The sequence below is a fragment of the Puma concolor genome, chromosome A1, assembly GCF_028749965.1.
Source record: "Puma concolor isolate L17-30 chromosome A1, mPumCon1.1.hap2, whole genome shotgun sequence".
NCBI classification, from domain to species: Eukaryota; Metazoa; Chordata; class Mammalia; order Carnivora; family Felidae; genus Puma; species Puma concolor.
The window spans coordinates 204,092,573-204,164,661 of record NC_141667.1 but is presented as its reverse complement, the minus strand read 5'-3'; positions in this window follow the sequence as shown (position 1 = coordinate 204,164,661).

Below are 72,089 nucleotides of genomic sequence, written 5' to 3'. Positions count from 1 at the left end.
CATAATTTCTACTTGTATTTATGCCAATTTCATGAAAATTCTCCATTTTGTTAATTGGCAACACGATGTTTATATAACTTCATACTACATAATATCTACGTGTTAGTATGCACAGAGTTTCTGATTCTTCATCTTCCTGCTCACTGGGGCTGACTATTTTTGTGAGTTATGAAAAAGTGAGAACTTAATGGATGTAATGAGTTGCCATAGAGATGTAACTAGGCAGAAATTCTGCCCCTCACCCCCAATTTATTGTTTCTCAGAAAAATTTATTTCCTTGTGATTGTAGAACACATCTTTTGTGTTAAGAAATCAAATAAAATACAGAGTACACACATAATTAAAAAAATACTTTGGAAGCTAACGGTATAGACAATAGCTTTGAAGGATACGTCTTTTTGAGTTATAAGTGCAATCCAACATCTGATCCAAATGATTTATTGATATGTGTGATCAGTTAGAGTAAGTTTTCCAACTTGTCCAGACTATATGAAGATCACACAGCTGATGGATTTTGAAAAAGATGAAGTGGATGAGGGGGCAAGGATTGTATGTGGGAATAATTTTAGAGGTGAGTCTTTAGCAGTGGTAGTTCCAAAGTTGGAGAGCAATAGAATATCCCACAAAGCTTAGAGGCCTGAAGAAACAGTATGGACAAATACTGATCAACATGAACAGATCCATAATATATGAGGACCTTCGCTTGTTTCTATGAGATGGGAACATTCTAAAGTGACTTGTTTCAGTAGTGAAACTGACTATATATATCCTGAGTTTACGAACATTGTGTCTTTCTTCCTCAGATGGAATGGGCTCTGAGTAAAGATTAATTTAGATTTGGAAAAATAGCAGAACCTTTTTTTTTTTTTACACATAATGCATGGCTTAAAAATGTATTCAGTTGACTTGTTTTGCACCATTTACTTCTAAAAACAGTTACACTTTCTGTCTCAGTATTCCTCATTCAACAGGTAGATTATATCCATAATAAATAAAAGGAAATTGAAGTTTTGAGGCTATGGGAGTAGTATATCACAGCCAGTAAGTGGAAGGGAGGGAAGTCAATTTCAGGTCTCCTGACAAACTCTCTGGATTCCACAAACATCTGCTGGGGCTCCATGCCCTTACTGGTACAAGTTGAGGTGAATAAAATCAGACCACCTTTTCTATGCAGAAAACACATTAATGTACACTATGTAGTTTTGAAAGTTCTGCTCTGGATAGTTCTCTGCTAGTCATCTTAGACCAGGAGGTAATAGTGATGACAGAAACCATTACCAAAGATGACAAAACAGGAATAGATTGTTTCCTGATGTCCCCAAAGAACCTGGGCCTGCCTTGGACTACTGTAATTTCCATGGGCTATCTCCAGAAAATGATATGATGTTTATATCTCTGTTATTTTGAGTTTTCCCATTAGATTATGTAAAACTGAAACTAGTCCTACTTTATGCACCCTGTAAAAGTTAAACTGTGCAATGGATAACAATGAACATAAGTAATAATTAATAGATAATGAACCTAAGTAATAATTACTAGATAATAATAAATTATGAAAAATAAGATCATACCCTACAACCTAGCAATATCCAAGGGATACAGGTGTGATGTTTCGAAGGGACATATGCACCCCCATGTTTATAGCAGCACTATCAACAATAGCCAAACTATGGAAAGAGCCCAAATGTACATGGATGGATGAATGGATAAAGAAGATGTGGCATATATATATATATATATATATATATATATATATATATATATACACAATGGAGTATTACTCAGCAATCAAGAAGAATGAAATCTTGCCATTTGCAACTACGTGAATGGAACTGGAGGGTCTTATGCAAAGTGAGTGAAGTCATATGAGGACTTTTAAGATACAAAACAGATGAATGAACATAAGGGAAGGGAGCAAAAATAATATAAAAAACAGGGAGGGAGACAAAACATACGAGACTTAAATATGGAGAATAAACAGCATTATTGGAGGGATTGTGGGAGGGGGGATGGGTTAAATGGGTAAGGGGCATTAAGGAATCTACTCCTGAAATCATTGTTGCACTATATGCTAACTAATTTGGATGTAAATAAAAAAAAAATTAATAAAGAGTAAAAAAAAAAGATTATAGGTAAGATTTCTCTATGAATAACAGAAATAGAGACTGGTTCCCAGGGCAGCAGGAGACTTCACAACAATTAGATAAATTTAGCATACCTAAAAAAATAAAAGAATAGATCAAATAGAAGGAAGAGGTCAGTTAAAAAGGAGAAAGAGGAAGAAAAGGACTCAGAAATGGAGCAAGAAAATTGAGTAATGGGGGAGAAAGTTTGTCAGTTTGTCTTCTGCACTGTGCAGGGAAAATAAAGTTATTTTATTTTATTTTATTTTATTTTATTTTATTTTATTTTATTTTATTTTATTTATTTATTTTTTTGAGAGAGGCAGAGTGTGAGTGGGGGAGGGGCAGAGAGAGAGGGAGACACAGAATCTGAAGCAAGTTCCAGGCTCTGAGCTGACAGCACAGAGCCCAACATGGGGCTCGAACTCACGAACCATGAGATCATGACCTGAGCCGAAGTTGGACGCTTAACCAACTGAGCCACCCAGGCGCCCCTGGAAGACATCTTTCAACGGGAATCTGTAAATAAAGTAATCAGAGCCTGATACTGTCCAATTTTTGAATAATGCAAAATCACTTTCTTTATTGTGATTTGCATGCTTACAACAAAAACTTCTGTGATATGGTTTGCCAAATTGGCATTTTGGCCACACAAGCAGTATCAGTTTGCGTGGAAGGTATATTGCTCACTAAATTCGTAAGTATATTAATTTATCTGACGGCATATATTTTCATTTCTTGTGAGTTTAGTTAGTGTGAGTCAGCCTGATTAAATACAGTGAACTCTGGAACGCAGATTAAGTATGTTTTTTTTTTCTGACCTGTTTCTACATTTTTCAAATTTCTCACAGGACAGGAAAAGTTAAAGGGGTAAAAGAACCAGACACAAGAACTGGCCTGTAAAAGGCACCCCCAAATGTTCTCCCAACTTCTTCCACCGCTCAATACCTGAGAGATCGTAGATGAAGTGCTCAGCTTCTGATCTCATATTTCCTCATAAGTATCAAAGAAATTATCATAACACTATTCAGTCTTGTGAAGAGGAAACCTACATGATGGCTGTATGTTGTAAAATGTCTCACAGATCTTAACTTGTTCCCACATGAATATATAGTGTGTTCATTTCATCCACTTTACTTTTCTATAACAGCAACAAAAAGCAATGCAGTGGGAGAATTCCTGAACTGAATGTTTATCAAGTTGTTTCATCTATTCCAATATCAGGGAGAGTTTCAAAACCATATTGTACATATTCTCTGATGGTACCAAATATTATATTGTGTGTCAGGATATAACAAGGCCAGCTATAAAAAGTCAACCCCGAATCAGTTTGGTCAAAATTAGACCATTTTCTATGGAACCATCAGGAAGGACAAATTCTAGTTACAACCACCTTGCTTATATGTTTGAGGACAATTTTAGCCTTTGGCTTCCTTTTGTCTAGTTTTCATGCTCTGCACTTAGGCAGTTCAATTTTAATATAACTGCCCTCCTTAACTATCACTCTGTTCTTTCATAGGCTTTGATGAGCATCACTATTCTTAGAATCTTAAGTTCCTCTATCGTGTGAGTCTTGATAAAGCATGTGTATTTTCACTACTTTGGGCTTGATATCTACAATGCACATAATCAGGAAGAATGCTGTTCTCATAATTATCGCTTCTAGCCTCTGATTCAGTGAGCCGACATAATCATCTTCATTGGAGATGACCTACACGCACACCAGGAATGTACTATAATTTGCTTCGTCCTTAGGTAGAAAGGCCCATCTCAGGAGTAAAATTAAGAAGGTCTGTCAATACATTGTAGCCACCGTGTAAGCCACACGGTACGTATTTCCACTTAATATATTTATGGATAGCATGTCAAATGTCACTGGGTGTGACATTTGGATAGTACATAGATACTCTTTTATTTCCAAAGCCAATGTACAGTTATCCAATGTTCGGTATTTCAGGGTAGACTTCACTGCTGTTTCTGTTATAATCTGTTTAAAAATCCAGATATATTATCTAGTCTCAATTGTTTCAGAGTCGTTCCATCAGTCCTTGACCCAGTACATTTTTAAAAAAATTTTTTTTTCTAATGTCTCTGCAATGTCAGTATGATTGTAAAAGATCCTTCTCATCTCTGAAAAAGTCTATTTTCTAAACTATTTTGAGTATTATAGACATTTCATAAATAATTTAAATATATTTCTGCTTTTTAGGGGAAAAACCCTCTTTTTATAATAAGCAACATATAATAAGAAAAAAAAAACTTTAACTGATTTGCGGTAGAGATACACACAGGTATAAACTCCACGAGAGCATGGAGTGTGTGAATCTCATTCACGGATCAGTGAATGAGAGGGTGATTGGATGGATACATGTGTCACCACAAAGCCCTGTGCAGTCCAATCAGAGGAGTTTTGGAAAAAAAGGAATGAGAAAATTTCATTTTGTATTTTCTCAACTCTTCATAAAACACATATCTATGTTTGTTTTTCAAATGATTGACTTACAGTGACAGTCGTAAAACCTGTTGCTTTTAGAGCAATTATTGTGAGCCCGTCATTCTTTGAGGACTCTCATATATGAGTTCATTTTGTATCCACACTATCAATATCCCAATTTTTCAATTGAGGAGAATCAGGTGTAGGAAGGTAAATTATTGTACCTAAGTTCAAAGAAGTAACTGGTTATCAAACCATTAGATGGAATTCATGATCTTAACCCTAACACTATGCTGCCTGTCAGAAATCAAGTGGGGGAGTAGTTATAAATCCAATTCCTGGACACTAATCTAAGACACATGATGCGTATTTTACACCTTTTCTTAATATCTGAGAATTTTGGTAAACACTGACTTAGAATGACTCTTTAGTATAAGGAAACTATAATGCCTTTTCCCATATAGTATGAGGCATATTTAAAAGATTATTTCTTTAATGCTATAGATCCTTTCATGTGTGCCTTAGCAAACAAGCAAGCCTTCTAGATATTTGGATTTGAATTTATACTGCAGTATCACTTTGACAGTAAGTGAGACTAAAATGTATATGGTCGGAGGGTCTATATTTCATTATTTTATAAAAATTACTGTTTTTGTTTAATATTAAATGCAAATACACCAAATATAAAAGTATAATTTTACATGTATATTTTATATTTAAGTCCTCCAGAAAAGTATATAAAATACATAGCACACCCACACTCCACCGTACTACAATTATTACCATTTCATGTTTACTCCTTCAGGTCAAGGCAATGTTTTGAAAAATGTGATCCTGAAGACACCATCAATTAGTCTGCAGGTCATCTGTTGGTCCCAGGGAAAGAAGGAATGAAACAATTATTCTCACGTACATTTCACAAATTTGAAACATAAGATTAAGGTAATTGCTGAGAAGCTTCTAAGCCTCCCACAAAGTTAATAACACGTAATATATTCAGGGGAAAAATGAGGTTCTGGAAAATAGCCTTACCAATTTACTGCTTGACTATTCAAAACAGTGACATGTAATGTACAAGAGCAATTACTATCAAGAGTTTGGGCTGTCTGGTATTTTAGCTTCCAATGGGAAAAAAACACAATAGTATGGAGGGAATATGCCATCTTTTGCAAATGTGTTTTAACATGGGAAGGAAAAGTACGGAATGACTTTTTGTCCAGTTCATCAATGAGGATGTATGCTACAGGGACAGGGATGTTTTCTTTAATTCCTAATAATTCTTGGTCCGTGTTGACACCTACCACTATGTGTGGTAAATCTTAATCTAAATGTAAAAGATTTTGCATCTGAATATCAACCCCCAAACTGCACTTTTCAAAAAAATAATTGTCAGTCAAAAATATTCCTTTGATTTCGTATTCAGTGTTAAAGAGAATAGTGAAAATCACTAGTTAAAATATCATGACCACTTCTACCTTCTTTGATATCTGTTTGAAGAAATAGATGCATCACAATTTTTTTTGTTTTGTTTTCAAATTTGGAATGCTCTCATGGTTAATGGAACATGTGTTTTCAAGAATGTCTGAATTAGGGGATAAAACTACAAACATTTTCTCATGATATAAAAAAAAAATAACAATACATTAGTATTATTCTAGCTTCTTCCAGCCAGTGTTTACCCCTACATGTTCTTTTTTTTTTTTTACATTTACTCATTTTTGAGAGACAGAGCACAAGCGGGGGAGAGGCAGAGAGAGAGGGAGACAGAATCTGAGGCAGGCTCCAGGCTCCGAGCTGTCAGCACAGAGCCCGATGTGGGGCTCGAACCTACGAAGGGTGAGATCATGACCTGAGCCAAAGTCGGAGGCTTAACTGACTGAGCCACCCAGGTGCCCCACCCCTACATGTTCTGTAGCTTGAGTAGGGTAGGAATCACAGCCAAATGTAATGATTAGGATTTTTTAATACGACCAAAAGGCCAATATGTCAGTCTCTGAATTGAACTTCTCCCCAGCAACTGATGATTTTCTTCATGTATCTGTGAAGGAAATGACGATGAGGAGATATTGAAAGTGTACATCCAAACATTGAATTAAAACATAGGAAAAACTTTCAAAGTGTGAAGCTAATGAAAATACACACTTTAAACAAGTTTCTAGTATCTCTAGCTATCTCCTTACAGCTAATGGGCATGCTATTTAAATTAGTATATGAAATTAGAGCTGAAAGTAGTTTTTAGTGCGAATTCTCTTCATAACTCCTGGATACAAACTGACCCCCAAAAGTAAGGATGCCTTGCAGAACCACAAGTGACATGCTGTTTACCATGCTTGACAACATATAATTTTGAGGTAAGATTTCTAATATGGTAACATATGAATAAAGATGTGATTATGGATCCTATGCTTTAAGCAGTCTCTTACTGAATGTATATATCTTGAAAAATACCTGACACAGTATCATTTTTTGCATTGCTCAAAGACATTGTTAATGCTTTTAACATATAGTCTTTTATATTGTTAATATTGCAAATGACTTAAAAATACCTCAAATGCATTCTCTGAATGCACACTAACTTTTGACTATTATTGAAATGTTAAAATTGTAAGAAATAGTGGGGGTATCTAATCAAGAAAATTATTTCAAATGCAAACATTATAGGGTACTTTAGTAACTCACTGAGAAGGTGCTTTACAATACATAAGATTGATATTTTTTCTTTATTTAAATGTAAATTATTTTATATATTTTTTCTCTGATTCAGCTTTAAAACATGCATCCTCTTATCCTGAAGACATATGGGCTATACACTTGATCTTAGCCAAAAGGCCGAGAAGCGATTAGACATATGGGCTGTAAAGGTAAGTCCGTGTGCTGGCATAGAAACTATAAATAGGGCATATTAAAAATGTGGTAAGTATCACTTACCACATTTAGATCTAGGATTAAGGGCGCCTGGGTGGCTCAGTCGGTTGGGTGTCTGACTTCAGCTCAGGTCATGATCTCACAGTCCGTGAGTTTGAGCCCCACATCAGGCCCTGTGCTGACAGCTCAGAGCCTGGAGCCTGCTTCAGATTCTGTGTCTCCCTCTCTCTCTGCCCCTCCCCTGCTCATGCTCTGTCTCTCTCTCTCTCTCAAAAATAAATACAAACATTAAAAAAAATTAAAGGGCGCCTGGGTGGCGCAGTCGGTTAAGCGTCCGACTTCAGCCAGGTCACGATCTCGCGGTCCGTGAGTTCGAGCCCCGCGTCAGGCCCTGGGCTGGTGGCTCGGAGCCTGGAGCCTGTTTCCGATTCTGTGTCTCCCTCTCTCTCTGCCCCTCTCCCGTTCATGCTCTGTCTCTCTCTGTCCCAAAAATAAATTAAAAAAAAAAAAAAAAAAAAAAAAAAAAAAGTTGAGAAAAAAAATTTAAAAAAATAGATCTAGGATTAGTCTTATATTCTGTTATACAGAAGAAATTTCATTCATAATCACTAAAATAATGGTTTCTATCCCGGTATGATATGAGACACAATTCATAAGGTTTGAAAGCAGTACTCAGTACTAACTGTAGACCCAGTATGAGAATCTTGCTGTGTGGCCTACAGTTTATGAAGTCATGCTCTTGTCTTCTTCCAGTCTTACACTACCCCATATGATGAGGCACTTCTGGCCAAAGCAAACCTCAGTTCAGATCCTGCCCCTCTTCCTGCAGCCCCAAGCAAGCAGAGCTAACTGGAGCTTTGAATTTCCCAGTTAAATCATCCTGAGCCTAATTCAAGGCCTGCATAGGACTTACCCTTGCTTCTGCCCTCCTGAGGGCCTGCTATGTTGAGAGTCTTTGGCTCAAAGGCAACTCTTGTAGGGATAGGGCTGGGCCGTGGATATATGTGTAAGGCCCTTTGTAGTGCAGAACAGACTGGAAAAGAAGACAAGAGATGACCAAGTGCATGGGGCCAGAGGAATAGGGGACCAGCAGCCTAGGCCTTACTGTCCCCAATCATTCCATCCCAGCACAGAAACCCAAGGATTCTGAGTATTTGAATATTCAAAACTGGCCTACCAGGTCATGAATAAGCTGTATGTCTACATGAGGAAGGGCAGACATTTTTTAATGATTTTTTTTAGCTTGATTAATAATTTTTAAATGTTTAGTAGCATGGAGTGTGAGCCTTCATTTAAACTTCTTGCCCATAAAATGAAGACTTCAGAGTATTCAGACTTCATACCTGGTAGCTGATTTCCCTCAGAGTGCAAAATTGGAAGATGTCAAACCTTCCTAAATCTTAACCTGGGAACTAACAGGGCATGACTTCTGCCATAACCTGTTGATTCAAGCAGGTCACAGGCCAACACTAATTAGAAGAGATTACACTAATCCATGAGTCATAGGTCATTGGACATCACTAAAACCTCTCAGAATATACTTAGAAAGATTAAGTGGTATATTAAGTAGTAGAATAGAAATTAATATAGTCAAAACTTAAGACAAAACGATAGTGAGAAGCCTGTTACAACTTTTTATTTGTATGGTAAAAAATATGAATGAGGAGGGAGATTTCCCTGCGCTTCAGTTAGAGACCATCAGGTACCTGAACAAAGTTAGGTTTATTGACTTTCTTGCCGCAGGGGGAATGTATTTAGTTAGCGTGGAGTCATGCAGCATTTCGCTAAGAGAAAATTAAGAAAGGCTATAGGATTTGGCCTTACGTAATGTGATTGGGGGAAGTGTTCAAGTATGGATTCAGTGTTGTTAGGGGCCAGGGTAATTCTAGGATCTCTCTCTGTATTAGTTTCCTAGAGCTACTGGAACAAAGTAAAACAAACTGGGGGCTTCAAAACAACATAAGTATACTCTTTCATGGTTCTGGAGGCCAGAAGTTGAAAACCAAGCTGTCAACAAGGCCTTTAGCTTCTGGTGGTGACTTTCAATCCTTGGCACTCCCTGTCACTCCAGTCTCCGCCTCTGCCACCACATAGTCCTAACACAGCACTTCTCTCTTTCAACAAAGATATCAGTCATGTTGGATTAAGAGCCCAGCCTTTTCCAGGATGACTTCATCTTTTATGAACTAGTTATGCCTGTGATGACGGTATTTGCAGCTAAGATCACTTTCTAAGGAACCAGAGGAGAGGACTTCAACATATCTTTCGGGCCATAATTCAACCTATAACAGTATTCTAATAATTCCTATCTAGAAGGTGGAGGAATGAAGCAATTAGGAAAGAAGTCTCTCCTATGAGCTAGGAAATGGGGGGAGAGGGAATGAGAGTGCGTAGTCATTTTTGTGGTTTGCACAATGTTTATGTTTTTGTTTCTCAGAGTATAGACATGATGATGGAGTGGACTCGTTTCTGTTTTGTTCCGTGACAGTCACAATTACTCCTGCTCTATAAAATTACTAGGCTCAGCAGGAGCAAACCATGGCCTATCTGGGAGGGCGGGGCTGGCTCCTAGCAACGCAAAGACCAGTTGACAGTGCTGGGTCAGCTCCCAGCTGGTGGGGACCACTTCACTCTTTCTTGCCCTTATGTGACTAAAAAAGAAATTAGTAGATTAGAGAATCATCAACACTTCTAAGCTGATTGAAAATAAAATGTAAGAGAAAAGGAAAACAAATGACTACTCATATACCAAAAAGAAATTTAAAGGGTTAGGATTGGAATTTGAGGTGAAGAGGGTTAATGATGAGTTCTGTTTTTCACTCTTATGAGTTGGTGGGCTGGTGGAATATTCATATGGGAATGTGATTAAGAAGTTAGCAATGCAATATGAAGCTCTGGAGAAATATCAGACTATCTTAAGAATGGGTGGGTGGATTCACTACAGGAGATTATATGGGAAGACAAGAAATAGAAACATAGAACTTTATCTGTCGTTAGGTTTCAGAAGAAAGAATGTGAGGCAACTCAGAACACAGTTGAGTTATTCCCTACTGCTATAGCACTTCAACAAATGGGAATATATCATAAGATAATGTATGTAAATCCTTATAGTAAAAGGAGAACAGTCCTTAGGGATATACTGAAAGAAACCCGGTGCTTTATTAGAAAGTCCATTCTCTAGCAGAAATTTTTAAAAAAAACACCAAACTTGTTGCCTTTTGGTAAAGTTTCCAGACTGGACTCTAGGAAGCCTGGCCATTTCTGATCCTGGGTCCATGATTCTATCAGAGGTGGTAAAATCCGGTGGTGAGGTAGAAGAGGTCAAATGGCCACTGACAGAGAGGTGGTTTACTGAAGCAAAACCCTGAATCTTTGAATAGATGTTCTCAGTTACTACATGCAAGAACATTTTCTCAGGGGCACCTTGTTGGCTCATTTGGAAGAGCATGCAACTCTTGATCTTGGGGTCATGAGTTTGAACACCACAGTGGGGATAGAGATGCCTGAAAAATAAATATGCTTAAAAAAAGAATGTTTTTTAAAGCAAAGAAGGGCAATTAATAAAGCAATAATGCAAGAAATGAGGAAGATCATTGAACCACATCTCTGGGTCAGGGTAAAAGAATCAAAATTGCAGTTATACACGTTATATTTGGCACACTGAACAGCATCCCTTTAAGAAAAGGGTTTAGGAACAGAATACAGAACTTTTTCTTTTCATAGATTTCTGTTTTGTTCATAACAAAGTCAAAGTGAGTAGGAATGTTGTAAGTTCAGTTGTTTTCACATGGTAGGCAAATTGTCCTCAGAATAGCATTAGATGAAGACCTCTGTTGACAGTAAAGGATCTGGAGCATTGAGGTGTTTGAGGCTTGGGGAAGAAAATCAAAGAAACACTGAACATACGGTAGGATGACAAGGAACACCAAAATGATATCAGTTTCTAATGACTTTCTTTAAGTTTTAATGTACAGAAGCTGACAAGGTGAATTTCAAAGTGAGATAGAGTTTTAACTGGCATGGATAAAGTACAAAAATCAGTAGCATGAGGAGAAAATTACTGGAAAGTGTGGCCCCTATGATCCTCACAAAGGAGGAGCCAAGTGGGCACATTAAACGCACTGTGAAGGTAGTGGTTCAGTAGTATGAGGTTATGGCAATATTTCAGGAAATTTTAATCTCCTTGGTAGCAGTAGTCCACTGAAAATAACCATTTAATTTTTAATTAAGAGGGCTAAGTTAATATTTATTGAAAATAGTGTTTATATTGAATAACATACTGAAAAACCTCAGTAATTAATGGCTTTACATAGAAAAGAATAATTTACACTCGAGACAATACTTCAAATGCTTAGTATAACTTATTAAAATGGTTTTAATCAGGAATAATGCCAATTGAATTAGAAGAATAAAATAGCCTTTGTTGTAACAAGCCAAAACTGAAGTTTAGTAATGATTAGAGAATACCAGCAACAATGCCTCTATTTGCTAAAACGAAACAGAACCAAATCATTCATCTTCATTTTTATTCTAATTTAATAAAATGGCAGCTGTTTACATGGTAAATAATTGAATAAAATAATTTATAAAAAATGTTTCGTTTTATGCTCTGGAGGATTATGCATGGAAGTGGAACAAACACGTAGAGATTGTGCAAAATCCCAAAGCATATGTCAGAAGAAAATTACCTAATTTTTTTGGAAGAAGATTCATGGTCATGGTCAGGGTCAATTAAATTTGACAGAAAGGTATTGGTCAGCTTCATTTGGTAGGAACCATAGGGTGTTTGAGATTAATCATATAAAGATTTTGTTTCTTTTACTAATTAGCTGTGCTACCTTGGGTATTACTTAGCCTTTCTGAGATTCAGTGCCTCATTCTCTTTGTAGAATGATAACAGTATTTATCTCTTAAAGCTATTGAAAAGATTAAACTGTTTCATGCAATCAATATGTGAACATTTCAAGTATGTTATCATTTATATTGTGGATAATAAAGAATGCTATCCAATTCCTTCCTTTCTCCCATTTTTCCATTGTATTTAATTTCGCCCCTGTCCAAAGAGCACATATTAAATAGGAGACCAAGCCTGTGGAGCTCCATAGCTCTGTGGTGGCATGATTCACATTGCTTTCTTTGTAAATACAACTCCTTGGGGACAGTGCAACGAGAATTTTGTCACATTAAGTCAAGAAGGAAGAAGAGAAGATAAATGAAATTAAAATGAATCTTTGCAGGTGATATTCATGTACAAAAATTATTTTTTTAAATTTTGTTAATGTTTGTTTTAAATTTAATTTTGAGAGAGAGAGAGAGAGAGGGAAAGAGAGAAAATGAGTGGGGAAGAGCAGAGAGAGAGAGGGAGACACAGGATCCAAAGAAGGCTTCAGGCTCTGAGCTGTCAGCAAAGAGTGCATCACGGGGCTCGGGCTCAAACTCATGAACTGCGAGATCATGACCTGAGCCAAAGTCGGATGCTAAACCGACTGAGCCACCCAGGTGCCTCCCAAATGTTATTTTTAAATGGAAACTAATGAAATTCACTGTAATGTTAAATAATCCTTTGGGTTTTTTTGTCTGTTGGGTTTTTGTTTGTTTTTGGTTGACCTACAAAGAACACTCAACATATGTCAAAGTCAGCACCAGATGTATTTACATGATGGCTCTAATGTCAAAGCTACTGCCAGAAGAAAATTGGCTGGTTCTGGTTCTGTGTTTTTAGATCTATGGTCTCTTTTGGGGGTGCTTTACAACTGTGAGATGACTTCCTGAGTGAGTTTATTCTAAAGCCAGCGTTCTTAACTCCTGTTGAAGGTGACTAATTATCAAACTCTTCAAAACTTGGAGGCTCACAGATGCAGGCTACACTCACTCATGTCAGAAAGCCTCTAAACTAGTTCTTACGTGTGTTTTAGGGATAAGATCATTTGATGATCCTGATAGCAGACTGGGGAAAGTACAAGGGCAAGGGAAACACTCTGTTAGCACAGACATTCCTCTCATTTCTCAGTCCGTAATGCGGTACACTTCCGGAATCAGGATACCAGGAACTGAAGAATAGGTTTAACATATGTTAAAAAAAAAAAAAAAAAAAAAAAAAAAAAAAAAAAACCGAAATGTTATTAATGCAATTGAGGTCTCCACTGATATTCACTTAGATGTTGTATAACAAAATGTAACATAGTTTCTTAGAATGCTGATATTTATCTTATACAAATGTACTTTCAAAATGCAAAGGCTTTCCATGTTTTTTAATTAGCTAATGTTATGATTAATATAATATTAATTTTTTAGTAATTTTGATTAACTAGGAAAAGTTTTCTCTAGCTGTCTAGTTAACCGCCGAAAAACTAAAATGAACAGAGATATTGTTTGATCTCAAGTAGTTGTAACTATTCCTATGTTTGAAAGTATCAGCTTGAAATTATTTCATAAATACTTTCTGGTTGAGAATGTGTGAAGAGGTAAGGTCTTACACAACTTTCCATAACAAAAAATGCAGGCTTTGTCCATAATACTTGCTTATCTTATTAAACTTTACTCTTCTGAATTTTCTTAAACTGTCAATTTCTCTTGATAAGTTCAAATGTCCAGGGGGAACTTTCCCAGGCCTTATTACCATTGGCTCATCTGTTTCTGTGAACTGGGAACAATGAGCTGATCTCTGGCGTGGCCTTGACCCCATCCCACATTCCTGTTCCTTATCACCATTTTCCTCATGACCAAACTAAGTGCCTATTTCATACAAAACCTAATTACCAAAAAAAGAGAGAGTGGTATCTCACACTTACCCTCCCACAAGTAGATGGAGCTTTCTATTTTTTCCTCTATTTTCCACAGCTCTTATTCTGGAACCCTCAACAAAATAAGAAAGTAAAGCCCCATGAGAATTTGTGAAGTTCGGAAGAATCTGACAGATGAGAAAACCTTAGGGGTTTTGTTTTTTGTTTTTGTTTTGTTTTGTTTTTTATAGCAATGAGATGTTATAAGAGTAGCCTGCATCTAATCTCAGCCGTGCAAATTGAGAATTGTGGAATTTGTTCAATAAGTACAAATGGTGTGATTGGAATATTGCGTAAGTTTAAAGGCTTTTTAATCATAAATGTTATATTGATTAAGCTTTTTTGCATATTGTATCAAAACCAGGTATTTAGTATAGAGCTAAATTATAGTTTTGTTCTCACATATTGTAATATCTTAATAGTATTATTTATGAAGTAAGGGTAATATTGGTGTTGTAAAGTTAGAAAACTTTACTATAAATTCAGTTATCTCTATCTGAGATCCACTTTCTTCCTTCTCCCAAATGTCAGATTAAAGAGTAATTAAATGTTCAGCTCTGTAGTTACACTAGTCCTGTTTTACTTTGTTGGTCGTCCCCACTTGGTGGTAAGATTCTTTTCTCTTTTTTTAAGTTTACTTATTTATTTCTGAGAGAGAGACACAAAGAGAGAGAGAGAGAAGGGAGGGGTAGAGAGAGCGGGAAGGGGAGAATGCCAAGCAGGCTCCATGCTGTCACCGTGGAGTCCATTGTGGGGCTCAGTCCTGCAAACTGTGAGATCATGACCTGAGCCAAAGTCAAGAGTCTGATGCTCAACCAACTAGCCACCCAGATGTCCTAGATGTAAGATACTTAAGTAAGGGTGATGTCCTTTTTTATCTTTATATCTGTGGTATCTAGAACAGTCACACAGTTTTGACTGGTATGTAATTTTGATTATTGTGTTTACTGAGTAGATAAGTTAGTGAGAGGATGGAATTATTCAGGAAGTTTTTCTATTCAATCAAATAAAAAAAATAAACTAACTCTTCCAGTCATTTAGTTAATATTTTAAGGCACCCAAAACACCTTATTTTTTGAGTGCTCTTGATCTGAAAATATTCTGCTAGTAAAGATACCTGATTTTTCATTATATTCAGATTTTATATTTGCCTTTTACCGGTTTTTGTAGTTCAAACTACTTGGTATTAAGAAAAAAAGTTAGCCATCTGCTGTTCAAGCTCATTTAACATTGCAAAGTGTAAGAATTCAGAGATCTGCAATTTAAGCAATGGTAACCAATTACTTGAATTAAGTGAGAATGCATCATTTACTCTGAGACCTCCATTAGGTCTTGGCCTTCTGTTTCTAATAGAGTGGGAAGGTTGTATAAAAATGCTGAAGATGGAGGAGGAAGAGTCAAATACTGCAGTTATTCATAGGAACAGCTTACTAATTGAGAATAAAAAACACAGACCCTCTGTCTCTGTCTCTTTCTGTCTGTGCATCTCTGTCTCATATCTCTCTCTCTCCCCAACTCTACACTGCCTTTCACATTTCTCCAGAAGAAGATTTTAAGCTCCTGGTGGATACGGTAGTAATGTCTGTAGTTGCAGGGGTAAGAAAATTAGCATCAAGAAAAGTTCAGTCATCTTCAATTCATAATGCACATCACTGCATTTCACCATTTATTCTGTATACATTTGGTCTATAAATGGTATTAATCCTGTGCATCATCCAAGATTTTGGCAAAGGAAGTTGTCTCCCACCTGGACTTGTACATTAGGTTACTGTTGTTGATGTAAAAACTTACCATGAATTTAGTGGCATGAAGGACACAAAACGTTTTGTGTTATAGTTCTGGAGGTCAGAAGTCTGAAACCAATGAGACAACAGAGCTGCATGCCTTCTGGAGGCCTCCGGGGATAAACTGTTTCCTTCCCCTTTGGAGCATTTGGATAGACTGTCTGAATTGGCCTGCCACCCTTCCTTCCTATTATGCAAAACTTCTGCCTCTGATACTCCTGTTTCTCTTTTGTAGGGAAGCTTGTAATTATGTTGCATTTACCCAGACAATCCAGGATAATCTCTCCATCTCAAGATCCTTAACTTGATCTCACATGCAATATGTCACCATTAAGGTAACATTCACAGGTTCTGCGGTTTGGGACGGGGATATCTTTAGGAGGCCATTATTCAGTCTACATTATGGTCTTTAAATTACATGAAAGACATAGTAGAAAATGAACTCTGATTCTGTTAGGATATGCATACATATGTTCATATCATAGGATTGCTCAGGAATAGAAGTGACCATATATTATATGGTTAAATGGAACACTTGATGATATGTTCTCCACTTTAATACCCCTGACAACTGGTTGCACATCTTATGCTTGAATAATTCCACTAATAATTTTATGATGAGCTAAAACATTCTGCTTGGAGGTTATGTCCATCATAAGACAGAGTGGTTGAGAATACATGCTTTACTATAGAAATACTTAGAATTTAATCCTAATTTACTAAATCTATGGTGTTAGAAAGTTTTATAAACTTTTATAAGCCCCCTAACATTGCTCTCTCACTTTAAAAATGGAGATAATTATACATAACTTGTAATTTAAAAGAAGAAAATTGTAAAAATTTTAAAAATTAAGTTCTGCTTTTATACTAACAAATTTCCTCTGAATGGAATTTAGGGATCATTTGTTACTGATAATGATATTAAAGTAATTCTCATGCTCAACTTTATTTCCATTTCCTTTATAAGAGCAAGATATTCCCTCCACCCCGCAACAGGCATTAGCAAGAAAAGTTGTCCATTCTAGGGACAACTTTTATTCCTTCAGTTTCACCAAAAATGTTATATTAATTTTTGCAGATAAGTTAAGAATTTCCTAAGGAAATATTAATATTTTAAAGAATTAAAATTGATGTGAGAAGTTAATGTTCTAATAAACAAATATTTTACCTAAAGGGACAATAGAAACACCATAAAGATAAACCTAAAGCTGGTAGAAGGGAGGAACTAATAAAAATTAAGGAAAAAGCAGGGGCGCCTGGGTGGCGCAGTCGGTTAAGCGTCCGACTTCAGCCAGGTCACGATCTCGCGGTCCGTGAGTTCGAGCCCCGCGTCAGGCTCTGGGCTGATGGCTCAGAGCCTGGAGCCTGTTTCCGATTCTGTGTCTCCCTCTCTCTCTGCCCCTCCCCCGTTCATGCTCTGTCTCTCTCTGTCCCAAAAATAAATAAACGTTGAAAAAAAAAAATTTTTAAAAAAAATTAAGGAAAAAGCAATGATATTGAAAATTAAAAAAAAAGAAAAAAGAAACAAAACCAACATATGGTTCTTTGAAATGATTAATAAATTTAATAAGCTTCCAGCCAAGCTAACCAAGAAAACACGGGAAAAGAAACAAATTACCACTATCATAAATGAAATAGAGGATCACCATGTTGTAACAGAACATTAAAAGGATAATAAAGGAGTATTACAAACAATATTATGCCCGCAAATTTGATAATTTAGATGAAATGGACCAATTATTGAAAGAGACAAACTAGCAATACTCCTAGAAGAAATAGATGCTATTAATGTACCTATATCTATTAAAAATTAAATAAATAATTAATAACCATGCGAAGCAGAACTTCTAGGGACCACCGTGGTTTTACTCTTGAATTCTGCCAAGTATTTAAGGAAGAAATGATACCAAATTCTAACAGTCACTTCTAGAAAATAGAAACAGAGGAAAACTTCGTACGTCTTTCAAAGAGGGCAGGATTATCCTGATACCAAAATTAGATAAACATATTACAAGAAAGGAAAATAACACATCAGTATCTTTCATGAACAAGCTATAAAATCCTCAACTAAGTATTAGTAAATAAAATCCACCAATATATATCAATCGTATACACCATGACCAGTGGGATTTATTCCAGGTATATAAAGATGGTTCAATACTTGAGAATCAGTGTAATCTGCCATATCAGCAAACGAAAGGAAAGTCATGTGATAACATCAATAGATGAAAAAAAAGTATTTCATAATATTCAACAACAATCCAAGATAAAAACTCTCAGCAAGCTAAGAATAGAGCGAAATATTCTTTGATTTTAAAAAAGATAAAATACACAGCTAACGTATTTAATTGTGAAACTGGATGGTTTACTAAGAGGGGGAAAATGGCAAGGATTTCCTCTCTTACCACTGCTATTCAACATCATACTATATTTGCAATAGTGCAATAAGAAAAAAAGGAAATAAAAGGTATTCAGGTTAGGAAGGAAGAGATAAAATTCTTCATGCAGAAACCCCCCAAAAACCAACAAGAAATTCCTCAAACTAAAAAGTTACTACAATAAGATTATAAACTGCAAAACAAGATAGACAAGTCCATTGCTGTCATGTACAGTAGCAATGAAGAATTAGAATTTGAAATTAAACATTATTTACAGTTGCTCTCAGAAAAATTAAATACTTAGCTATTAGATCTAACAAAATATTTATGGAATTTTTATCCAGAAAATTATAAAAAATAGGGGTTTTCTTCATATGACACTGACGAAAAAAATCAAAGCAGATCCGAATTAATGGAAAGCTATTCCATCCTAATGGATTGGAAGGATCAAGATTGTTAAAATGTCAACTCTTCCCAACTTAATCCCAACCTGAAAGTCAGACCTTTTCACAAGAGTCTTTCACATTGGTAACATCAAAGAAGTCTTTACTTCCCTCAGATTAATAATTTTCTTGCCTAAATCAGCTTTTGTTTCCTTGCGTAAACTTCCACTTATTCATCAAGATTTACCATTTCTCAATTCCACATATAAGTGAAATCATGTACTTTTTGTCTATCTCTGTCTGCTTTATTTCACTTAGCATAACACCCTTTAGGTCTATCCATGTTGTCACAAATGGTAAGATTTCTTTCTTTTGTTGTATAATGTATAGAATTGTTGAATCACTGTGTCGTACAATTGAAACTAATGTAACATTGTATATCAACCGCACTTCCATTTAAAAAGAAAAGAAAAGGAGGGGCACCTGGGTGGCTCAGTCAGTTAAGCATCCAACGTCGGCTCAGGTCATGATCTGGGGGTTTGTGAGTCTGAGCCCTGCGTCGGGCTCTGTGCTAACAGCTGAAAGCCTGGAGTCTGCTTCAGGTTCTCTGTCTCCCTCTCTCTCTGTCCCTTCCCCACTCATGCTCTCTCTGTCTCTCTTTGTCTCTCAAAAATAAATAAATATTAAAAAAAATTAGAAAAGAAAACAAAAGGAATTACCATTTTTACATACAATTCTTGAGCCCTTATCTGACCTTCTACTCTCAAACATGCACAAAATTCTGAGTAATTACAGCTGATTAGGAAATCCTTCAGAACAGTGGCTGATGGTGGTAGGGAAGGGAAGCAGCGAATTCTCTATAGCCCAAGATGGACATAAAGGCTGTCAGTCAAGTGTCTGGTGAGGTTACTTCACTAGCATATACTGTCAGCCTTTTCACTAGCTATTTCATCTCTTGGATTGAAAACAAAAACAAAAACAAATAAGCCCACGTCACAAAGAAAATTATTCTTGGGGTGGTTAAGACTTAATAAATCTTTAAGATACAAATAATGCTTCAACAGTCTTCTAATTAGCAATTTGAATTTCTTCCTTACTCTGGAATCAATAGGAACCATTACTGTGCACGGTACTGTTTGGATCTCATCCTGATCATCTTCAGAGCTGACAGGAATAAAATTAAGGTCACCTTATTGCCCAGTAACTGCTTCATGATTAACAAGAAAGTCTCTGAAACTTCTATTTTGATAAGAAAATTAATTTTTCTGAGTCTTCCTTCTCCATTGTCTTCTGCCGTAAAACAAAAATGATAGTGTGTACTACTAGCTTTATTATTATTGTTATATTATCATTATTATTATCAGGGAAAGTTTAATCAATTATTTATAGCATAATGCCATAGTAATGCTTAAAAACAGCTACAATGACCTCTGAGTTTGAATTTTTTGAATGTTTTATTGTTGCATTTTGTTTAGACTTCTTTTTTAACACCCAGATAAATTATGGCAACATTCAAAGCAGAATGAAAAATTCCATATTTCCTTTTTAGATGCAATATTTCTACTAATAAAGTATTTCTTGCATTAGATTTACCGGAAGCATATTGCATTATTCATTTGTATTGACTGATTGTGAACTACCACTTGTAAATTATCTTCATATGTGCACTTGTTTAGATAAGTTCCTCTCAGTTTAAAATTAATAGTTAATATTTTGGACCAAAGTGCAAGGACAGATATTTACTCACATTATATTTGTTTAGATGTGATTTTTTTTTTCTTTTTTTTTTTCATGTTTATTTATTTTGAGACAGAAAGATAGAGCACAAGCAGGGGAGGGACAGAGAGAGAGGCAGATAGAGATTCCCAAGCATTGATTCAGTGCACAGAGCCTAACTTGGGGCTTGACCCACAAACCATGAGATCATGACCTAAGCCAAAATCAAGAGTCAGATGCTTAACTGACTGAGCCACCCAGGCACCCCCACATTACATTTATTTAAAATCAACTCATCATTCTAGCTTTTAGTCTTTTGGTTTTGATCATGTAGGGTGATCGGTATTCTTTTCTGTGTTTAACATTCCAAATGTCTTCATGTCTTAGGTTAAAATATTAAGCAAAACAAGATTGAAAACAAGATACTGTCCTATATTTTCAAAATTTTTCTAAGTTAACCAGTTACATATGTACCTACTTACATTATATTGTTAGGTTCAGCACCTTAGTATCCACAAATATTATCATAAACTTTTTGACAAAATTTTGCTGAAATCTGGATACTTTATCAAATTTCTATCAACTACTAGACTAGTATTTAGAAATAAAATATGTCAATAGCAGATTTTAAATATTGTTTAAATTGTTTAAAATTAAAAAAAATACTTTATTTTGTTCAAATCAATTTAAAAATTTTCCAATGCAAATATCACAAATTGTAATTAATAATTGTAATATGAATGTTGAAAAAATTTTACTCAAATATATATGTATATATGTATATATATACCCATATACACATAATGTGTATATATATATATGTTCATATATAATGTGTATACATATATTTATGTATGTGTATATGGGTATATATATATACATATATATATATATACACACACACACACACACACATATTCTGAATAATCCTTATATTATTTAACTCTAAAGGATCTTACCTATAGCCAGCAAAATTTTGCCTGCATGGTCTTCAATACCTGGTATCATGTCTATAAATATGTTATGTTATAGACAAAAGGAACTCTGCAGATACAGTTAAGTTCACTGATCACTTGACTTTAAGATAAGGATATTATTAAGGTGCCTAGGTAGCTCAGTTGGTTAAACGTCTGACTCTTGGTTTCAGCTTGGGTCATGATTTCATGGTTCATGGGTTCAAGCCCTCAGCCAACTCTGCACTGACAGTGTGGAACCTGCTTGAGATTCTCTTTCTCTCTCTCTTTCTCTCTCTGTCTCTTCCCTTTCTTCTCTCTATCTCTCTCTCTCAAAAAAAAAAAAAAAAAAAACAAACATTAAAAAAAAAAAAGGTATTATTTTGGATTATATAAAGGTAGGCCTAATATAATCGTGTATGCTGTTAAAGTGTAGAACTTGCTCAGGATGGATACAGGAAAATTTGTTAGAACGGGAAGTCAGACATTGAAAGCATGAAGATTTGATACACTTTTGCTGGTTTAAAGATGGAGGGGCCTAGGAGCCTCAGTCCCACAACCACAAGGAACTGAATCCTGCCAACCTTCTTCTTTGAGCTTCTAGATAAGAGTCCTGCAGGGCCACTACTTTTCTTTCAGTTTTGTGAAAACCATTCTGTGTTGGGATTCTGACTTATAGGAACTGAGATAATGCAGCTGATGATTTAATCATTATGTGATTTTGCTAATTTATTTCAGCAGTAGAAAATTAATGCATCTTATAACTGATTATTAGATGTTGTGTTTCTAAATTATATACTTTATTTTACAACTTTCTAAATCTTCCAAAATGACAAATGAATCTATAAATATTTCTGAAAGTAGAATGTTTCACCATAAAATAGTTGAAGCAAAAAATTTAAATATATATTTTTTAATATTAGCCAGAGAACTCTATTTTGACATTGTTTTAATATTATTTTTTATTTTTCCAAATAACCAATTTTAAACCTTTGATCTGATCTATCAGCCTCCTCTCTAATGGTATTTTGGACACTTTTTGGTACTTGAGTTTACTGTGATATTCGAATTATATTTACTTAACTAAATATATAGCCCATTTATTTTTGAAAGCATTAAAATTGGTGGAAGAAGTAGGAAATAGGCCAATAAAAAGGTTATTTGTTAGTCATAATAAGCAATCCTTAGTTGTATTGTATACTCTGTTCCTTTTATTATTTATGTCATTTTGAAAATCATCTCCAATTTTAAAATAAGACTGTGACATGTTAAATTTTTATAAAGTAAGGCAGATTTACCTATATCTTTTCTTGAACATTACTTGAGGACTTGATGCTAGTTGTTAAAAATTTTCTCACCTATTATGAAAAGCAAAGTTAATAATTACTGAATATTGATAGACAAGTATTAGTAATTTATTCATATAATCAATGATTTTTATCATTTTTAAATGTGAGGTTTGTCAGTTATTTTACAAGTCTAATAAACCTATGTCTTGTTATTTAGAAATAAACCTCTGATTTAATATATTACATAATAGAGTATTGATTCATTTAACTGGTAATGAATCTGTAAATAATTTCAATTACAAAGGAATTCTTTATAAGTAAAACTATATACATCAAATTCTTTGTGTTATAGAAAATATTTATCTTAAATCCACATCAATGTGATTTTTAAATATTTTTTTCCCTACTATTCATACACTGTTTAGAACAGAATAGACATCTGGAGAGTCTGGCTAGTTTGGTTAGTTAAGCATCCAATCTTAATATCAGCTCAGGTGTGATCTCAAGGTTGTGGGATTAAGTCCTGCATTGGGCTCCGTGTTGACAGCATGGAGCCTGCTTGGGATCCTCTCACTCCCTCTCTCTCTGTGCCTCCCCCTCTTTCTCTAAATAAATGAATGAATGAATTAATAAGAAAATAAATTAAAATATTTTATTTTTCAATAATCTGTACACTCAATGTGGGGCTCAAACCCCCCTGAGATCAAGAGTTGTGCTCTATCTACTGACTGAGGCAGCCAGGCACCCCAGGGAACAAACATATTTTTTAGTTACATAAATTCTCTCATTTAACCTAAAGGTAATCCTCTCCAATGTGTGTCATTCATTATTCTCACTTAAAAAAATCAGGAGCGCCAGGGTGGCTCAGTCAGTTAAGCATCCAACTTAGGCTCAGGTCGTGATCTTGCAGGTTGTGAGTTCAAGCCTCGAGTTGGGTTCTGTGCTGACAGCTCGGAGCCTGGAGCCTGCTTCAGATTCTGTGTCTCCCTCTCTCTCTGCCCCTCCCCCACTCACACTCTGTCTCTCTCTCTCTCTCTCTCTCTCTCTGTCTCTCTCTAAAAAATAAACATTAAAATAATTATTAAATGAATACTCTGAAGTTCAGAAGATTTAGTCAGTGCATTTGCATCAATGTCATTGGGAGGATTGGGAGCAGGCCAGTCTTTATAAACTATAGTGTGTCTGATTTCAAAGTTTGTGTTATTTGTACCACAGCAAAATGCCACCAAATTTTCTAATTTGTTTCTTTCCAGATCAACATCTGTGTATCATTATTGGATGTGGAATTTTACGGTTTTAGAGCATAAATTCTTACTTAGTTTTCAAGCCTTTGCATAATAGTTATGATATAATCAGGGATAAATTACTGTTTAAGACATTTAAGTATGTGTATAGAATAAGATTTCTTCTCTTTTCTCAAACCCTGTAATTTGAGGGTAGAGGGAAATTTCAGCATTGGGGATCATACATAACTGGGAACTGTCAAAGATCTTTCCACTCTGGAACAATCTATGTACTTTCTGTCTTGGAGATGGTAAGAGAAAATGACTCCCCACCCACTGCCATTACTTAAGGAGACATCAACAGGTAGGAGAGCTGATTTGTATCAGACAGTAAAGAGGAAAAGTATCCTTGAGATGAGAGCAATAATCTCATATAGATCCTAGGGACAACACATTTGCGTTTAGTCTGGAAGAAGGGTAAATATTAGAAAAGTCTTTAAATGGTATTTACTTCATTAATCATTTAAAGAAGAAAAGCTAGAAGATAGACTCAGTCAGTGAGAAATTATTTCATAAAATTACACAGCAATTCAAGGTTAAAAAAAATACTGCTATTGAGAGTAGACTATAGCAGTTCAGTGGCAGGCAAACATCCCACTAACAGACTAAAGATAGTAAATCAATAAATTTTAAATAAGTAAAATTTAAATAAGTAAATAAGAAATAGATTAAATAAATAAAATAATAAGTAATTTTAAATAAGTAAATTTTAAATAAGTATATAAGAAATAGATTAAATAAATAAAATAATAAGTAATAAAAAGTGAGATTAAATAAATAAAATAATAAGTAATAAAAAGTAAACCAGTATCCTTACAGCTGCGGAAACAACCAGGACCATCGTGTATACGATTCTGGAAAGAGAGAAACCTTCACCGGTGATCTGAGAATTTGAGGCCCTCACTGGTGATGTCTACCAGCCCTTGTTCAGGTTGGAGTCTGAGAATTTAGTCCAGGCACAGGCTAAGTAAGGGTTATGTCTAGGGGATGGAGAACTCTTGTCTACAACATGGAGTAGAATGACAAAACTGAATTATCAGAGGGGTCTCCATCTGGTTGGCTGTTCTCTCAATACAGATGATAAATTTCATAGCTATGCTGGACAAGGGGGCTTTGAGAACTAAAACAAAATCCTTAGCAAATCAGGATTATTCTCTTGTGCTTAGAAAGCAAGTGTCTATTCAAGAGAAGGTCTCAGATTACATGTGAGGAAAAACAAAAAAGAACAAAAAAGCCTTTGAGAGAAGAACACTGAAAATCCTTATTTTTCTCTCTTTTGAGGACTTTGTTTATTTTGGCAGATTTGGAGCCTGGCTGGGAACTAGTCCTGGAGGGGAGAAGACCAGGTAAGGCTTTAGGTACTGTAGGGGTTTGAAATATCAAGCTGGAGACTTGAAGATTCTTAAAAGCACATATTGAAAACATGTGTTGTATTTTTTTTTTTTTAATTTTTTTTTTTTCAACGTTTTTTATTTATTTTTGGGACAGAGAGAGACAGAGCATGAAGGGGGGAGGGGCAGAGAGAGAGGGAGACACAGAATCGGAAACAGGCTCCAGGCTCCGAGCCATCAGCCCAGAGCCTGACGCGGGGCTCGAACTCACGGACCGCGAGATCGTGACCTGGCTGAAGTCGGACGCTTAACCGACTGCGCCACCCAGGCGCCCCACATGTGTTGTATTTTAAAGTTGTGTCAGTCTAAGCCAAAACCTCTAAAAAGCAATTAAATGTTTTTGCTCTATGCTGAGACATGCTAGAGTCACCATGAGAAAAAAAAAAAAAATAGAGGATTATATGTTACATACGAAGACAAAGTAAAGACGTAGACTTGTTCTTACCCAAACTGCAATCCAGGTTGACCTCAACTTTGTAATTGTCTCTATCTGCTTAGCAAAGAGTGAAACTTCCCTGGTGGAAGATATTATCTGGAGTCTCTAGATTTTTGTGAATGCAAAGGAAGTCATTTAGTCAAAAACTACTTACTATAAAAATAGACATGGCCATTTGCAACTACATGGATGGAACTAGAGGGTATTATGTCAAGTGAAATTACTCAGAGAAAGACAAATATCACATGACTTCACTCATATGAGGACTTTAAGATACAAAATAGATGAACATAAGGGAAGGGAAGCAAAAATAATATAAAAATAGGGAGGGGGACAAAACATAAGAGACTCTTAAATGTGGAGAACAGAGGGTTACTGGAGGGGTTGTGGGAAGGGGGATGGGCTAAATGGGTAAGGGGCACTAAGGAATCTACTCCTGGAATCATTGTTGCACTCTATACTAACTAATTTGTATGTAAATTTTAAAAAACATACAAACATTTAAAAAAAGTACAAATTAAAAAAAATTAATCCCCCCCCCCAAAATAGACCTGTCTGTGTAAGAGAAAGAATACCCAATAATGTTATTAAATATGTTGTTTGAAAGCAGATTGAAACATGGGGTACCTGGCTGGCTCAGTCGGTTAAGTGTCCTACTTCATCTCAGGTCATGACCTCCCAGTTCATGGGTTAGAGCCCCACACATCAGGTTCTGTGCTGACGCTTGGAGCCTGGAACCTGCTTCACATTCTGTGTGTGTGTGTGTGTGTGTGTCTGCCCCTCGCCTGCTCATGCGCTCTCTCTCTTTCTCTCAAAAATAAATAAACAGTTTAAAAAAAATTAAAAAGCACATTGAACACAGACATTAGCATTTAGTGAAATGGATGCTGGGTCATTAGAAATATCTAAGCTGAATCACAGATTCCCTTAAATGAGGGGAAGACAAGAAGTATGATGATCAAGTCTTTATCTCTATTACAATCAGAAGAATGAAACAAGAAAAATAAAAACCTAAAATTTCTAAAAAAGGAAATAAAACTATTTTTAGGTCATTGGTAGTAGAAAACAGCAAAGAATCCACAAAGAATTTAATAGGAAAGTTTTAAAAGTCACCATAATAATAACGTACTATTTACCAATGAAAATCTAAAAACATGCTTTAAAACTTTCCCTACTTATTTGAGCAATACTATTGGGAATAAATCTTACAAAAAATGTAAAGTCTAATTATTAGGAGTTTATACAATTTTTTTTTGTAAGGAGGTTAAAGAAGACAGAAATCATCAAAAGATACTGTATATTCATGAACTGGAAGAGTTAAGCTGGTAAGAATATTAGTTTTCCACAATTATTCTATTGATATAATCCAATTCCAATCAGATTGTCGAAAGAATTTTTATGGACTCTTGATTAGAAACATTTTTAACGATAATGTGTGAAAACAACCAGTACTTTCTGTATGCTCTTTAGGTTTTATCACATTGGATGCACACAAAGTTAGATTTTTTTTTTATTGTAAATAAACTAGCATTTGAAACATTAGTATTCTTGGAGCTCCTTGGTGGCTCAGTTGGTTAAGCCTCTGACTTCAGCTCAGGTCATAGTCTCACAGTCCGTGGGTTCGAGCCCCACATGGGGCTCTCTGCTATCGGTGCAGAGCCTGCTTCGGATCCTCTGTCCCTCTCTCTCTCTCTCTCTGCCCCTCCCCAGCTCACACTCTCTCTCTTTCTCTCAAAAAAAAAAAAATAAATAAATAAAAGAAAGGAAAGAAAGAAAGAAAAGAAAAAAATATTACTATTCTTTATTTCCAATTAAGTTTGGGGGAAAATAGTATATTGGTAACAAATAGGAGGTTTTGAAGAGCTTTAGAGTATATGTTTGAAATCAAAGTTTAACCTTGTTTTGAAGAAAACATCTTTTAAATCTGATTTTATCCATAATAGAGGATCAAAATTTTGGGAAAGTATTCATTTTTGTGGTGGTATTTTGATTAAATTCCACAAAATCACTGATTTCGTGTTTCTATGTAGTTTAATTTTTTTTCTATGTACTTTTAGAGCCACTTCATGAATTCAGTTGAGATTTTGCTTTTCCAATAACAGTATGTTACTTTTAACACCACAGTTTTAACTTGATAAGATAACACAGGGCATCTAGATTCCAAGTGTCTTAGCATTTCATGTTTTGGTTGCTTATGTTTAAAGGCAGATCACTTTAATTGTTAACCAATTACAATTCATCTCTCAAATATTGTCTGCAGTCAGTAGTAAAGACAAAAAAATAAATGAGGTCAAACTGAAAAACTTGGGAAATCTAATTGAGATCTTTTCCTTGAGCCAATACCAAATTAATGTTCTTTCAACCTTTCATAATTAAAGTGTAATATTGTGTGGAGCAGTGCAATCAAACAGCAAAGCAGATGGTGGCAGAGGGGATAAAAATTAATCCTTAGCCACTTGTTAAGTCGTTGGCTGTAGCTTCAATTTTAAAGAAGCATTATTGTAAAGTACCTAATTCACTAATGAAAACTCTCCAAGTTCCCAAAGTCAATCAAGAATTGAAAGTCTATGTTATCTTCCTCATAAAATTTAATGCAATCTATCACGATGAGCCCTGAGTAATGTGTAGAATTGTTTAACCATTATATTGTATACTGAAATTAATATAACACTGTATGTTTATTATACTTGAATTAAAAAATAAATTTAAAAATTTAGTGCAGTCTAGGAAATACCATACTTGAACGTTCACAAATTATATCTCATGTAGCCATATAGCTGCTATCATAGGCTATCCAAAGAACACAACTGATTAGGTCACTCCAGTTTTTAGATCTCTTAAGTGAATGCCCACTCAGTTATAGCAGGGTTTCTCTACGTTGGCACTTTTGTATCACATTACAATATTACATTGTTGTGAGGACTGCTCTGCATTGTAAAAGCTGCTTAGGGACATCCCTGGTTTCTATCCACTAGGTGCTATTAGCCACCCCAACTCAAAATGCAACTATCAAAAATGTCTCCATATGGTGCCAAATGTCCCCTGAAGGGCAAACTTACCTCCGTAGGGAACCACTCACCACTACTATAAAGCTAAAGGTTTTTAGCATGATGTCAGTGCGCATGGTAACTTTATCTCTTTTATTTTCATTCCTTTCTTAGCTTTTTGCTTCATAAACACTAATCCTTCTCTGTGTTTCTGTGTTTGCCCTGTTATTTCCAACCTCTGCATGATCACTTCTTTTCTCCCTCTTTCTAATCCTTTGTGACCACTTCATCTAGCAATGTGATAAGCATCTTTTAGTACTTGATTCAAAAATAGCCTCTCAAAGATAGTTTTCCTAAAGCACCGAAGATGGACTAAATGCTTTGTTTTGGGCCATATTTACTGCCTGGGTCTGTCTCTGACTTTGCACTTACTGCACTCAAGCAAGTCTGAGCAGAGAGATGTAATCTAGGTAATTTAACCCAAACATCTAGCTCCAGGGACAAATTCTGGATCTAATTCAAAAACAGAAGTATAGGAGTAAACCAGAAAGATCCCTTCTCAGCAATATTAACTTTAGTGTTAAACTATTGTCTACCCATTTATCTATCATCTATCTATCATTTGAGTGTCTGTCCATCCATCCATCCATTGACTCACTCATCGACTTTATCTATCTATCTATCTATCTATCTATCTATCTATCTATCTATCATGTATCTATCCATCCATCCATCCATCTATCCACCTATATTTTCCGAATGCAATTGCCGCCAGTCACAGAGGTTGGTGATAATGCTATATACTCCTATACCAATGCACTCATGAACACCATGCACATACTCATGCACTCATTCATACCATCCCATGCATCAAGTCATAGGGCAGGGCTCTGGGCTCCTATAAGGGTTTGCACTCACCCACAAGTATCCCCATGGCATAGGGAGTGCAATATTAAATAACAAATAAAAACACCATGGCAGGTAAGGAAAGAGACCTCAGAAAAAGGAAAACAATTTTTTCCTGTTTTTTTTTTTTTTTAAGAAGGGATTCCACATTTTAATTTTGCACTGAAACCCATAATTATGTAGCTGGACCTGCTTCCAGATGTATGAAAGTTTCACTTCTGTTCAATTAAAAAATCAGAACACAACTACCACTTAAGCTGTGACCATTTTAAATTATTTTCTGTGATGCGATTAACATGCTTATTTAAGTGTTTGAACTTTAAACCCAGACTTTGAAGATTATATGTGAACAGATAGTAGCATCATAGTTCATGATCTTTTATGTTCAATATTAAGTTTTCAACTTTAATAGATAACATCTAAATTGAATGAACTACAGTTTTATGCATCAATGTAAATGTTTCAATGAGAAAACTCCTAGTTTGAGATGTTATCTTTTAGATATTTATAGCTCAGTCTAATTTCTATGGCCCTATAGTGTTCTCTGTTTTACTTGTCAGCATTGCAAAGTTTCAATTTATGAAAATGCTAGTTTTCATTAGCAAGTCACAGAATGTGACATAAAATTGGGAAATGTAATTTCATAACTGCTGGATAGCTAGTAAGACTACATTAAAAATTAACATCACTATATAAAACAGAAATAAATGAATACCTCAAAAAAGTACTTCTTTCTTAACTTTTTTAATAACATGATTATTTCACATTTTATTAGTTTTCATTAAGAAATTTTCCGTTTTAAAATCTCACATTAGTTTTGTGTTTGGAAAGCCAATTATACAAACAAAATCAGGTGGATGATAGAGACTAAAAACTATTTTCAATTATAAAGTTACAGCATGTAGTATTTGTCCTGTGACTTGCTTATTTCACTTAGTGTGGTGTCTTCCAGGTTCGTCCACATTGTCACACATGGTAGGATTTCCTTCCTTTTAAAGGCTGAATAATATTGCATTGTACATTTTTGCCACCCTTTATTTATCTATCAGTGGACATTTTGGTTGTTTCCTTATTACATACAGCCAACAGTGGGTATGAAGTTTCACTTACACAAGAGGAATAAGCTCTAGAGATTTATCATACGACATTGTACCCAGAGTTAACATCAATATATTATGCACTTAAAAATTTAAGAGGGTAGATCTCATATTGTTTTTATAATAAAAAAATCAGTAAATAAAAATGTAATAGTTTGAGTCTTATTTATTTTTCTCAATAACTTTGCTTATATCTAATAATGTGTTATCTGAAGTCTGCTTTGTTTTACTCTAAGGTCTGACACTCTAATTGCTCCTCCCCCCTGACACCCCACACCTCCTTTGTTAGCCTCCTATCACTTTTTCCATACTTTTAGTTTTAATCTAATTGTGTATTAATACCTATGTCTCTTTCTTGTGGGCAGCATAGTTGGCTTGTCTGTTATTTTCAACATGAGTATTGTGTACATATTTTAAACATCTCAATTTCTAGAAAGAAATTTGTGTTATTTTTGGGTTTCTGTGCGTTACTTTATTTCTTCTTAGTAAATGTCTTCTTTTCACCATTCTGTTAGTCCTAGCTCAATAGGAGACATTTGTTTGGAATGTTCAATGCAATTTCCTCTCTTTCAAGGCTAACCTTTACATTAGTTGACTTTTTGTTCAGTCATGGATATGAACTTCCTTGGAAAGTCTTGGAATCCTGGGAATCCCTGTCAGTGATAGACCAGCAGTCAGGAAAATCATGACTTTCTTGTTCTTGTTTATAGATGAAAAGATGGACGACACTTACCCATTTGCTGGGATTCCATTTCTTACCAGCATCTTTAAGTGTGAGCTGGAGAAAAGATACACTTTCTGGACAAACAGAGCTTTGTGTTTCAAATTCAGGCCCTCTCAAAACTAGTAGGGACAATCATAGAGCAATCTATCTTTGCATATGAAAGAAAATTTTTGAAGAAATTAACAAATTTAACCCAGGACATATTATATATAAACGAATTATAACATGGCAATAAACTTATTCCAAGAATGTGGGAATGTTCAGATTAATTTATCCATCAACACAGCTCATTTATGGTACTAAGCACCAAATGCTTATTATTATATCCATAGGTGACAAAAACTATTTGTGCTAAATCACATATTTTCTAATTAATTATAATTATATAAAACTCTACATAGGGTAAGACACACTGCCAAATATGTGTTGGATGAACACAGCATGGTAAAGTTAAAAAATATCTGCGTATTAAGGTCAAAAGTACAGAGATTTTTCTGGGAAGGTACCTGGCATCCTGTTGTGAAATAGCCCAGAGACCCTGAGGACAGGACACGATAGATGTCTTGGAAATTTTAATTTAAGACCAGAGAAGGGAAAAGTCCTGATCCCTGGCAGCCTGTTGCTGGGCAACCTGGTCTTACTGGGTCGCTTAGTAACAATCCTGCTGGTTCTTCTCCAAAGGACATTTTAATACTAACTAAATGCATTTAGTCAAAACCTTCTAAAATTGTATTTTAGCACCCAAAATAAAAAAAAAAATCAAATAGCACTTGTGCTTTTCAAAATATGATCTCAATAAGGCTCCAGGCAAAATCACAAAAGCCTATATTCATCTGTATTTTTTTGTTTTAATTTTATTGTCTAATATGGCATAAAATTCTTTTTAACATTATAATAATTATGTGATTTATATTCTGTACTATCCCCTGAGAAGATATCAACTATTTAGTCTCTTTTTTAAGGTAAATATTACTCTGCGTCTCTGCACGTTAACAGAGAAAAACAACTCTATGAGGGAAAAAAAAATCTTAATTCTAAGATAGTTTAAAAGTAAAAAAACATGCAATTACTGATGATGTTTTAAAATATGTTTATAATTTTATAGAGAAGGCTTCTATTTTTTCTTCTGATAATATTCAAATTTTTATTTTAAAAAATGTCTTACTGAATCTCTTCTTTGGCACATGGCATAATTATAACATCAGTTTCTAGAATCAGACAATATTGGGGGGCGGTGGCAGCGGAAGGCAGCCTATTTCAAATCTGGATAATCTGTGATGGATAGCCCTTAAAGTTAATATTACTCATCTTGCAAATCTTGCAAAAAAGGATGAAATCCCAGGTAAAGAAACAATTTGTATGCTCCAAATTGTATTTAAAACATTCAGGTCAAGTATCCTCTATTCCCTATCCATCAAACTACAATGTAGGGAATGCTGTTAAAAACATGCATTGCAAAAAAGACCCCCAACCCTCTTGGATGCTTTCTTCAACACACTGATGGCTTTTACTTAATTTCTCAAATTAATTGAATTTGGCTAGTAGGTTGATTGTTAGGAAATGTATGAATGTCTTTAGAAAGGAACTTAACATAGTTACATGTAAACTTTAAAATTGTTTTATCAGCTTTAGATGTCACTTATGTCCATTTCTAGTGACGGAGAAGAACATCCTAGAATTCATATAGCAGAACAGGTAAGGAAAGATCAGTATATAAGAACCCCAACCCACTCACCCTCTCATATAGGAGCATTTTTTTTAAAAAGTGAAAATGAAAATGAAAGGGGTTAATATCTGTGACAGCACAAGTTTAAATGGCCCTTTATAGTTTGCATTTATCAAAATGGGGTCATATAATAACTGAATTTTTAGGTCGGGCTCTTTTCTTTTTAAAATTTTTTTTTTTCAACGTTTTATTTTATTTTTGGGACAGAGAGAGACAGAGCATGAACGGGCGAGGGGCAGAGAGAGAGGGAGACACAGAATCGGAAACAGGCTCCAGGCTCCGAGCCATCAGCCCAGAGCCCGACGCGGGGGGGGGGCTCGAACTTATGGACAGTGAGATCGTGACCTGGTTGAAGTCGGACGCTTAACCGACTGCGCCACCCAGGCACCCCTTTTTTTTTTAATTTTTTTTTTTTTAGGTCGGTCTCTTTTCATTTTACTTAATGTCACCAGGCTTATTTACATTATAGCGTATGTTACTACCTCATTCTTTTTGCATGGCTGAATAATTTTCCATTGTATGACTATACTATGTTTTGTTTGGTGCAAAACTAACATAATTGTTGGAAATTTTGGCTGTTTCTAGATTTTGAGTATCACGAAAAATGCTGCTGTAAACATTTGCACACAACTTTTGGGTGGATATGTTTGCATTTCTCTTGCATGTATGTGGAATAGTACAATTGCTTCACCATATGGTAACTCCATGCACAACATTTGAGGAATTGTAGTCTTTTTTTTCTCTTTGCCTTGCAGTTTGGGAAGTTTCTATTGACATATCTTCAAGAACACTGATTCTTGTTTTGGCTGTGTCCAGTCTACTGTTGAGCCCACCAAAGGCATTCTTTATTTCTATTATAGTGTATTTGATTTCTAGCATCTCTTTCTGATTCTTTCTTAGACTTCCTAACTCTCTGCTTACATAACCCATGTTTTTACTTCCAAGCTGTCTACTTTTTACATTAGCTCCCTTAGCATATTAGCCATAGTTATTTTAAATCCTCAACTGATAATCTCAAACCCTCTGCTATATCTGACTTTAGTTGCGTTGCTTGCCTTGTCTCCTCTTAAAACTGCTTAGCTTTTTTAGTATATCTTTTAGTTTTCTGTTGAAAGCCTGACATGAGGGGCGCCTGGGTGGCTTGGTCGGTTAAGCGTCCAACTTCGGCTCAGGTCATGATCTCACGGTCCGTGAGTTCCAGCCCCGCGTCGGGCTCTGTGCTGACAGCTCATAGCCTGGAGCCTGCTTCGGATTCTGTGTCTCCCTCTCTCTCTGCCCCTCCCCTGTTCATGCTCTGTCTCTCTCTGTCTCAAAAATAAATAAACGTTAAAAAAATTAAAAAAAAAAAAAAAAAAAGAAAGCCTGACATAATATACAAGGGAAAAGGAACTGAGGTAAATGGGCCCTTACTGTGAGGTTTTATGTTTTTCTGGTTAGAGTTATGCTGTATGGCTATAGGTGTCAGAGGTGAAAATTTCCATCTGTTTCCTGGGTTTTCTCTCCCTTCTTACCTTTGGATTCCTCTAGAGATTCCTCCTTAAATATGATCTGAACTTTGCTGCTCTTTTAGCTACAATAGCTTGTTACCATATAGCAGCCAAATGGAAGTGGTGTTAAGGTGTGAGGTGAGGGGAACAAATAAAGGGGGCACCTGAGCGGCTCAGTCAGTTAAGCATCCAATTCTTGATTTCACTTTATGAGTTCAAGCCCCATATCAGGTTCACTGCTGACAACATGGAGCTTGCTTCAGATCCTCTTTTCCCTCTCTCAGCCCCTCCCCTGCTTGTGCTCTCTCAAAAATAAAAATAAAAAATATTAAAAAAAAAAATAGGTGGGCGGGGCGGGGGGCAGAGCATTCCACTTTCCACTGATTAGGTCTCAGTCTCTTCCCAATGCCTGTGGGCTTTGACTTTCACAGAACCCATGCCCCTAGACTGTGACCTTCACAAAATCTTCTTTGTCCCTGCTCTCCCACCGTCCTTAGGGGACACAGTGGCACAAGCTGAAGCTCGACTTGGGATTACCCTTTTCCCATGTTGGTTTGGCTCCAGGAGAGGGGTTTCCCGTGAGGCCAACCCAGTTAAAGAGAACAAAATGCTCTGGACGTATTTCAAGATGAAAACTTTTCTCCTTCTCTTACCCCTTTTTCTGCCAGGGTGGAGGAAATTGTTTTCCTGTTCTTCACTGTGTAAGCCTGGTAGAGTTCCTGGTGGTAAAAATCAAGAAAGTGGGAGGGCCTGAGCCTTCTGTGGAATTTTTCTTTTACAAACTTGTCTACACTGAGCCTGCAGCAGTCCATCAGAGTTTAAATCTTCCTACCTCGGTCCTAACTCTAGCAGTTTCTGCTCCTAGGCTATGTTTCAGTAAGCTATGATTCTTGGTATTCAATTGTCTCTTCAGTTTTCAGAGTGGTGGTTTGTTCTATGACTTTAATTCTTGGATAATATTAAAAGGAGTTGATTTTTAGCGTGTGTAGCATTTTGCTTATTGTGAGTTGGGTACTGACTTCCACACTGTTTACATTTTGGAACAGAAACTGGAAGCCCATGGCTCATCTTTGAAATTTTTGACAGAGTCCTTTGAAGCCTTTTTTTTTTTTTTTCCTCATACTTGGAGTAAATCTCACTTTAGGAGGGTGAAGGATCATTTTTGTATTTTGCTGAATTTGATTTGCAAGTATCTTGTTGACAGTTCTTGCATCCATATTTATTTATATGGGCTGTTGATCTGTAAAATTGTTTTCTTGTGATATCTTGTCTGGTTTTAGTATAAGAGCAATATTGGCAATATTGGAATAAATTGGGAACTGTTCTCACCTCTTCAAATTTTGGAGGAACTGTAGAAGGATTCACGTTAATTTGTCTTTAAACATCTGAAGGAATAACCACTGAAGGCATCCGGCCCTGGCCTTTTCTTTATTGGGAGGTTTTTGATTATGTATTCATTATCTTTACCTGTAATCAGTGTATGCATATTTTCTATTTTTCTTGATTCACTTTTTTAGTTTGTGCATTCCTAGGAATTTGGCCATTTCATCTAGGTTATTTAATACATTGTCATAGAATTCTTCATAATATTCCCTTATAAGACGATTTTTATTTTTCTAAGGTTGATATTAGTGTCTCCTCATTTATCTTGAAACTGATTTTACTCATTTGAGGCTTCTCTCTTATTTATTTTTTGTTATTCTACCTAAAGTTTGTCAAGTTTGTTTATGCAGAGAATCAACTTAAAAAAATTCTTTTAACGTTTATTCATTTTTGAGAGAGAGAGAGACAGAGAGTGAGCAGAGGAGGGGCAGAGAGAGAGAGAGAGAGAGAGAGAGAGAGAGACAGCATCTGAAGCAGGCTCCAGGCTCTGAACTGACAGCACAGAGCCTGACACGGAGCTCAAATTCACAAGCTGTGAGATCATGACCTGAGCCAGAGTCGGATGCTTAACAGACAGAGGTACCCACGCGCCTTGAGAATCAACTTTTTTTAAAAAATATTCTTTGTTGTTTTCCTGATTTATCTTTTATTTATTTCTGCTCTAATCTTTATTACCTCCTTTCCTCTGTTTGCTCTGAGTGTAGTTTGATTTCTTTTTCTAATTTTTAAGGTGGAAGTTTAGGTTATTTTTCTTCTTTTTTAAGTATAGCGATTTACAACTATAAATTTAACTGCAGACAGTACAATAGCTACATCTTGTAAGATTTGATATACTGTTCTTATGTTTTCATTCATTGCAAAATATATTCCAATTTACCTTGTGACTTCTGTGGTAATTAGGTTTTAGGTTACTTAAGGATGTGTTGTTAAATTTTCACATATTTTTTAAAATTTCTCAAATTTCCTTCCATTAATAATTTCTTGTTACATGTCATTGCATTCATATAATTTTGTATTATTTATTTCTGTTTCAATGTATTGAGAATTGTTTTATGGCCTAGCATATGGCCTATGCTCGTACATGTGAACTTTAAGCAGAATGTGTATTCACATTCAGATCATTTATAGATTTCTCTCGGTTCTAACTAATGTATAGTATTTTTTAGATGTTTTATTTGCTTGTTGATCTTTCTAGTTGTTCTACCTAATATGGTGAATATTTATAGTCTCCAACTATTATTGTTGAATTATTTTTTCTCCCTTTAATTTTGTCATTTTTTTATTTTATGTATTTCTGAACTTTGTTGTTAGGTGTTGTTAGGTGTTTAGAATTGTGACATATTTGTGATGTACAGTCCCCTTTGCCATTATAAGACATCCTTTTATGTTTCATTGTCTTATTGTATATTTTGTCTGATATTAATGGATTCTCTTTCCATTACCCTTTGAATAGTGTATCTTTTTCCATCCTTATATTTTCAACCTTTTGTGTCTTTCAATATAAAGTATGTCTTCTATAAACACAAAATAGTTGCTTCATGATTTGTTTTTTTAAGTTTATTTACTTATTTTGAGAGAGAGAGAGAGAGAGAGCGTGCATGTGTGTGAGTGGGGGAGGAGCAGAGAGAGGGAGGGAGAATCTCAAACAAGCCCTGCATTGTCAGCACAGAGCCCAATGTGGGGCTTGAACTCAGGAACCCATGAGATTATGACCTGAGCCAAAATCAAGAGTCAGAAGCTTAATCGACTGAGTTACTCAGATACCTCAGTTGGTTCATGTTTTTTATCCAGTCTGCCGCTGCTGCCTTTTGATTGAAGTGTTTATATTAATCCATTATATTAATCTAATTACTGATAAAGTAAGATTTTATTTTGTTTTTTCCCCATATCTTTTTGTTTTGCTATTCCTCCATTCCTCTATTATTACCTTCTTTTGTGTTATTTTCAAGTGTACAATTTTATTATTTTGTCATTTCTTTTAAAGTAATTTACTGTAGAGGGTTCTAGACTATTCTTTTTTTCTTTTTATTTTTTTGAGGTGGTTGCTTTTCAAGACTACTGTGATACTGAGGCAAGGGAGATGGGGGTAGGGCAAGTTGAAACACCACAAACCTCAATGTTCTTACTGAGATTCAGATTTTTTTTTTTTTTTTTGAGGAAAACTCAACTCCTGTTCCTGCAAGTCTGATTAATTTCTAGATTTCTGAAAAGTTTTTTTTTTAATTTTTTTTATTAAATTTTTTTAACATTTATTTTTGAGACACAGAGAGAAGCAGAGCACAAGCAGGGGAGGAGCAGAGAGAGGGGGAGACAGAATCTGAAGCAGGCTCCAGGCTCTGAGCTGTCAGTACAGAGCCCAACACAGGACTCAAACTCACAGACTGTGAGATCATGACCTGAGCCAAAGTCGGACACTTATCTGACTGAGCTACCCAGGCGCCCCTGAAAAGTTTATTTTGATGACTTTTTCCAGTGTTCTTTTTGCTGTTATGGAGGAGAGGATGTTCGGAGGTTCTTACACTGACACTTTGCTGATCAATTTCTATTTGCTGATGAATTTCTACCACCAGGTTTTTAATGTAATTTACTTTTTATTGATGTATAGTTCACTTATTATATTAGGTTCAGGTGTACAACATAATGATTCACTATTTGTATATTTTGTGATATGATCACAATAAGTTTAGTCGTCATCCATCACCATACATAGTTACAATTCTTTTTTTATGTTGAGGGCTTTTAAAATTTATTCTCTTAGGAACTTTCAAATATGCAATACAACATTGTTAATTATAGTTATCATACTGTACATCACATCTCCATGACCATTTTATAACTAGAAGTTTGTACTTTTTGACCCCCTTCACCAATTTAACCCACTCCCCAGATCCCTCCTCTTTAGCCACCACCAACCTGTTTTCTGTAACTATGAGCTTGTTATATTTCTTTTATTTTGTTTTATTTGTTTGTTTTTTAGATTTCACATTTAAGTAAGATGTCATTTAAAAATTTCTCTATTTGACTTGTTTCACTTAGTATAAACGTCCTCAGTGTTAATCCAAGTTATCGCAAATGGCAAGATTTCATTATTTTTTATGGCTAAAATAGTATTCCATTGGGTGCATATACCACATCTTTATCAGCCCATCCATTAATGGATATTAGGTTTTTACATATCTTTGCTATTATAAATAATGCTGCAGTGAATATGGAGGTGCATCTATTTTTTGGAATTAGTGTTTTCATTTTCTTTGGATATATACTCAGAAGTAGAATTGCTGGATTATATGGTAGTTCTAGTTTTACGTTTTTGAACAAACTCTCTACTGTTTTCCATTGTGGCTATACCAATTTACATTCCCACCAACATTACACGAGAATTTTTTTCTCCACTTGTTATTTTTTATCTTTTTAAAAAAATTATTTATTCTTAAAAGAGAGAGAGCGCATGAGTAGGGGAAAGGGACAGAAGGAGAGGAAGAGAAAGAGAAAAAGAGAAAGAGAAAGAGGGAGAGAGACAGAGAGAGAGAGAGAATCTTAAACAGGGTCCACACTCAGCATGGAGCTTCATGTGGTGCTGGATCCCAGGACCGTGGAATCATGACCTGAGCTGAAATCAAGAGTCAGATGCTCAACTGACTGAGCCAACCAGGTGCCCCTTATCTTTTTTTTTTTTTAATTTTTTTTTCAACGTTTATTTATTTTTTTGGGACAGAGAGAGACAGAGCATGAACGGGGGAGGGGCAGAGAGAGAGGGAGACACAGAATCGGAAACAGGCTCCAGGCTCTGAGCCGTCAGCCCAGAGCCTGACGCGGGGCTCGAACTCCCGGACCGCGAGATTGTGACCTGGCTGAAGTCGGACGCTTAACCGACTGCGCCACCCAGGCGCCCCATCTTTTTAATAATAACCATTCTATGAGTTGTGAGGTGATATCTCCTTCTGACTGTGGTTTGCATTTCTCTGATGATGACTGATTTTCAGCATCTTTTCATGTGCCTGTTGGCCATCTGTGGCTTCTTTGAAAAATATCTATTCAGATTATTTGCCCACTTCTAATCAGATTATTATTATTATTATTATTATTATTATTATTGGCTATTGAATTGTGTAAGTTCTTTATATATTTTAGATATTAACCCCTTATCAGATATATGATTTGCAAATATTTTCTCCCATTAGTAGATTGGTTCTTCATTTTACCGATGTTTTCCTTTATTGTGAAGAGGTTTTTAATTTAATGTAGTCCCACTGGTTTATTTTTGCTTTTGTTGCCTTTGCTTGTGGAGTCAGTTCCAAAAAATGTATCACCAAGACCAGTGTCAAGGAATTTGCTGCCTAAGTTTTCTTCTAGGAATTTTATGGTTTCAGGTCTTACATTCAAGTATTTAATGCATTTTGAGTCAATTTTTGTGTATTGTATAAGATGTTAGCCCAATTTCATTCTTTTGCATGTGGCTGTCCGCTTTTCCCAGCACCATATATTGAAGAGACTGTCATTTTCCCATTGTATATTCTTGGCTCCTTTGTTGTAAAACAATTGATGATATATGTGTGGGTTGATTTCTGGGCTCTCTATTCTGTTCTCTTGAGCTATGTGTCTGTTTTTATGCCAATACCATACTGTTTTGATCACTGTAGCTTTATAATGTAGTTGGAAATCAGGAAGTGTGATGCCTCCAGCTTTGCTCTTTCTACCCAGTATTGCTTTTCTAGACTGCCAGCCCAGGCCCAATGAGCAGAACTTTCTCTTGACTTAGGAGGCCTCTTGAGTTTTGTTGTTGTTGTTATTTGTTGGTTGGTTTTGTTTTGTTTGAACCTATACTAAGGAACCTCACACCTATCAGCCTGCACCTTTACATAACAATTAATTTAGCCCACTTTCAAGTTAAGTATTTAACTCTTTGATGCTTCTCAGTCTGGTAAATATCCTATCACTTTGCTACTTTCTTCCACAGATGCCCCCCCACCCCACGCACAACCCCACACACACTTCCTTCACATACCGAGAGGTATTTCAAAGTTCTAAAATACATTGCTGTCAGTAAAGTCAAGCAAAAAAAAAAAAAATCTTGTGCTTAAATCATTTTTAAAAACGACTTACTTGCAATTAATTCAACTTAGCTAGTTTTCAGGGTTTATTTATTGTTTTATTTATGTAAGTAAAATATATAGGTAGAGGCTATGAAATGTGAGAACTCTTGGTGAACAAATTATACACTTCTCTCACCAATAAAAATTCTGTGGCTTGCCATAGACTTTAGAAAAAAAAAATATGTGATCCCAAAAGACCTTAAAAATAGTGCAATTCTGTACTAGCATCTCTTCAATATTTCTCTTATCTTTGGAGTATTTCATCAGTTTGCATCCTGAGTATAATGTGAAAACTTTTATACTACTTGTACTCATTATAGGTTTTTGAATGTTTCTCAAATAAATTTATATTTAAAATATTATTGGATCAAAATTATGACAGAGTTACCAGAAACATAAATTAAATTTGATATATTATATGGAGAATTGGCAGAATAAAAAATATTTTGAAGTTTGAAATAAGAATACAAATATTAAAAGACCATAAAATGTCTAAAATATTTAAAGTAATATAACAAAATACTGACATTTTGGTTTCTACCAAAACACCACTGGAGAAGAGAGATTGTATAGCAATTATAACTTGAAAGGATAAATGCATTTGAAGCAGTCTATTAGAAGCCAACATGGTGACTGGGTACCTGGGTGGCTCAGTTGGTTAAGCATAGAACTCCTGATCTCAATTCAGGTCTTTGTCTCAATGTCCTGAGTTCAAGCCCTTGCTTAAAAAAAAAAAAAAAAAAAAGTGAGTATGATGGAAAATATTATTATAGTGGAATACAAGATTAGTTTGGAAATTAAGAAATTAACTAGGAAACAACTACACAAAATTATAAAATTTAAATGATGGTTGTTAAAAGTAAAAAATTTTGCTATGATATTTGGTAAATTGGTAAATGAGTAACGATATTGACAAAATAGATGTTGGCATTAAATGAATTGATTATAATTAATTTAGAATAAAATATTAAATCAAAGTATAGAAAATAAATTAGTATCTAATTGTACATTTTAAAATCTAAATTTAATAGTGTACTTGATAGTACTAAACTTCTGAATATTTTTAAAACTGTAAAAACTAAGATTCTCTTTTTTTTTTTTAATTTTTTTTTTTCAACGTTTATTTATTTTTGGGACAGAGAGAGACAGAGCATGAACGGGCGAGGGGCAGAGAGAGAGGGAGACACAGAATCGGAAACAGGCTCCAGGCTCTGAGCCATTAGCCCAGAGCCCGACGCGGGGCTCGAACTCACGGACCGCGAGCTCGTGACCTGGCTGAAGTCGGACGCTTAACCAACTGCGCCACCCAGGCGCCCCAAGATTCTCTTTCAAAAGTATGAATTTGTGGTCCTCATGGTAACATGTATTTTCCCATGTGTCATTAACAGTAACCAATGTTGAACATTATTTGCAAAGCATTAAACATTTCTGTTAAATTTTAAAGTTAGTATATGTGCTAAATCAGTTGTATTTGCCATTTGCTAAAATGGTCCTTTGGTGTATTGATTTCTTCTAACAAATTGGTTCCTGGCAAATGGGCTTTTAACATGTTGCTAGATTTGAACAGAAAGGAATGTTGGAGCATCTCCCAGCCAATTTTTGTGTGGAAGCAGGGTGACTGTTTCTTCAAAGGATTGGGAGCATTTCCATGCTTGAATGGAACTTAGTTTTCTCTTACCTTCTCTGGATATAAAATCATGAGTTATATTAGCATAGCTATATATACATGTATTGTACTGTGTTTATTTAAGCAAAAGAAAGATATTTGAAGAAGAAAGTGGAAGGAAAGAGGAAAGAGAAGTAGAAAAAGTGAATAACAGTAGATAAAATATGAGTTCTAAATAACAAAAACAAAATAGGGGCTTTGGATTTTGCTATTTACTCTCCATTTTTGGAGATTTGCTACCTTTCTTTTGATCAACAGACAACCACTCTGGTAGTACTTAGTAAAAGAATAGTGGTATTATTGCAGGACTTTTTACCTCAGTATCTAGGGTTCCTTGTCTAGTGGCTTTGAAGAATGAAGAGGTGGACACATAATGAGCAGCAGGCAAAAGTTTATCAGAGTATAAGATTAGAAATAAGAATAATATGAAAGCTCTCTTTGCAGAGAGGGCATTCAAAAGTGAATGCCTACGACAATAGGCAAGGGTCTTTGTTTTATAAGATTCTGGTCAGCCTTCACTTCCCTTCCCCCTTCTCAGGTTCTACCCTTTACTGGCTGGATAACTCTAGGTTCTGGGTTGTCCATTCCTGATTGGCTCAACTCCATTGTGTGAGGGGTGGTCTATGGCCATATCATTCATTCTTTGTGGGTCCTATGTTTAGTGGTCTACTACTTTTTTTTAGTTAGGTCTTTTGTAAAATTTCTGAGGGAAACCTGAGGGGGAGAGGTGGGGTCCATTACATTCTTAAGAGGAACCTTATTCCCAAGGGGGTTTGGTGTGGTCAGACACTCCCAGCATTGTTCCAAAATCTGTTTTTCCCCCACCCAGGGACCTCAGGTCCTAATCTTTCTCTCTCTTCCTACTGAATCCTATCTTTTCTTGTCATATCATCATTCTATTAAATTCCCTGTACTGGGGCGCCTGGGTGGCGCAGTCGGTTAAGCGTCCGACTTCAGCCAGGTCACGATCTCGCGGTCCGTGAGTTCGAGCCCCGCGTCAGGCTCTGGGCTGATGGCTCAGAGCCTGGAGCCTGTTTCCGATTCTGTGTCTCCCTCTCTCTCTGCCCCTCCCCCGTTCATGCTCTGTCTCTCTCTGTCCCAAAAATAAATAAACGTTGAAAAAAAAAAAAATAAATGCCCTGTACTGCTCTGAGAAGGATAATTCATTTATAAGATGGTGTCAGAAACCTTAAACATTAATATTTTTATTCTGAAGCTAATGGAAACATATATGCATACATACACACAGATAGAAGACATAAACATTAAAATGTATCCTATATAAAAATCAGTGTCAATAGTTTTAGTAAAAGGAAAAAAGATTAAAAATATAAAACATAAAAAATCAAAGAAGTTAATTGTAAAAACCTTACAATTTTCAATTTGAATGGAACTACTATGAACTTCTAACATATTTTCTGTTAAAATTAGTATTTCCGACTTTGGTCTACAAAAATTTAGTTACCTGCACAACTCTTTTAGTTGCCTATTGGTATATTAAAAAAATATCAGTGGCTTTAAACACTGAATATGAAATCACTCACAATTCTGAGAATCAGAAATTCTGGAAGCAGAGATGGCTCATCTATATTTTCCATAGTATTGGTTGTACAGCCTGATAGAAGCCAGAGATCACCTTGAATGTCTGGTCTGAATTGGCCAGGCCTCTTTCTTTGCATGGCCATTTTATGTCTGGATCCTTGGCTGTTCTTCACCTGGCCTCTGTCACCATGTATAGTCTTATCCTCCACAGCATTTCTCTTCAGGCAGATAGATAACCCAAACTTCTGTAGGTGGTGACTGGCCTCTCAGAAAGCAAACATTGGAAGCTGGAACTTTTTTTCAGGTCTAAGTCTGGACATCATAGAAAAGGGCCTACACAGTAGAAGGAGTTGCAGCCTCCATCTTTGGAAACCACAACAACCAAAAAACCATGAAAACTTCTAGCATCAAATTTGGGCCCACTAGATACATTCCCCACTGAAAACTGCAGGATTTTTCAGTTAATAGCCAAACCTAGGTGCAGAAAATGTGTAAAGACAAATTCAGAATATCTTAACACATCAGTAATGAAGGAAATAAAGCATATAAAGACAGAAACAGTCATACAGTATATGCCTCTTGATGTGATCCTTTAGAAAGCACATAAACAATGTATAAAATATTCTATAAAAATAAGTTTGAATCTGTTCAAATCTGTTCAAATCTGTAGTTATAACCATTAAGTCAAGTGAAATTCAAGAGTCAGAGGAACATGATAAACAAAAACATGTAATAACATGTTTATATCAGACTAATTTATGCTAGAAACCAAGTTTTACTTTTTTATTAGCTCTATAGTTTTGAGAAAATTATTTCACAGGAGCTTCAGTCTCTTGTAATAAGATGGAGGTAAGAAGAAGATATTTCATGAATATATACTATATGCATATGAAAATATAAATTCTATAAAACAGCATAGCATAGCAATGCAGTCCAATAAAAACAAGTTTCAACTTTTCCTCTTCTTCTAATATATCTGTTACTCCCAGCAGAGAACTTCTGTTGGAGTTGTCTGTGGTCTCAGTACAAATCGATCCCTATGATTGCTCCTCATTAATAGCTTTTTAGCAAACAGATACCTCTTAAATATAAATCCCCTTATGATATGAAATGAATGATTTAATAATGATCTCAACAAAATTCAAAGATTTCTCAGAAAACAGAAAAAAAAAAACCTGCCACAAGCTTCTACCACCCCATTGAACAACTTACCTACTTTGCTTCTATACTTTGCTTTCTTTCCTGGTACTTTCAATGGTTTTTCATGCACTTTAGCAAAGACCAACATTTCCACTTGTATAGCAGATCCCATCCCCTCTCACCCACTTAATGATATTGCTGTCTGCTTTCTCCTCTGAATCATTGTGTTTTTCTCTTTTTCTAATAGATTTCTCACCCACCAGTAGACAAATGTGTCAATATTCATTCATTCTTAAAGATAAAGCTCTCTTGACCCTGCTTCTTTCCACTTATGTTACCCATTTCACTTTTTCCCCTTGTATCAGAACTCCTCAAGACTTGTTTCTAGTGAATGTGTCCGTCTTTGTCTCCTTTTCTGCTTCATCTTTAGTTTTCTACCTTTTTAATAAATTAAAGCTTCAGAGCATAAACCTAACCATCTTTTCTATATTCACTCCTTTGGTTATCTCAAATAATCTGATAGCTTTAAAAACAATCTACATGAAAACCATTCTAAAGGTATCTCCACAAAGACCCACTTACCAATTAGATATCTAATAAGTATATCAAAATTATAATGTAAAACCCTGAACTCCTGATTCCTCCTGCCTTCAAATATGCTATTTCTGCAATCTTTTACATTTCAGTAAATGGAAATTCCATTCTTCTAATTGTTCAGATCTATTATTTTTTAATAATTATGGATTACCTTGTCTTGTTCTAACATTTAATCTATCACAAATCCTATTTATCTATCTTCAACGTATAACTTAAATTTTCAACCTCTCTGTGGTGTTTTGATACCCCTCACAGATTTCCCTTACAGGGTTAGCACTGACTCCCCAGCTTTTGTGAAATTTGCTCTCATTTGATTAAAGGAATCCATATTACTGAGTAGATTAGATCTTCTCCATTTCCCAAGTGGCCAAATTCAATATTTGCAAATGGAGGCATACAACAACTCTAATATGTAGTTTATGTTGCAGGATCTTCCCTTCTATCAGACCAGTGCTAGAGTTTACCAGCTACCATATTTTTGCTTAATTTTTCCTCCCTTCTCTATCCTACTTCACCCCATAACTTACAAGTTTGGGTTTTGCTTGTCTTTTGTTATTTTTTTCTGGAAACGATTGCTTCAGTAGGTTAGGCACTCCAAATCCCTATCTCTTATCTACACTAATAGAACGCCCTTCCTACTTTTGTCCTTGCTTCTACTTACCCTTCTAGTCTATTGTCAATACAGTATTCAAAATATTCTTTTAAAACAAAAAGATAATTGACTCCTCTACTCAAAATATTTCAGTGGCTTCCCACATTACTCGTGATAAATGCCTAAGTAAATAACCTGGCCAAAAAGCAGAAGGGTGTAATCTGGATTCCACTTCCTTCTTGTCTCTCTTACTTCAACTCATGTTTTAGTCTCCCTGGCTCACTCCACTGCAGTGACTCTGGTCTCTTACCTTGAAATAGTAATTATACTCTCAAACTCAGAGCCTCTGCACTTGCTGTTACTTCTGTAGGAAGGTACTTCTCCAGTATATTTGCATGGCTTGCTCCAACACTTTATGCTTCCTCCTGATATTTAGTCATGTGTCAATAATCCACTGTAATCTCCCTTTACCACGTTGTTTAAAATTGCAACCCGATGTTACTCCGTGGCATCACATACAGTTTTACCTCAGTTTTTTCCCCAAAGCTCATAATTTTGCATATAGAAATTTAGAAAGTAAAATATGATATTTAAAATATAGTTTAAAGTATATTGAATCAAAAAATATATATATGTATAAATATATATTAAGTATATATTAATACATATTTATAGACCAATATTTATGCATATATAATGTTAAAATATATTTTTAAATATAATGTTTTTACAGCCACTGTCCACTCACTAGAATAAAATCTTCATGAAGACTGTAAGTTTGTATGTTTTGTTCATTGGTCTATCATCATTGACTAATATATTCTCAATAAATATTTGTCAATGCAAGAGGCTAGCATATAGACCTGAGCATCAAAATCTTATAATTGTGGCTACCACTATTTATGACCCCATGATATGTGGGACATGTTGTGTTTAGCATCCACCTTTCATGTCAAAATTTAGATTACGTATTTAGGGAGAAATATCAAACTGCTTATATTTTTCTCTAATAAAATAGGTGCAAATGTACTCTTTTGCTCCTCACAATTATTGAAGATACAAATAAAAACTAAAGTTTGATAATGTCATCAAAGGGCTATAGCTGACATGAAACCTGCATGTATTATACAACAATAAAGGGAAAAGAAATTAAATATGCCATTTTCAACTTTTATTTTTAATTTCTTCAGCAATACGATATTTATAAACCTTATTTTTTAAAATATAATTATCTAAACTAAGTCAAAGGTATCATTTCATAGCTCTAAAACATATGGGGGATGATGTTGAAACCTTGAAACATAATTTCATGAAATGCTAATTGATCCCAGAGGTTGATTATTGCTTTAGTATTTCAAGAACGTTTCATTTAAATTTTCAAAATTTTTTTCTTTCTTTCTCTCTCTATATAGATGGTGTAGATACAGATGATATTGATATCGATATAGATATTGAATCTATAATCATCCGAATACCTTTAAGGTATTTTGGTATATACATAATCACATATAAGTATTGTAAAGAGACACTGTAAATTGTTGTTGAATTACTGTTAGACATTTCCTTCAGATATAAATAAGGTGTTTGCTATAATCACAGAGGGGCTGCTATTTACACATAATAATGTGGTTATTTGGTGTTGACTAGTTGTTTCCATGTCAACTGCATTCAATAAAGGGGATTAGTCACCATACGGTTGATAGAGCCATCTGTGTACTCCAAAGACTTGCCTGTTGATGCAAATGGTAACTTGTTTTGCAAAAGGTTAAAAGGACAGAAATATATAAATTATATAATGTTTCAAGGGGGTTGCACAAAATACATTTTCCTAACTGTTATATTAAATTCTCTTGGTTATTATGGAAAAATGCCATCTTACTCTAGGTAAGAAACATCACAATATATTTAACAGACATTTTTAAAAAAGAAGGAAACAATAAAACAAATTTGTTTAAGGGTTTAAGCAATTTCATCAGAAATTTTCTTACCATAAAATTCACTGGACATTTTGAGGTATGCAAACCATTGTGTACATTCTAATTCTTCAGGTGACTACATGTAATATTTGGCAAGTTTGAGAATTAAAAAAAATTTAATGTTTATTTTTGAGACAGAGAGAGAGAAAGAGAGAGACAGCACGTGTGCGGGGCAGGGGTGGGAGTGCAGTGCAGAGAGAGAGGGAGACACAGAATCCGAAGCAGGCTCCAGACTCCAAAGTTGTCACCACAGAGCCTGATACGGAGCTTGAGCTCACAAACCACGAGATCCTGATGAGATCTGACCATGAGAGCCAAAGTCAGACCCTTAACTGACTGAGCCAACCATGTTCCCCAAGAGAATTTTTAATTATTAGCAGGAAAGAACCTCAATTTATTTCAGTGGTAAAATTTTAAATCCATTATAAATCTCTATCCTTTAACCCGTTGAGAATTGAGGCCACTTCTGTAAGCATGAATTTTTCTTTGTTCTAGGAAGATAGGTTTTTAAGTAAATAACCTTTATGATTATTCAGGAAATCCTTTAAATCTAATTTATTGAGTTAAATAAGTTGCTCATCTGGGTAAATTCTTATTTCTTTGAACAATGAATTCCTCACTTGGGCATCAAGCAATTAAAAAAGTTTTAAGTTATTTATTTATTTATTTATATTATTTCTATAGCCAATGTGGGGCTCAAACTCATGGCCCTGAAATCAAGAGTCACATGCTCTTCCAACTTAGCCAGCCAGGTGCCTCTCAAACAACTTTTTAACCACTAGTACTTCTTTTAAGATCCTCACTTTTTCTGTGACCGCCAGCACTAAGCATATCACAAAAATGTCCTAATCCTAACTAGATATCCATATTAGGAGACCCAATTTAAATCTTTTGAGTGTAGCTCTTTCCCACACCTGTGAATATCAACCCATGGCCTCTCTTTCTTAGACACTGTTAAATTTCTGTCAAGATAGTGTTCTTTCTGCCTTAGGTAGGCTCCATAAACAGATCTATTTGATCAGTGGATATCATTTGGGGAAGTTTGCTGTCATGAAGCCCAGAGCCTTAAGTATATTCAATTGAAAGCCCCTCTTTGCTGAGGCTCAAAACCTCAGTTTAAAAGCAGCATGTCCCTCTGAGATCTTTTAGCCTTCCTCTTAGGGATCCTTCTATTGAGGAAAAATGAGAAAGGCTTTATAATGGTTTGCGCTGTAATTTCTCTTTGTCTTGCTCCCAAATTTTGAGTTTATTTTGATTTGTAAGCATTCAACAAAGAAATCTTTTTAGTGTTTCTTCAAGTAACTGATCTTATTTGGAAACTTACATTCTTTGTTTTTTTTTTTTTAATTTTAATTTTTTAATTTACATCCAAGTTAGTTAGCATATAGTGCAATGAGTTCAGGAGTAGAATCCAGTGATTCATCCTTTGCAGATAACACCCAGTGCTCATCCTAACAAGTGTCTTCCTTATGCCCCTTACCCATTTAGCCCATCCCCCTACCTACAACCCCTCCAGCAACACTCAGTTTGTTCTCTATATTTAAGAGTCTCATGTTTTGTCCCTCTTCCTGTTTTTTTTTTATTTTTTCCTTCTCTTTCTCTATGCTTATCTCTTTTGTATCTTAAATTCCACATATGATATTTGTATTTCTCTAACAGACTAATTTTACTTAGCATAATACCTTGTAGTTCCATCCACGTAGTTGCAAATGGCAAGATTTCATTCTTTTTATTGCCGAGTAATACTCCATTGTGTGTGTGTGTGTATATGTGTGTGTGTGTGTGTGTGTGTGTGTGTGTATATATATATGTATATGTATGTGTATATATACATATATATATTGTTTATCCATTCATCTGTCAATGGACATTTAGGCTCTTTCCATACTTTGGCTATTGTCAATAGCGCTGCTATAAACATTGGGGTGCATATGTCCCTTCAAAGCAGCACACCTACCTGCATTCTTTGGATGAATACCTAGTAGTGCAAATGTTGGGTTATAGAGTAATTCTATTTTCAATTTTTTGAGGAACCTCCATACTGTTTTCCAGAGTGGCTGCACCAGTTTGCATTCCCGTCAGCACTGCAAACTTGTTCCCTTTCTCTGCATCCTCAACAACATCTGTTGTTGCCTGAATTGTTAATTTTATCTGTTCTGACTGGTGTGAGGTGATATCTCACTGTGGCTTTGATTTGTATTTCCCTGATGGTGAGTGATGTTGAGCATTTTTTCATTGTGTTTGTTAGCCATCTGGATGTCTTCTTTGGAAAAGTTTCTATTCATGTCTTTGGCCCATTTCTTCACTGGATTATTTGTTTTTTGGGTGTTGAGTTTGATAAGTTCTTTATAAATTTTGGATAATAACCCTTTATTGGATATGTCATTTGCAAATATCTTCATCTATTCTGTCAGTGGCCTTTTAGTTTTGCTGATTCTTTCCTTCACTGTACAGAAGTTTTGTTTTGTTTTTTTGTTTTTCTTGATGAGGTCCCGATAGTTAATTTTGGCTTTTGTTTTCCTTGCCTCTGGAGATGAGAGTAAGAAGTTGCTGTAGCCAAGGTCAAAGAGGTTTGGCCTGCTTTCTCTTCGAGGATTTTGATGGCTTCCTGACTTACATTGAAGTCTTTCATCCATTTTGAGTTTATTTTTGTATATGGTGTAAGAAAGTGGTCCAGGTTCATTCTTCTGCATGTCGCTGTCCAGTTTTCCCAGTACCACTTGCTGAAGAGACTGTCTTTATTCCATTGAATATTCTTTCCTGCTTTGTCAAAGATTAGTTGGCCATGTGTTTGTGGGTCCATTTCTGGGTTCTCTATTCTGTTCCATTGATCTGAATGTCTGTTTTTGTGCCAGTACCATACTGTCGTGATGATTACAGCTTTGTAATACATCTTGAAGTCCAGGAGTGTGATGCCTCCAGCTTCGGTTTTCTTTTTCAAGATTGTTTTGGCTATTTGGGGTATTTTCTGGTTCCATACAAATTTTCGAATTGTGTGTTCTAGCTCTGTGAAGAATGCTGGTGTTATTTTGATAGGGATTACACTGGATATGTACATTGTTTTGGGTAGCATCGACATTTAACAATATTTCTTATTCCAATCCAGGAGCATGGATTATTTTTCCTGTGTGTGTGTGTGTGTGTGTGTGTGTGTGTGTGTGTGTGTGTATGCTGCAATTTCTTTCATAAGCTTTTAAGCTTTCTATATTTTTAAGTGTATAGATTTTTCATCTTTTTGGTTAGGTTTATTCCTAGGTATTTTATGGTTTTTGGTGCAATTGTAAATGAGATCGATTCTTTGATTTCTCTTTCTGTTTCTTCATTATTGGTGTATAGAAATGCAACTGATTTCTGTGCATTGATTTTATATCCTGTGACGTTGCTGAATTCATGGATCAGTTCTACCAGTTTTTTGGTGGAATCTTTTGGGTTTTCCATATAAAGTATCATGTCATCTGTGAAGAGTTAAAGTTTGACTTCCTCCTTGCCAGTTTGGATGCCTTGTATTCCTTTGTGTTGTCTCATTGCTGAGGTTAGGACTTCCAATACTATGTTGAATAATAGTGATAAGAGAGTGGACATTCCTGTCCTATTCATGACCTTAGAGGGAAGCTCTCAGTTTTCTCCCATTGAAGATGATATTAGTGGTGGGTCTCTCATATATGGCTTTTATGATGTTTAAGTATGTTCCTTCTATCCCGACTTTCTCAAGGGTTTTTATCAAGAAAGTATGCTGTGTTTTGTCAAATGCTTTCTCTGCATCTATTGAGAGTATCATGTGTTTCTTGTCCTTTCTTTTATTAATGTAATGTATCACATTGATTGATTTGCAGATATTGAACCAGACTTGCAACCCAGGTATAAATCCCATTTGATTGTGGTGAACAATTCTTTTAATGTTTATTGGATCTGGTTGGCTGGCATCTTGTTGAGAATTTGAATCCATGTTCATCAGGGAAGTTCATCTGTAGTTTTCCTTTTTAGTGAGGTCTTTGTCTGGTTTTGGAATCAAGATAATGCTGGCCTCATAGAATGAGTTTGGAAGTTTTACTTCCATTTCTATTTTTTGGAACAGCTTCAAAAGAATAGCTGTTAACTTTTATTTTTTTTATGTTTTTTAATGTTTATTTTTTAAAGAGAGAGAGACAGAGACAGAGCATGAGCAGGGAAGGGACAGAGAAGGAGGCACAAAATACAAAGCAGGTTCCATGCTCTAAGCTGTCAGCATAGAGCCCAACATGAGGCTCAAACCCACAAGCTTTGAGATCATGACCTGAGCCGAAGTCACATGATCAACTGACTGAGCCACCCAGGTGCCCCAATAGCTGTTAACTCTTCTTTAAATGTTTGGCTAGAATTCTCCCGGAAAGCCATCCAACCCTGGACACTTGTTTTGGGGATTTTTTTTTTGTTTGTTTATTACTAATTCCATTTATTTACTGGTTATGGGTCTGTTCAAAATTTTCTATTTCTTCCTGTTTGAGTTTTAGTAGTTTATATGTTTCCAGGAATTTGTCCATTTCTTCCAGATTCCCATTTTATTGGCATATAATTGCTCTTAATATTCTCTTATTATTGTTCATATTTCTGCTGTGTTGGTTGTAATCTCTCCTTTTTCATTCTTGATTTTATTTATTTGGGTCATTTCCTTTTTTCTTTTTGATCAAACCGGCTAGGGGGTTATCAGTTTTGTTAATTCTTTCAAAGAACCAGCTCCTGGTTTCATTGATCTGTTCTACCATTTTGTTTTTGTTTTTGTTTCATTTCAGTATCATTGATTTCTGCTCTAATCTTTATTATTTCCTGTCTTCTGCTGGTTTTGGGTTTTATTTGCTGTCCTTTTTCCATCTCTTTAAGGTGTAAGGTTAGGTTGCATATCTGAAACCTTTCTTCCTTCTTTAGGAAGGCATGGGTTGCTATGTACTTTCCTGTTATGACTGTTTTGCTGTGCCCCAGAAGTTTTGGGCTGTGGTATTATCATTTTCATTGGATTCCATATACTTTTTAATTTCCTCTTTAATTTCTTGGTTAGCCCATTCGTTCTTTAGTAGGATGCTCTTTAATCTCCAAGTATTCATGGTCTTTCCAAATTTTTTCTCGTGGTTGATTTCTAGTTTCAGAGCGTTGTGGTCTAAAAGTATGCACGGTATTATTTCAACATTTTTGTACTTGTTGAGGGCTAATTTGTGTCCTAGTATGTGATCTAATCTGGAGAATGTTTCATGTTCACTCTAGAAGAATGTGTATTCCACTGCTTTAGGTTGAAATGTTCTGAATATATCTGTTAAGTCCATCCGGTCCAGTGTATCATTCAAAGCCATTGTTTCCTTGTTTATTTTCTCCTTAGATTATCTGTTCACTGTTCTATATGGGGTGTTGACATCTCCTACTATTATGGTATTACTATCAATGAGTTTCTTTATGTTTGTGATTAATTGATTTATATATTTGGGTTCTTTCATGATAGGGACATAAATATTTATAATTATTAGATCTTCTTGGTGAATGGACACCTTAATTATGATATAATGCCCTTCTTCACTTCTTGTTACAGAGTTTATTTTAAAATCTAGATTGTCTGATATAAGTATTGCTACTCTGGCTTTCTTTTGGTGACCATTAGCCTGATAGATGATTCTCCATCCTCTTACTTTCAATCTGAAGGTGTCTTTAGGTCTAAAATTGGTCTCTTGTAAACAGCATATAGATGGATCTTGTTTTCTTATCCATTCTGCTATCCTATGTCTTTTGATGGGAGCATTTAGTCCATTGACGTTTAGAGTGAGTCCTGAAAGATATGAACTTATTGCAGTTGTTTTGCCTGTAGAGTTGGAGTTTTGGTAGTGTTCTCTGGTCCTTTCTAGTCTTTGCTGCTTTTGATCTTTTTCATTCTGTTTATCTTTTCTCCTCTTAGAGAGCCCCTCTTAAATTTCTTGCATTGCTAGTTTGTGGTTAAAATCTCTTTTAGTTTTTGTTTTGTCTGAGAAACTCTTTATTTCTCCTTCTATTTTGAATGACAACCTTGCTGGATAAGGCATTCTTGGCTGCATACTTTTCCAATTCAGCACATTGAATATATCCTGCCACTCCTTTATGGCCTGCCAAATTTTGGTGGACAGGTCTGATGTGAACCTTATCTGTCTTCCCTTACAGCTTAAGGACCTTTATGCCCTTGCTGCTTTTATAATTCTTTCCTTGTCTGTGTATTTTGTGATATTGACTATGATACACCTTGTTGATGGTGGTTTTTGTTGAATCTAATTGCAGTTCTTTGTGCTTCTTGGATTTTGATGTATGTGTATTTCCCCAGGTTAGGAAAGTTTTCTGCTATGATTTGCTCACATTAACTTTCTATGCCTTTTTTTCTCTCTTCTGCGACTCCTATGATTTAGATGTTATTCCTTTTTAATGAGTCACTGAGTTCTCTAATTCTTATATCATGTTCTTTTGCCTTAGATTCCCTCTTTTTTTTTTTTTTTTTTTTTGCTTCACTACTCTCCATAAGTTTGTCTTCTGTATTCCTGATTCCCTGCTCTGCTTCATCCATCGTTGCAACTGTGGCATCCATTCGAGATTGCATCTCAGTTATTGCCTTTTTAATGTTGTCCTGACTGGATTTTACTTCTTTTATCTCTACAGAAAGAAATTCTATGCTTTTTTTCAACCCCAGCTAGTATTCTTACTTACTATTGTGATTCGAAATTATGGTCAGACATCTTGCTTATATCTGTGTTGTTTAAGTCCCTGGATGTCATTTCTTCCTCTTCTTTCTTTTGGGGTGAATTCCTTCATTACACCATTTTGGAGGAAGAAAAATAATAGAATAAAAAGTACAATTAAAAAACTTAAAAACAACACAAAAAACCTAATAAAGGAAGCTAGATCCTAGGTGTGTTTTGGTATGGTTGTTGAAAGAAGCTTGATAGAATAGAGATAACAGGAAAATAAAAGAAAAGAAAAAAAAAGGAGCAAAAGTAAGAAAGCAAAAGTAAGAAAATGTTTAAAAATTTTAAAAGATGTATACGAAAAAGTAGAATAAAATGTAATGGAGAAAGTAAAATAGACTAAAACATTTACAAAAAAATAACTTAAAAATATAGTGGAAAAAAAATCTTTTTTATAAAAACAGAAAATAATTTTTTTTTCTCTTTCTGTATCCAAGAATAAGAAACAAAGCAAGCAAACCAGTGAATAGATGGACCAGTGAGCAGAATGAAATCTGAATGAAATTACATCCAGTTTCCCCTAGAAGTCAAACTAATAGGCACTTTATAGTCCTTACACTAAGCAGGGGGAAGAGACTTGTAGTAGTCCTCTAGGGCTTGGTTGGCACAGTTTGATGGGGCTTAGTGTAATGGCTCCATTCTCCACTAGGTGGAGCTGATAGCTTACTGGGGTGGATCAGTGTGAGGCATGTGTGTGTGTGTGCACATGCATGGGGAAAGTAAAAATGGTGTCACCCAGCTTCCAGGTCTCTAGTGTCAGAACTCTGTGCTCTTGTGGACTGTCAGTCAGGTACCCCTCCTTTTTCTCCAGCTTCCTTCCACTCCCCACTTCTACACTGTCCATGACCAAGCCATCAGCCTGCCAAGTGGCACCTCCCTCCTGGATTTTATCTCAGATGGGGCCATTTTTCCAAACTCGTCCCTTCTGAGGCCCTGCAGCTTCAACCCACTCTGACCCTCTGGGGGTGGGTCTCGCCAAGCAATGATCGGGTGCCAGGCTGCCCCAGAAAAGTTTCATGTGCTTGTGTAGCAGCAGCAGTTCAGGAACTATGGTGAATCAAAACACATATCTGGCCACCAGGCTTCACCACACCCTAGCATCCTTGTTCCATACATGAGCAAACATAGCTGTGATCTGGGGTCTGCTGGGACCTTTGCCTGTGGGGAGGTTGCATAGCCTCTACCAGATGTCCTCCCAGCAAGGGAACCGTCTCTCCCCATGTGACCTGAGGACCCCTCGGACCTTGCTGTCTGCTCCTAGGGATTCACTCTTCCCACCAGAGCACTGCCAGGTATCTAGCTGTGGAGTTTCCAACTCTGTGCTCCCCTGTTTATAGAGTCTTAATGGTATTGAAACCCTGTACGTCCTTCTTTCTCTGTTTCTTGTTCATTTCCTTGCAGGTGTTTCCACTCTTTTTCTTTCTCTCCAGTGGCTTTCAAGGGGAGTGTGCTTTTCCTGTACTCTCCCCCCATCTCCATCCTCTCTCTGCAAACAAAAACAGTTCCCTACCCTCTGCGGCTTCTCTCTTTCCCAGTTCACCTCTCCACACTGTGTACCTGCTGAGTTCTGTGGCTCAAGTTATGCAGATTGTTATGTTAGTCCTCAGATCAATTTTCTAGGTGTATTAAATGGATTGGTACTAATGTAGCTGCATTTCAGGGATGATTGAGAATTTCCATGCTGCTCTGCCATCTTGGCCCCTATCCTCTGGAAACTTATGTTCTTAATGTGAATCTGCCTTGTTATTAACAACACTATTCCTTGTCTCTCTCCTTGTCTTCATCCATTTTGTTAGAGTGTCTTTAAGCAATTATTCACAGGGAAGAGAACACACATAGTATGATAAGATCAAAAGTTCTCCAATTTAGACATCTTATAGCGTAAACTTTGCCTTGGGTCACCTTATAAAAATCTTGAACCTGTCTTATACTGTTTGTTTAAAGTATGGCGCTAGGAAAATCTCTTCTCTAAAAATGTCCTCTTCTAAGAATAACAAATTTATTGATGCTGCCACAGGAAATGATCTATCATTAGTTTGGGTCCCCTAAATCACAAGATGCACAAGTGTTATATGTGACCAGCTATAGCCAAACTCTCATGCCTTAGACTGACTTTAACTCAGTCTAAGTGTAGTCACTCTTGGATTGATTGATATGATCCTATCTTAACCTGTGCTTCTTCCCATTGTATCTACCCAGTGGCCTTCTCTAATGGCCATTTAGGAGTCAGTGCAAATGTATTATAGTTCATGTTAAGTGCTTTTATTTTTCAGAGTAGAGAAATATTGTCAAAGCTTTTTAGTGGTTAGAGAATATATGTAGACATTTAGAGATCATTTAGAGTTGATATGTTAATATATAATCTGACGCTCTGTAATATTTCCCAATTATGTAATACATAAATTGGGTCCTCAGATTAATCAACAACAACAACAAAAACAAAAACAACACCTTGAACAGAAAAGTCAAAATGATGACTTTAGAGTCCATGAATTTTAGATACAAGGTCTTTGGAGACCACCCCTAATTCTTTCCTGTGTAAACACATGGGACTCTAATGCAGTCTTTAAAGTAGTGAAAGGATGAATCCACTGGGAAGTTCAACGATAAATTTACTCTTTAATGTATTTACATTGCTTTGAAATAGATCTTTAAGAAAATGTGACCACAACTATCTCTTGACTTTTTAAAAATAGACTGAAGCCAGAAATACAAGATTTAGCTTACAAACAGAAACTAATAAGAAATCAAACAGAAACTAATAAGAAATCATCCTGTTTTCAAGTCTCCAAAATGTTGCTGAATATTTTGAAAGAGCCTTAGAATAAAAGTAGAATAATACCCAGCATAAACTAATGACTCAGGCAACACAATTAAATTCTCCCACTAAAGTTACCAAACATCAGAGGAGGAATCCATTTGATAAAGATACCTGTAGATATCATAAGCAAAGAGTATACTGGAAAAATAATTGTCTTGTAATAGCTTAGGAATATGAAGAAAAATAATGTAGTAGATAATCAGTGAATGTGTTGTAAGGGAGAATCAAGTACCCAATTATTCCTTTTACTCTTAAACTCAGAAAGAGAAATTTCCTGAAGTGTTAAACTAAAATTAACTGTGATAGTTAATTTTATATGTCATTTTGACTGGGCCACAATGTGCCCTGATAGTTGAGGATGTCTGTGAGAGCCTGTAAAGTAGATATACTTCTCCAATGGAGGTGGGCCTCATCCAATCCATTCAAGACCTAAATAGAATAAAAGCTGAGCAGGAAAGAATTATCTCTCTCTGCCTAACTATTTTTGAGATGGGACATCAGTCTTCTCCTGCATTCTCAGACTAAAATTTATACCATTTGCTCTCCCACTTTTCAGGCTTCTGGACTTGATTAGAAGTTCTACCATCAGCTCTCCTGAGTCTCTACTTGCCAACTGCAGATCTTAGGATTTCTAGCCTCCACAAATACATTAGTCATTTCTGTTTCTCTGGAAAACCCCAAGGAATACAGATTTTTGGCAGTGAGATTGGTTCTAGAGAAACAGAACTTTAAGGGTGAGTTTTCTGAATTGCTCCTGACAGTTCTGGAATGAAACTCTCTACTTTGCCTAGATTTAAAGATGCTAATGGCTATTTCCTATGTTAAAGATATGCAAAATCTCTCCCCATTGGATATTCCTAATCAAGCACTTCTAAGAAGCCAGGATCTGGGTGGTAGTGTATATGATATTTCCAAACATTTTTGAAAAACTAATGAATATTATGAGGTTAGCTGGCTGCTTCTAATGTCTGTCAATAAAGTGGTAAAAGAAAAGGATGAGATCAGGGAATCAAATTCCCAGCTCAATCACCCCAGAAATGGCCTTATATCTTCTCTGTGTGCATTGAAGGAGATTTAATGGCTGTAGCCATAGGCTGAGTTTGCTGAAAAGCACATGCAGAACCTCATCCTGTGATTGGTTAAATTATAGTGCAAGTAGAACTCCCAATCTTGCAGGTATCTGTTAAAGTGAGGGCACTGATTGGGAAAGAATGAGATATTTCATGTTGGAAGGGGGATAACTGGTATGCCTGAGGAAACTGGAAACACTGAACCCATAATTTTCTGATGAATTTTCTTTGCTAGTGGAAGATGCCTCACCAGCCCCAGTGGTAGTATCCTCCCCATCCCAGTCTGCATTGCTTGAAGAAATGGTAATAACTCCCCTGATGCAGTTGCCATTCAAGGCAGTGCTGATTGTCCTCAGACTCACCCCCATCATGCCTTTTTGTTTCTAGATTTATAACTTGACTCAAGTCCCAGCAGACTCCTAAAGGTAAAGTACAGGATGTGACCCACAAGGAAGTACACTACAGTCCAAAAGAACTTCTTGTGTTTTTAATGTATATAAATAGAAATCCAGGAACATGTGTAAGAATGGATAATGAGAGGGTGGTATAATGATGGAAGGAACATAAGAGTTAGATCAGGCTGAATTTTGATATGGGCTCATTAAGCAGAGAGTTTACATTTAATTTTGCAGCTCAGGAAGTTAGGATGGGCTCTAATAGTTTTTTGGTTGGTTGGCTGAAACATGGACTAAACAGCAGCTCACAGTGAGTAAATTAGAGATGCAGACTGGCTGAGGAAAAGATTGAAAGACTTAAGCAAATTGAAATGTTAGAGTGGATTTGTCCTGTAAGACATATGTGCCCACATTAACACTGGGAGGGTCTAGAAGGCCTATTTTTCATCTCAACTGTGAGAAATAAATTTGGGAGAGGAGTCCCAGAATCCTTGAAGAGCTCTGTCATTGAAATTACCTATAGGCCATACCTAACTGGTGACTGCAGGCAATGATTTGGGAAACCTCAATACGATAGGAGTAATTGGATCCTATTGGGAGGACCAAGTGGCTGCTACTTGGCTGTAGTGACTATAATGGACAACAGAGTCAAAGCAGCAATCAGAATAGTCTAACTGCCCAGACTTTATGGTGTTGGCTAGTTAATCATGGTGTTCCTAGAAGTGACATAGATAGAAAGTCTAATAAATTGTTACTTGATGTGTGTAAGCTAAAAAGTTTGATATAAAAGAGCAAAAATCCATCCTGAATCATAAAAATGGAGAGTCATGACTCCTCAATCAGTTCTTAGACTTGAGACAGTGTAGCGTTGCAGAACATTTCAAATAAAGGGAAGGCTATATCTCTTTAAGGAAGGACCCTCATCCACTGTCAGATTGATACTATTCGTCTTTCTTTCACCCAGCTTTCCTCAAAGGGCCCTATAAACTTTTACCAGGATAATTGTAGACTGGAGGAAAGGAAATAATGAGATTTGGGGAGGCCTACTGGACAAAGGTTTTAAATTGACATTAATTCCAGGAGAACCAAAATACTACTGTGACTTACCAGTCAGAGTAGTGACTTATGGAGGTCAAGTGATCAATAGAATTTTAGGTCAGATCTGTCTCACAGTGTGCAGAGTGGTTCAGAAACCCATCTCATGGCTGTTTCTCCATTGCCAAAACGTATAAATGGAGTAGATATTCTGAGAAGCTGGCAGAATGCCCGCATTAGTTCCCTGCCCTGTGGAATAAGATCTATTGTGGTGGGAAAGGCCAAATGCAAGCCACAAGTGGATCTTTTGAAGTGTGTAATTAATCCCAACTTTTACCTTCTAACTGGTAGACAATGTTTGAGCCACATAAAATTTACGGACAGCTGTACTATTCATTTTTAATATCATGATTTGTTTCTCTCTTTTTTGTCTTTGCCTTTCTCTTTTTTTTCTGTCTATCCTTCTTTCTTCTTTCCCTCTCTACTTTTCTCTTCTGCATCGTCAAGCGATTTTAGTTTATATGTCTGTGCTCTATTTAATGCATTTTTTAAGCCACATTAAATCATTTCTGGAAGATGATTATTTTAACTAAATGAATGAATAAATAAATGACAGTATAAACTTTAATTTACATTTGGATCCACTTGCATTCCTTTTTGTCTATTATAGTAAAATTTTACTTCAAAATTATGTCATATTGAAAGAAAAATATCAAAAAAGAAAAAATGTTAAAGATATAAATATATTTGGGGACAATAAATAAAATAGAGGTATAGAACTATTGGTAGTTAAAGCCACCAGACATTGAACTGTATGTCTAGACGCAACTAGAGAACAACAATATATTTTGATTACTACAGAATAAGGAATCCAAAGTAAAGAAGAAGATTACGTGCTTGAACACAATAATGGTGTACATATTTCCGTTATTCCTGATATAAGGCTAAAACACTCTATTGTTGTTTGCCCCTTGGGGATACACTTACATTTTAATGAAGATATCGGAGAGAAGATTTGAGTACAGTCCCATATTGTGGGAAATAATTGTCCCTATATGGTTATACTTAAAATCCCCAAATGAAGAATTGACACATATCCTGCTGCATGGTGACAGAATCCAGAATATTTTCACCATCACTATGGGGCAAGAGATCTGAAGTCATCATATAAGGTTTGATTCTGGACTGAAGACCTCAGAGAACTGAGTGGAGACAACGATAAAACCAAAGTCAAATCCCCTTCCACTGAAAGATCTGCAAACCCAAATTCTAAATTAGATATGTAAGAAAAAACATCTAATGCTAGAAAGGCAGCCATAAAAATAAACTACACAATTAGTTGATGCTTTTAAGAATTAATGTCATAAAATAATTAAAATAATTTAAGAAATTTTTGTAATTATCTTCAAAAGAAAATGATGAGGTGATATCCATAAGTAACAAGAAATAAAGGACAAAATAGCACAGAAATGAAAGAAAACTGGAGGGTATAAAAATAGATATCTTATGAAGAGCATAGTCAGTAAATTAATAATACAGTTAATCAAGGATGCTGACCATTAGATCAATCTTTAATAAAAATAATTCTTATCTACATCAGAAATAGCCAATCTAGATATTAAATACAAAGCAAAAATTCTGTCTTCCATAATGACAGAAATTGTAAGCTACATTGAAATAAACTATACAAATATTGTATGAACCTCTTAGGAATAAAATGATAAATCATATTAAAATAGATAAAAGGGCATTAATAAACTGAGACATAAAAACACAATGAAATGGCAAACTCAGCTTCATAAAGATGTCAATATCTGTGGATTAATTGGCAAATTCAATGAAACCCCATTCACAAATCACATTGGTTTGTTGATTGGTTGGTTGATTGGTAAAAGTTGTCTAGGTGATACTAAAATCCATAAAAAATTAAAAGGGGCTTCTTTTGCCACCCAATATGGACCAACAGGGACTTGATTTATACTTCTGTTTGGAACAAAGACAAAATAGCCAAAACATTTTAAATAACAGATTTCAAGACACCACACAGCAAACAAGGGGCAGTGATTGTGAAAGATGAGGAACAAACAAGGCTACCCCTATGATTGTCCACCCTCACTTCCTTGATGGAGTTTCAGGCCATGGTCCAAGGGGAGGAATGTAGGCATAGCCCAATAGACTTCTTGATTTGAGGGGAATGAGCTGAGGGTTTACAAAGACCAAGATGGCAATGGTAGTTCATAGATCAGACTAATAAAGTAGAGGTAGATATTAAGAACCCTGCACAGGGTGCCTCTCAAATATTGAGCTGAATATTGATAAGCACATATGTGTGAGAATAAGGCCAGTGAAGTGACTAAAGGATAAGTGTGACAATGCCAGTGCCCTAGATTCAGGGCCTCCTCCTATCATCCAGCGTGGAAAACCTTGTAATTCACATGGCACTGGTGTGAGCACATAGAAAGTATTGTGGGAGTAATGAGAAATAATAACCCTAGAGGAATACTGCTCTGGCCTCACCTAACAAATATGGTAAACATGAAGTCAATTATTCCTCCAGGAAGCTTCCCCAAAAAACAAGTATACTTCATTTTGGTGACATATCCAATGCTGACTGTTACATGATTTACCATGAGTGTTTTCTCAAGATTAAAGATCTCTTAAAAACTATGAGGCATGCGACGGTGTTTTCAGGAGGGAGGTGTTGTAATGACTGACCTCAGCACAAGAAATAAAGTTTAGTGGGCTGATTTCCCCAGCAAGGAAACTAATTTTTTTAGATTGTTGAGACTGACCCACCCCCAACCCACACACACATACAGGATATATGTCAGTTACAGGTTACAGGTAACAGTACATCCAACATCCAAAGTGATTTCCCAGCCAAGGAGTAGGTCGTAAATTTCACAGTTGAGTTTTTAAATTGAATATTTGATTTTCAAGAACTTCCTGAGGGCTGTTGGAAAAACATAGGAAATAATCTGAAAAACTGAAAAGATGACAAATAATAGTTTCAGGGAACAGTGTGATGTAGCCAAGTCAGATGATTTACTGAAACAGCATCATCATAACCTGAAAACATGTCATTAACTATGAGGAACCACTGACAGCCTAAGAGGGGGCTGAAAATCATATGCAGTCAATATGCCAAGGGCAGGTGTGGACAACACTTCACAAACAACTGGGTCATCTTTTTTCAGGTGTCAGAAATCTGGCAAGCAGTTGTAGCCTCTGCACTAGCAACAGAATTGTTTATGCTGGTGATGGGTGTCCATGCCTGGTGTAGTGATGAATTCAGACAGAAATAGTGGGAATCTGGATGTTGCTTCATCAGTGGCTTGATTTCAGTCTTTTTCATCAGAGAATGTTATCTTACAGTTGTCATCTACATGTGTAACCCAGATAGTTCATTCAGTGACCGAAATTTTCTACAATCAGTGACCTTAAAGACAGGTGTTTTAAATCTGCCAGCCTATAGTTTTCCAAATGTCAAACAGCCAGCCTATTAGCAATGGCCCAAGAGTCAGTGAAATATATAACAAATTTCATGTGGTAAGTCTTGGGCAGAGCTATGAAAATGCCCTTGATATCTGCTCAATGAGGGAAGCAACCATTATTCATGTTTGGCCCGGCTTAGCTGGTGCTGAGGTTCAGTAGCTATAGCAGCCTAATGTACACTATCAGGTTTCAGCTTATCTAAATCAACATTGAACCAGATCTGGAATTTAGGGAAGTCTCTATGAATTGCGAGCTGAAGTGATTCAATAGCTTCCCTTCAAGTAGCACAGTTAGGGAAACATTTCCCCTACAGTGATAGCTGCCAATTTTTCAGGTAAAGGTGAAATAACGCTGGGACCCCTGTTGTCAGTATTCATCAATAGTACACACCTATTCCACAAATAAGGTTTATTGGATTCTTTTTTAACTTGCTCACCATTGGATTTTAATTGACTTACTCTCAAGTGGCAATATGATGAGTAACATGGCCACCATGAGTCAGGTGTTAAGTTTCAATGGGAGCAAAGTGCAAGTTAATAGTTCATTTTAAAAATCGGTGTGATTATTTTCCATATCTGGAAAGTGAGTCCAAAACTCAAAATATGCCTCCAAGTAGAGGTTGCTTCTCTTTGCTAGAAGCTCCAATCAGCAGAATCATCATTCACCAAGACATGCAGCTTCAAGAGATTACTAGGGTTGTGGTGTCCCAAATATGGAACATGTCAAGCTCACTGGATGGATTATAAAGGTTTGGAGCCATTGGTTTGGGTAACACTCAAAAGAGTCCAATGCGTTGTAGCCTATGCAAAGGACCATGTAGAATATCCAAGTGAGGCACAACCATTCTCCAGTATCTCAAAGGTGAATTAAGATACTGGACCTCATTTTAAGGAGAAGGGAGCTAAAGAGACTTAGTTTCCTGTCAGATAATCCTTGTGAATCCACTCGCATAGATCCCAAGAAACATTACTTACCAAAAAGTCCCCTAACTTTCATCAGAATTTATCATTGACATCTACTGGAGGAGGTGATAACACCAAGGTCAGGGTCACTGAGTCCTAGCCTTCTTATCTGTCATATAACAGTACCTCATCTACATAGTAAAAGCTTTAAACATTAGAAGTTAGGGCCATTCATGCTAAATCCTAATCCACCCAAGGCTGGCAAATAAAAAGGCAGTATGTATGTATGATGTATATATGTATTTATGTATGTGTTTATTCTGTCTTTAGAGAGAGAGAGAGCGAGCGCAAACACAGGAGAGGGGCAGAGGGAAAGAGAAAGAGAATCTAAAGCAAGCTCCATGCTCAATGTGGAACCCCATGTGGGCTCAGTCCCACGACCCTGGGATCATGACCTGAGCCGAAATCAAGAGTCAGATGCTCAACCAACTGAGCCACCCAGTTGCCCCAACAGGGTAGTTTAAATCCTCCTGGGGTGGGGGTGGGGGCTACAAACATATATTGGAGACTTTATGCCATAATGTAAACTTTTCTTTATCCTGGTATGTCCAAGCCTGCATACTAAGTGCTATCAGTTTGTGTAATGGATTTGGATGTAGTTACAAAGTCTGGAACAGCCAGAGCTTCAGGAGCAATAACTGAGGTCACTTACCAATAATCCATTATAAACTTCCTTTACTACTGAACGTACAGGGCTATTATATTGAGATACTGCATCTCATACTAATCCTGCTGCCTGAAAAAATCAAAGTTATTATTTATTTCTCCTCTTGGCATTCTATGCTGATTAAAATGGACCACCCAGGCAGTTGTAGGGAGGCAAATTGTGTAGCCATGTATGTGACGTGCTAGCATTTCTACATAGGTTGCTGTTCCTGATTAGAAGAATGCCTTTTGGCACTTTGAAACAGGAGGCACATGAATATAGCACATTGATTCCTGATAAACATTCATATGTAGGAGCAAAAATAATACAACTAATTGACTCAAAGAACCCTGTCAACAGAGTCATATTAGCTTTCTTTCTCTGTTGTGAATTCTGTCCAAACATAATTCTGGTAGCTGAGCAAGGGTCCTTTTTCCTTCCAAGTTGTGGGTAGAATAACAACTTTGGTTCCTATACTCAACAGAGTTGTAACTGATTGAATCCCTTGCCTCAAATTCCCCAGCATACTCAGATGGATACAAATGGACATTGATTTTCCTTGATGACAAGGTGTCCTTCGTCCCACCTAGTCATCTTGTACTATAAAATCTTTTGAGTTCTGAATCGAGGGGGAAAGATTGATAAGGGAACACAGAAGGAGAAAAGTTTTCCATGCCATTAAACAAGGCTTGGCATTTACTTTATGGAAACAAGTATGGCTCAACAAAATAAACTTTTCTGTTTTGGTCTAATGTGATATATTAGGTAGTATGGACCTCATTGCTAACATCATCTATTTTTACCTTGGAAATCCCGGATTCAACTCCAGAAGGTACAAGCTGTATTTGCCAAGACTTCTCACTATAGAAACATTCTTAAAAGATAGTCCAGAACAAGACTTGTAGTAATGCAAGAGACCTATAGTGGGTTATCTACCAACAGTTGTAATTGACATGATTTTGTTGATGTTGAAGTTTTTCAGAAATGAATAGAGAACTAAACCCAACATATTATACTCTTTCTTCTATTAGGCAACTCAGAGCCAGACGTAATTTTCTGTCCCTTTCGGAACGATTTTTTGATAAAGATTACTCATCTGTGTTTGCACTGAACAACACTAGGGTTAGGCAAAATTTGTTTAGTTCTTTGTTGTGCAAGACACTTCCTTCTGAAAGACAAGACTGAACCAAATAAAATAACTTACTTACCAACACTCACAGTTTAATCATCAATATACACACAGAACAATTGCCTCCCTGTGCCCACCAATCAAAGCTGTATGTCATAAACTAATGCCAGTTGAACTATATCTCCACCTTATAAGACCATTCTTAAAATTACGCAGACCAGACTCTAATGCTTAAAGCTCCCCACTGCCTAGACGATTGTATTACAGTCTTTTGCTACGATCCTGGCACTTTTTACCTGGCAGATTTGAAAGCAGTTTCTTTGCTATTCAACTTTTGCTGTGGCTTATTTTTATAAATGACATTATATTTTAGGAAATTAAATAGTTAAAAGAAAACTCCAAAATGGCAGCACTTAAAGCTGTGTCATTTTTGAACAATACCTTTAAAAATGTAATTTGTGTACAGCTTTATTCACAGTAAGTAAAAAATTTCTTTATGCTTTGTTTTTTTATTATCACCAAACTGAATGATTTTTCTTATATTGATTTAAAAATTCTGTAGCCATTCATATATTATTCCACGAAATAACAAATATTTAAACTCACAGTTTACGTTTTACTCTTCGAAATTCTACCAATCAAATAACGTGCAACCAAAAAGATTATATATTTTATGCTGTTAGAGTAAAATTTGTGGTATTGGGGAATAGAATGAAAATAAATTGCAAGAGTAAAAAGATATCTTTGGGGAACAAGATATAGGTAACATAAAAACAAGAAAAAATAAGCATAACCAAAGCAATCTATTCATTAAATTCTCTCATTTCTTTGTTTCTGAAATATATTATTTTCAGTGGCTCTTCGATAAATCCTGACGATGCTGAGATGCACTTTTTATTGGATACATTTCAAGAACTTAATAAGTACTAATATTATCCCAGTACTGTTGTTATTTTACCTTCAAGTGATCACTTTAGAGAGAAAGTAACAATTCTACCACTTGGTGGTGCTGGTGGATAATATAAAAACCAAACTATTCCTGGAGCACATTTTGAGAGAACTGGTTATGGTGAGTTAAATAAAATTAAGGGAAGGACAGCTTCATTCACCTCTGTCATCCCCTATTTTTTATTTCTCCTTTTGACACAAAGAGTGTAAATTAGGCAGAATGGTTACTACTGATGGCTTGGGTCCTTGCTAACTAGCAAAAGGAACAGAGATCTTTAACACAAATTTCATGGCAGTGGAGATTGACGATTAATGAGGCCATTATTTTCATTTTTAAATTGTCCCTGCTGCAGTATGAAAGATTGCTTCAATTACACACTTTATTTTCATCCTTCCAAAAGGACACATTTTTGTATGACTGCTCATGTTTCCACTACCCTGTTCTTGATAGGAATGCAAGTATTTAACATGGTATTGAATGTTTTTATACTAAAATGAATAGTAAATACAAGTACAAACTTGAGTAACTGTTCAATTATAGTTGATGTCAGAACACTTTCAGATAGGGAGAGGATAAGCAAATGGCTCAATGTCATTTACTATTTATAATAGTTGTTACAGCTTGCCTTCAGAAATATATTGCTTTATCAAAAGCAAGCTCTCTTAAAACAGTAACAGTTTTTCATATTTATTTGGCACTGTTTTTTACTTAGCTCAGCTTTAGTTTTCACATTTTAAAAAATGCATATATTATAAAATTTTTATGAAGTGTTCAACCATGTATTACTTCAACCACATAAACACAAGAGAAGTGATATATATATAATTATATATATAGAATATATATAATATAAATCAATATGTATAATTAATATATAATAATTAATATATAAGAAATAATATAATAATCGATATATAATATATAATTATTATCATCTGTTAACCAGGGGCAAGTCCATGAATTTCTTATGACCAAAGTTAACCTAGCATGTAGCGCTCCACAGCAGGTGTGAGATGGAAGAATTATATGGAATGGATTTTCAAATGACAAAGTAGAAGTTTCCAGTTTTCACCTCACTTCAAAGAAAAGAACCCAGCAGACATATATTCTTTGTCTCGTTGGTTTGCAGATACATTATTAATATCTTTGACATGGAAGAAAAGGCAGCCCAAGGGCCCTAAATTCTCATTCTATATAGATAAAAGAAGAAGCAGTTAACTCTGCTACTGAACAACTGTTTTAAATATAAAGCAAAGAATGAACCCAAAGCTTGTTCGCAACTCAGTGTGCCCATTTAACCTCTGGGTCATATACTACTTGATTTGAATTTCTATTAATGCTTTTCACACTTTCTTATGCAGCTGGTAACAATAAGGGTAATTAGTGAAAAAATTACCCCCTACAAAATGCATGCAAAGATTAATATTACCGTCCATAATTTTAAAAACTGATGGCTACAGATAGAACCAATATTCACCTTACCTAATACAACACATAATGGAAGAACAATGTATGTTCCATTAGTGTTAATATTATGAATTTTTTTAGCCCTGCTGGAGAGTAGCTTTGTTTTCCCAGTAATATTCTTTTATTCTTTGTAGAAACAGCAAAAATAATTCTCTTGATTTGACCAACTTGCCTTCCTATCACACTGTCTTTTCCAGGGCATTTTTTGCCTCCCTTCCTTCTCCCACTTGATTACTTTTAGTATGATAAATGAGTTAAAAAAAACAAACAAAAAACGTAACAGAAAAAAAAAACAGTAAATGAAAATTGCTCAGAAAAAGATGGACATCATTTTTACCATCGATCACAGGTATATTTTGTGTGTTAGACTAGAAATACTGAATTGATTTTAAGTCAAATGAAATCTAATGCAGTCATAATTCTAACATTGCAAGATGTGAAATTGTTGGCCCATCACTGCAATTCTGAGATGTAATTTTCCCACTTATAGAATGGTAAGATATGGCTTGGAGAAATTGAAATATGGCTACTCTGAACTGAGATGTATGTGTTTGAAATAAACTGACTTCGAAGACAGCATAAAAACAAGCATGTAAAACAATTATTATATGTTGGGCCATCTTAAAATTATTATATTTTAGATATATAGGGTTAAATAAGACCTTAGCAAAATCATTTTAATCTATTTTCTTTTGATATTTTAATGTGTCTATAAGAAAGTGTAAAATTACAAGCTTTGTTCACAATTTTGGCATGTGTTATCACTCTATAGGACAGTGCTGTTATAGGAACTCCAATTTTAAAAGTATTTTTGCTCATGACAGAAAAATAGATCTCAGTGAATCTTTATCAGTTATTTTGAACAAGATATATTTGTTATTTCAAAATATTGCTTCCATATTTAACTTGTTACTTAAGCAGAATGTTATTTTTTTCTAATGAAGTGTTTCTTTCAATATTTTAAACTTGTATTGGTGTCTGTATACTCTAGATTAGAAAAGCCAACCACCAGCACTCTTTTAGTAAAACTTTTTTTTTTTTTTTTTTTTACCTGTGAAGTTGATCCTCTTATGCTAAGGACACAATTTTGAGAGAAATACCAATAACCGTGAGAAAGGAAGGGAACCTACTTAAAGCAGCCCTTCAGTTGTGCTGTGCATGGTCCTCAAATATACTTGTCCACTCAGAGTCATGACTACTAGATTTGGATGCTAATGGAATCATCAAGTAAAAATTCCCAAACTTAAAAAAATAGCATGCAAAATAGTACAACGTACTTTCTTGATTTGGTTGGTAAGTTTCGATTCGCCTTTCATTAAGAATTCATCATAATGTGAGCTAAACCATCTGCCCTTTATCAAGAATATATAAAAGAAATGTGTAGTTTTTTCTGGATTGCTGCTTTAAAAAGCAAGCGATTGCTTTAAAGGGATACATAACTCTCATGTCAGAAGAAAACTCCCATTGTCACTATTCTTTATCTAGAAATGGCTGTGTGTTTGTAAAACATACCTCTTTTTAAATTTTTTTGCTTATTTATTTTTGAGAGAGAGAGGGAGAGAGACAGTGCATGAGCAGAGGAGGGCGGGGGAGAGAGAGACACACACAGGATCCAAAGCAGGCTCCAGGCTCTAAACTGTCAGCCCAGAGCCCGCGTCCGGGCTCGAACCCACCAGTGGTGAGATCATAACTGGCTGAGCCACCCAGGTGCCCCAAAACATACTCTTTAAAAAAAATTTTTTTAATGTTTATTTATTTTTGAGAGACAGAGTGTGAGTGGGGGGGGAGCAAAGAGAGAGGGAGACACAGAATCTGAAGCAGGCTCCAGGCTCTTACCTGTCAGCACAGAGCCCCATGTGGGGCTCAAACTCACGAACTGAAGTCGGACGCTTACCGACTGAGCTGCTCAGGTGCCCCAAAACATACCTCTTTTTTAAGCCTAAGATCAAAGTGAGATTCTTTTATAGCTAATTATACATATTTCACAGATAAAAAGCATTTCTTCTCAAAGAGACACTTTCTTTGTTAGGTTGTGTCATGTTCAAAAACTTTATTTGTTCAAACCATAGCCAAAGTTGTTTGCTCTCTTGCAAAAGTATAGCTTCGTTTGTTAATATATGCATTCATTCAGAAAATGCTGTCCACTTCCTACTCACTGCAAGGCACTGGGTTATTTATAGCATCAGAAAATAAGGTAAAACCCGAAAGACTGGAAACTATTCTCTTAATGGTAATTATTTCAGATGATGAGTTTGAGTGCATTAGAACCCAATTACATTTCTGGGTTTTGTTGAGTAAACAAAAGCTACTGAAGATTGTTGATATTGAAAAGTCATTAAGAAATTCTGTAGTTTTCAAATTGAACCCTTTACTGTTGAGTCATACTTGTTTATTTGTATATTTGATGGTAACAATGGAGGATGACAACCAGAACAAATTGGATTAATTTTGTCATGATACACGATTGAAAATGCCAGAACATTGTAAATAGACTTCTATCATGTTTTTCAAAACTGTAAGTGAAAAGTAATAAGTAATAATTATTTTATAAAGCATTTCTGAAGCATTCCAAGTAATCTTAATTTCTAATAGTGATTATTGGAAGTGGTTATTTTTCTTCACTTAGGTTTATAATATTAATGACAGAGTCCAGGTAGAATGT